The 60,383-nt window shown below is 39.0% G+C and overlaps 1 protein-coding gene across 1 annotated transcript; it reads left to right on the plus strand.

Annotated features, from left to right (window-relative positions):
* Positions 1-8,381: 8,381 nt before the first annotated feature.
* On the plus strand, positions 8,382-55,214 carry VMP1 (vacuole membrane protein 1). Its single transcript, XM_009702961.1, has 9 exons — positions 8,382-8,482; positions 10,881-11,016; positions 13,393-13,483; positions 15,700-15,810; positions 28,815-28,982; positions 33,736-33,867; positions 48,686-48,766; positions 52,592-52,708; positions 55,149-55,214. Exons 1-9 carry the CDS (start codon positions 8,407-8,409, stop codon positions 55,212-55,214), a joined length of 978 nt encoding a protein of 325 aa, XP_009701263.1. The 5' UTR covers positions 8,382-8,406.
* Positions 55,215-60,383: the final 5,169 nt, after the last annotated feature.

A 60,383-nucleotide genomic window follows, 5' to 3' on the forward strand; every position in this document is an offset into this window, starting at 1 on the left:
CCCGGCCCGGCCGGGGTTGCTGTCGGGCTGGGGGAGCTGCGTGTGAGGTAACCGGGAGGCGACCGCAGGCTGAACGTTGCAAGGGTGAAGGAGGGCGGGAGGGGCCGGAGCCGTCCCAAGGCGCTGGAAAAGCGGGAGGGGCCGCTCGTTGCCGTCGTTCAGGGCGATAGCTGTGCTGCTGCTAATTCATCCCCCGTCCCACTGGAGACCTGCTCTGCTCAGGAGGCTTCACGTCACGCTGGGCAAACCGCCGGAAACTGTAGGATAGAATCGCCCTGCTTTGGCCCAAGGGACGAGGCCTGATGACACAGTGAGAAATTCATCCTTCTAGCTGTGAAGAGTCAGATGCTGGTGGTCTTTGTCTGCTTCTCCAGTGGAAATGTATTGTGCTTTCCTAGCTGGGTTGCTAACTGCATCCTTTACATCATGCTGACTGTCCTTGTTCCTATAGACCGTGGCTTGTCTTACTGACTTGGGTGGTTAGGCCCAAAGCCATGAAGACTCTTAATACCTCTTTTCTTCTGACTGAAATTAAGCATCTAAATGTGTTTGTCTGGTTTTTAGTTCTCTGGCCGATGTCATCTAATGATTATAGAAGATGATAAAGCAGTAAGATTCCCGTTTTGTGCCAGCTTTGCTTCTGAGATGTTTGGCAAGTCATGTAGGTGACCTGAGGGAAGGGGTAATAAGTTTGTTTGATAGTGGCTGTTTATCTGTAAAGTGCTGTGAATCCAGGTTATCCACTTTGAACTGCACGTAGGACATTTCTTCAGGGTTCTCTCCTGTCCTTGTTTTCTCTGCTATGCACTTACCAACAAGTGGGTATCCTGGTTTAGTTAACGTTAATAATATGGGTTGAGCACTCTGAGGTGGAGAAGGTGTGATATTACTCTTTTATGCCTTGGAACATATGTATTTTGTTTGAACAGTGGCTTTTGGTACTGTGTTACCCTTAGGACTTCTGGTCTTCTAAGGTTGTTTCACCCCAGTTCCCGCTGGATAGGTTGATTGGGGGTTCTCCTGCTTTATACCATCTTACCTTATGATAGCATATATAACCTCTTCTTAATGCATTAATTTGCCTATTGAAATGGGCTTCACTATGTCCGTCTTCTTTCTTTCAATCCATTATTTCTGCAGCATGGGATGGACTTTTCTTTATTCCTTGTTGGTCATAACTGACAGTTGTAATGATGGCTTCATCATATGTTTTCAGATGAGTTTGAAAAGACATGTTTCCAGTTGTGCAATGGAAGGTGATCACTACTTATTAATTTGAGCTAAGCTTCTTGTCCTACTTAACAGCTGAAATCAGTGGTACTTGTAATTTCGGTGGGAAAGGATAGGAGGAAACTTAGGAGCTTTTAAGTGGTTAGTAGCAATGAGGAAGGGGAGTATACTGGAAGCAGGCCTCTTAGCTGGAACATCTGCACTATTTCCACCTTAAAGCTTTTTTTTCCTGTGGTTGTCTTTGAATATCTTTTGAATGTCATAACTATTTCTGACTACATCCTGTGAATACCTCTCCTTAGAATGTTCTGTATAATTTCTGCATATTTTGAGATCTCATCTTATTTCTTAACAAGCTTTCGTTTTAAAACAAAAAACTATTAGTCCTGATGTGTAGTAAGAGTAGGCCGATTTTTCTGGTCTAATGGCAATGGGAAACATACTATTATCTACAGGTTAGAACTTTAACTTCTGTTACTTGAGGAGAAGAGTGAGCTGAACGGACTTTGCTATTCCATGAGAACGAAGGGCATGGCCTTGAAGCTGTTGCAACACTTAATTTTTTTTTTTATTCCTGTAACAGGTTGCAACTATAGTCATGGGGCAGCACCTTGCTGGTTTTGGTGCTGCGCTGACCAGATGGATCTGGAAGACAGTAAGGTGTTATTAATAAGGCAGGCAGTTGTTCAGTGTGTTTTAAACTTGTTAAAAGAATATTATTCTCTCTTACGAGGCTCAGAGTTAACCTCTGTGATTCACCTTGTATGGGCAGCATATTGTCATTGAAAGGCCAAGGCAGCCGTGATGTAACCTGAATTGGTTCCAGTTAGAGACTGTTAACGTCTGTGAAAAGCAGAAGTAGTTGTCTCAGGAGCATGTTTCATCTACTGCTTTCTATGGGGTTTGTTAGCTACTTTTGTTATTTCCCTTTCATCTGTGCTGTACCTCCTCTTACAAAAGCAGCACTCTGGAGGCAATGGCTGAACAAGTTCAAGCATCCTCTTGTGGGGAAGCTGTTTCCCGGCACTTACAAGATGGCATAAAGGCAAAGTTCCTATCAAATCTGCACTCTCCAGCAGCTGCTGGAGGACTCAGGTGGCGATTCTTAAGGCTAGAGTTATACTCTTACATTTCTAACTCTTCGTTCTTTCATAGACAAATTTTAGCAGGCCTTTTTTGTGCAGGATGTGTTATCTTGTGACAATTCCTGTGACCTTCCTTTCCCTTGTGCCTCTTGGTAGCGTAGGGAGGCTGATGTCAGGGAGCTTGACTGCCACCTTCTGAACGCAGAATGCAGTCGGAGGGCTGTGAGACAAACATCCTGGCAGATAGTGTGTGCGTGGATTTCTATATAGCCTTCTGGAACTAAGAAAGTGAAAGATACTGGGTCTGTTTAGTCACCTGAATATTAACTTACGGTCTTTTTTCCAATGCTATGTGGCCCCTCTCTCCAAAGCCTTTCTCTCTGCTCTTATCGGTCTTTCCAAGTCATCGGTTTTGGTGAAAGGACTGCTTGTGCATACGTGACGTGCCCTCCCCAGGAGGTGCGTTATTGTGGCACTGATCAGTGCTGCAGTAGGACTTGTCACTGAATCCCTGTTCGAGAGAGGACGTGAAGTTCGGTGTATTGTAATGCTGTCTCATTCAGAATCTGGATATTGTTGAGCTGGGCGCTTGGGAAACTGAAGTTAGCATAGCAGCACAGCAGTAACACTAAGAAGGTCTCTTGTGATCTCCTCAGGTCACCCTCTCAGCAGCGTATTTCACCCTCCCTGATAACCTTGAAGTGGTTTTCTCAGCAGCTGGTTGAGCACCGTCCCGGTTGGCAGAGGAGCAGTCTCATTCTGTAAGCTGTGATCTGCACCCCAGGCTTGCTGCCTCCTGCCAGCATAAGGAGCGCAGAACGGATCTGTGATCTGCATTGTAGCATGAGATACTGTACTGATAATGTTCATGTTCCCGGTTATTTCCATTTCCTTTCTTTTATTTAAATGTTTTTTTTTTTGAAGTTTCAGCAAGAGATCACTGCAAAGACACGAACAACGTGAATTTTGTCTTTCCTACCATCTTCCATGCCTTTTCATCTATATATTGTGTAATGACTATAGCACCTGATTCTACTGCTGGATCTATGCAGACCATCATCAATATTTCATGTTTCACCTGAGAAAATCCACCAAAGAGAGCAGTTTAATATATGTGGCCTTAACAGCAGGGACAGAAATTTTAGTAACCTCAAAAGAAAATGTGTGGCATCCCTGAAACTTGTGTTACAACAATATTAAATCATTCTTTCCTGAAAGATGTCCCAAAGTCTTTTTGGAAAAATGGAAATTTTAACTGTAAATTGTAAGATGACTTTTTTGAAATGGTATTTGGCTAGGAATTGAAAAATAGGTCTGGTGTACAGAGGCATAACCCACAAAAAGGAAACCTGTGGTCTTTAACTGAATTACTATTCCTTTGAGGGATTAAGCTATTTTAGTTAGAAAAACATTTTTAGTATGGGAATAAATGCACTCATGTTGAAGGAACCCATTATAGCTAAATCTATGGAGATTTTGAACATCTTTCAGATGTGTCCTAATTTATTTTAATTGAATGCTTCCCATGAGTGTTAAAGGACTGGAAAAAATCAAGCAGTTACTTTTTCTATTTTCTATCGTCTTCAGGAAAGTTATTAACCTTCAAGTTAGGGACTCTGTCAGTTTTGTATCACATGATGAACAGTATTATCTTACTCCATAGGGACAAAAGGTTTGGAAGAGCAATCGTTTTGGTCTTGAATGTCTACAGAGCTGAGGACGTAGTTGTCTGTTCCACTGGCTTCAAATACAGAAGAAGCAGTGAAGAGTGACATAGTTGTACGGAGCTGAAAGGGTATGTAATGTTTCACTTCAAGACTGATCTCGTCCTGTACCTAAATGTGTTCGTGTGCCAGGCAGTCTTTGACTTTTGAGGGAAAGTGCTCTCCAAACTGTTACTTTGCCAAGAATCTGTTAACTTGTTCCCTGTGTGAGCTGTTGGCTATGTAGAGCAATTGATGACTGAAACAAAACCTTATTACGGATGTGTAACGCTGTCTATCTAGTTTAGTGCAATTACTTATCCCACTGTAAAAGTCTGGGTTTAGTCTTTTGTTCTCTGTATTGTAATTGAAGAACAGTAATGTAGATAAAGAAGAAAGAATGGTTATGAGAAAAGTTGAGGAGAAAGAAGCAGCAGGATACAGGCAGGACTGGAGCATTTGGTTTAAAACGCAAGAAATGACAAAAGAGTGAAAATGATGTGTTACTAAGGTGACTGGGAGAAAACATCAGCAAAACGGTCTAAGCTATAAATCTGGTTCTAGCAGCTGTGTGACAAATAACTTTGATGGAGATGAGAGTCAGGGTTCCAGGGTCTCTTTAAGTATGAAGTGGTAAGATTGAAACAATGTCTGCGAAAGCAGTGAGATCATTAAAATAGTTTAACAGCTTCCTTGTTGTTCCAGCACATTGGAAAGGAGTCTTCAAAAAATCCTTAGTATAGAACGTGAGTCCACATTCTGCTCCTTGAAGTGAGAGTGCAAGCACCCAACTGCCTTGTCTTAAACTGTTTCCTTTGACATAAGTGGACCCAACACTTGGGTGCTTCAGCAGCCTCCTCAGAGCTTCAGAAAGAGGAGACTTTTGTCCTTTTCTCAGATTACGGAGTGCAGAGATTGCAGTGCCTAATTTTGTTATGTCCTCATGCTCTAATAGTTTGTTTTGCTTTGTCTCACTTATGCAGTGAAGTGCCAGTCACAGTAACCATAAGCCCTTTTTGTTGACCAATTTACATTTTTGACTAGCGATAATTGTCTTTTTATACTTATGGATTGCACTAAAGCTGAATAGGGTATTGTGGGCTATTTGTTCAGCCCTACAAAGAAGTTCTTGTGTGAGCACAGCTCTAACAAATGATCTAAGCGAGCCTGATACAAAATCATTCAAAGTTGTTTTTCTCACTCTTTTAAATCGTTTATGTTTGCTGGTAACTACTCCATGTATTAGGCAAATTTATTTTTTGGATATGGACTCTGTGTCTTTTTCAGCATTCACAAGAAGTGAAGTTCTGTTTAGCAGATGGAATTTTATTTCCTCTGGTGAGCTGTCATGCATTTGGTGTAGACTTGAGAATGTGGACACAGTTAACGAAGGATGACTCCATTTTGGGTCAGACTCCCACTCCAGTTAATCTCTCTGGGGTGACAGTAGTGCAGGACTGGTGGTGATTCTAGTAGGCGTCAAACAGAGCAACAGATCAAGAGAGCTGAGCTTTCTGGATGGACATCCTCCAGTTCCTTATGCTAAGATGCTTTAAGTATAATTAGACTTTGGTAAACAGAGGAGTGTTTTCTGAAACCAGTAAGGGTTTGGTTTCTGAATTGCAGCCCGTTGGGACTTGTCATGTGATAGGTATCAAATCTCCTAGTCAACTGTGTTTTTAAATACAAGTTTTTAGAGCTTTTCTGCAGAATGGTTGAACTTTAAGACTTTCTTAACAAGTATTTACCCTACAGAAGTGTGCAAGGGGGATTATTTATCTGCTTTGCTGTAAACGTTGACTTGTGTACTTGAGGTAGCATTATGCAAAGCTAATCCCAGATTAGTGCCTTTCCAAGCAGGCAGGGTAAAACTGGCTCTGTTAGTTGAGCTTGTGAAAGCTGTAATATGTATGTAGCAACGCACCTGAGATCCCTAGAGACTGATGATTTTTATGTGTCGGTAAGATGTTTAATGGATTGCACTGGAATTCAGTTCATGGAGAGGGAGTGTTGTGCACAGCCTAAATTTTAGCAACAAACATGGAGAGCAGTTTGTATTACAGTAAGTTATCTTTCTTGAAATGTAATTAAGCTGAGAGCAGAGACCAAACCAATTGAGACTTCAATTTTGAAGGCTAGATTTGCACAAGGAAAAAAGATGGATTTCAAAATGAGGAACCTGTGGCTTCCACTGAAGTTGTTGGGTTTTTGAAATGTTTGTTATATTTAAGTCAACAAAAAGTGACTGAAGTTCCCTAAACCAGAACGTTGTTTTTCAGTGTGGCTGTATGCAGAATGACTCTGACGGCTTTTGCTACCTAAGCAGCTTTCTGTGAACAACAGGCTTTCTAACTGTGGATGCCCAATTTAAATATTCCCCTCTGCAATTTGGGCTTTGTGTGTGTAACGTGTGTGTGCGATATACATATGTATGTGTGTATGTAAGCTTATATTGTTTATGTGTATGAATACGTATTTTTATATATAAAAAATAAGCGCATGTAAGTGCAGTCAGTAGAAACAAAACACTCTACCATTTACAGGGACTTACTGTCCTAACGAAATGATGAGATGGCTGAACATCTGATCCTTGTATCGCCGTAGCAGCTGGCCGGTTATCCTCAACTAAGTACTGGTGTAACTCCACTGACTTCCAGAGTGTTGGGCTGCAGGAGAGAAAGAGGTTCACATTTCTCTGGTGTTTGACTAGCAGTTCAGAGCAAGCCTTTGATTGCAAATGACTGCAGAATGATGCTGTAGAGCTCCTACTGCAGCAGGTCAGTCCTCTGTTGTCCTTGACTGACTTCGGAGCTCTTCAGCATTTTTCAGAAGCAACTTTTGCAAGGCTGTTTTATTAATTTTCTTGGTGGTTTGGGTATTCTGGGGCCCAAATTTCAATGAATAAAAATTATAACATGCAAGAGATTAGTTTCTACTAGCTTGTTTAACTAGACAGATTTCTATTTCTGTGCATGTCATTTCAGGAAGGAGGTGTTGGAGGAACGACTCCTTCCCAAGACCTTGGTGCTTTTGACTGTTGGGTTTTAAGTAAAACCTGTTTAAGAATCACATTCTAGCTAGCAATTTTATGTGTATTACAAGTAACGCAGAAGGCTTGTATCTGTTTAGAAGAACATCTGTCTAAAACTGATTTATGAAACCCTGGAAATATTAAATACAGTATCTGAAATCTTTTTAACATTTTATTAAAAAAATTGACAAAATTATTGCAGTCTGAATCAAAGGTGCAATCGCACTCCCATTTACCAAACCAGAGTTGCTGCTTGGCTCTTAAGCCTAACGTAAATCAAAGGGGAAGTATTTTTTTCTGTAGAACTTCAATTTCCTCTAGTAGACAGTTTTATATAACCTGTCATTTTAATATTGCACTACTTTTCTTTCCAACAAAAGCAGCATATCAAAAACTGTAAATCGTGTTTGCTTACAGGGAGAAATGCAATGCAAATAAGATGCTTTAACTTTATGGGATTCTCTTTTCCAAAATAAAATTCCAGAAACTGTTTCAAGATTCAAGAGAGGATTTTTAAAGCAAAGAGTCTGACTGGCTACTTTCCTTGTGTTTGATTGCATAAGAATTGTCAGCTGTGTGTTTTGGTTTTTTTAAAAGAAAAAAAGAAGGTCTTGCAACATTCTGGCTTATGCTTCCAATTATTACACTATGTAGTCTCCTGGATAAGCAAAACCACAGCTGTTCTTTTGGGCTTTTTAAGGCTGATCTCACTAGAGAGAGGCTAAACTATCGGACCGAATGTATGTTTTTCAAAAAAGTTTTCCGTCAGAGAGGTCTTGTCCATTGAAGAGTTTACCTTTTCTGGTTTAGAGATACTAGACTGTGCAAAACACGAGATGCAGTTCTGCATCTTGGTTACCATATTGAGGGCTAATTTTTTTAGACTGTTAGGTTTTTGAGGTCTACTTGCATACTAACTACCTGGAAGCTTAGTGCCAGAACAGATGCTTTCTAATATGAGAATCAAATCTTAAGTGCCTCTCCCTCAGGAATGAACTGAGGTTTGTATGAAGCTCTGCTGCTTCTGGAGCCCAAACAGTGGGCTGATTAGTAGAAGGGATTGTTTAACAAGCTTTTGTTCGGTTGTTGGAAGTGAGAGAGTTTTGTCATTTAAGTGAAAAAGTTGAATTTATGTAGGTGGAAACGTTTAAATCTTTGTCCTTGTGGAATTTGAATCACTTTCTCCTTTTTAATGGTGTAATGCAGGGTAACTGAGATTTGGATTTGGAGAACTGATCGTTGGTTGCCTATATCCTTTGACTATGGAGTCAATGGACTCTTCATAACCAGAAAAGGAGACATTGTGCTTTTTGGTTTTCTTTTGCTGTTAGATCCCCATACGTGACTGATCTATGAAATGGCAGAGAATGGAACAGATTGTGACCAGAGACGCGTAGGAATGATCAAAGAACAGCACAATGGAAACTTTACAGGTAGGTGGAAAATGACTTAATGTTCTCAGCTGGTCAGCTTGGTGTGTAAAATGGCCAGCACCGTACTGAGAAGGCATTCTTCTTGGTGCACTTTATGCCCAGATGATACAAAGGGCCTCAATGCCTGAATCGATCTTGGAAACTTCAGTCATCTCTGAATCTGAAGTCTGGAGGATTTATGTCTTGTAAAGCCACAGAATAGTTTTATGCTATGTATTTCCGTTCAATTTTTTCTTATACTCTTTTCTCCTTCCAAGTTCTTATTCTGTAGTTCATATGCATGTGAGCCCTGTAAAGCTGACTTGGGTGCCAACAGGGGCTGCAACAGGACTGAGCTAAAAAAACTAAACTATGTTGGCAAATATATGGCTGTAGAAGTCAGGCTATACAGCCCCACCCTTTGGCACTGGAAAGTTCGTACTTGGTAATAAAAATCTGGTTTACTCGGGGAGAAATCCAGTTATTAGTCTCCCAATTTCTAGCTTTTCTGTTGACATTTAGCTTCACTATAATTTATCAGTGTCAATGATAAATTACTGACAAAACAGTTAACTACTTCATCTCCTGCCTCACCTCTGTTTTTCCTACTGTTATGTCTGAAGTAGGCTCAGGTTAATGTTTAGGACTCATGAAAAATAACCTGAGAACATTTCACGAAGAGCCTTGTGTCACCAAATTATCTGTGCTGTGTTGTATAGCATAGAAATGATAATCATCTTAGTTTGTTTCCTGTCAGCTTTGAATGTGCCAGATCCATATTTAATTAAGTTTTGTAACCAAGTGATTTCTGAAGTTGTATGCGATCTTACACCATTGTCCTTTATGACTTTTACTAAAAACAAGGTCATAAAAAACAAGGTTGAAGCATTTTTATTAGATACATTAAGTGAAAAAATAGAGAATAGGAATTCATGAAGCAACAAATGTGGCAACATTTTTAAAGAGCAGCTGTACGTGTGTAGGTATGGAACAAATCAAAGCCTTTAAATAAAAGGCTTAAATCATTCTGTAACTCTGAGGGAATGTGGATATTATCCAGTATTTGCCGTTGTAGGATTTCTGTTAGTTCATCTAAAGCAACTGATGGGTACAGCTAAAGAATACAAAATTAAATGGGCTGTGTGACTAACGAGGTATGCAATTTCTATGTAAATATTAGCATCTGATAAGGCAGCATGTTTCAGTTACTGGAGTAAGACTGAAATGACACGTCTTGGGTTACAGTATGCTGGCGATTCAGATTAGATTAATATTTTAAATGCAACAGCTTTTTACAGATTTAAATTTTGTGAATATTATTGCAATGCCTTAAATGTATGCAAAACAGAATACTTATGTTTTGACTTTTGTGTAGTAAGTGATGTTTGAACAAGTTTGGTGTCTGTTTGGATACCAGAGTTATTTTTGTGTATTTTTTCCATTTGTGGTATTATTTTTTTCTCTTATTTCAGAATTCATTTTCTTTAGAAGCTTAAAAATTATTACCCCTCATTAGCATGATGACCTTTGAACGAGCCATTGTCATCCAAAAAATAGCTAGGGTTTTTATTAATCTTGACTGTCTTGTAAGTGCAAAATAACACATTTATTAGAAGAACCTTTCTTCTGTACTTGTATGGTAGTGTACAGTGAGTGGTCTTACAGTGGTGTTGAGCACTGCATTATAACCAAATCACTGCAGTTAAAAGCAACCAAATGTACCGTGTCTGTCCAGCAAAGGACTGCGGTATGAAAGGCAGGTCCTTTTCATGGGAGCACTTCCTGTCTGCTGGCGTCCAGCAAAGGACTGTGGTATGAAAGGCAGGTACTTTTCATGGGAGCACTTCCTGTCTGCTGGGCTCATTTTGGAGAAGCTGAACAGTGTGGCAAGGCTTACCGTAGCCTGGGGATCCTGACTGGGAGGGTAGATGCTATTATCCAGTTACATGGTGGCTGAAGTGTATAAAGAGTGCGTGTAATTCAATCTGGTTCGATTGAAGACGTCTGAGAATAGCTTTGGAAGAGAACCAAATTCAAAAGATCCGAGTGAAATGCGGTCTCTGTAGTGGGCGATAGAGTTGCATTTGACCTAACGTATTGGCTGGTTTGTAACTAGTAGTGCAGTACCTTGCATAAAGGCTGATAGATATGCCAGACTTTTTGCACCCTGGACCGATTAGATTCTTCAGTGGTTGTCAGCTACCTGGAGGAAAAGAGCCACCTTATTTCCTTTGCTGGAGGTCACCCGATTTCTGATACACTTGGAGCAAATGCTTTGTGATGAGTAGAAAAGATGACTGGGAGCTCATATTAACTTCCTACCAAAGCAAAAAAAAAAAAAAAGCAGTATATTTTTGAGTAGGATAGAATCTGAACTGCCAGCCTGTTCTTTTATATTTCTGTTACTTTTCATTTGCAGATTCCTCTTTGTTGAGTGAACGGAAGCGAAGGGACCGAGAAGAGAGATTGAATATTATACTGTGGAGACAACCGCTTGTTACCTTGCAGTATTTTTTCCTGGAAACTCTAATAAACTTGAAGGAATGGACCATAAAGTAAAGATAATTTCTTTAACTTGTACTAAGCGTTCTGGGGAAACCCATGCTGTGATTCAGTAGGTCATTCTGACATCTCGCTTTCCCTGATGACTCTCAACTTTAAAATTCTTCTTTCAGAAAACATACTTGGTTTTGTACCTTAAAGGTGGCTACTGGAATATACCGCACTCCTAACTGTATACTCAGACCTTCTGCATAAATTACATAAATGTAAATACAGTAAGGTGTCAGTGGAAGAAAATTGCAAACTTCCTTTCTGGAGAGTTGAATATTCCAATTTGAAGGAGTGGGACAGTGTCTAGGGATCCGTAAGGCAACAGATACTGTACTTATGACTGCAGTGTTAAGTACTGATCTATTAATGTATATGTTAGTATCGCTGAATGATCTTCAAATAGCTCAGCTAGGCCAAGGTTCAGGATTACATGGAACTTTGCAGTGGTGTTTACGATCCTTCGAGGAGGACTTTGCTTCTAAGCTATGTGGTCCCTTTGACAGCAGGAAACGATTTATTAAAGCGCTTTCCCTAAGTATTTTTTACATACTGGATAAAATGGGCTTTTATTCCAGTTAGAAAATTTGCAAGTAGCAGTCCTAACATCCCCTACTAATGCTGAAATGCATAGCTATTTCTTAATGCACTAGGCTTGAGAGGGTTTAGAGTGTCAAAAGGCAAACATGAGTAAAATTGGCAACTGAAAAAGCCAAGAGTAGCAGCCATCCTAGCACTTGTGTTGGTAACTGGAATCTCTTGTGTTTGGGATTGAGTCTACAATCATTTTCCCAGTCAGAAGATAGGATCTAGTATCTCCTTGGGTGATTCTAGCTGTTGGACTGCTCCTTTGCAGAGGGAGCTGAGATTGGTGATAATGGGCTATGTTCATTGACCCTTCTGGGCTAGGTTTGAGGTGCTGATGCTTAAGATCCACTGAGAGAAAATTCTGTTTTCCATTTTGATCTTCTGAAATTGTTTGTATGAAAAAGACCAGATTTACGTAGTGTAGTCTTAATCCCCTTTTACACCTCCTCACCCCCCCAAAAAAGTCTAAGCCCCAAACCTACTTATTGTTTCTTTGAACTTTTTTATCCGATCTTACATTAGCCATTTTTGACAACCTCCAAGCATTTATTTAAATCCCAGCAGAAATAACATTTGAGGTCTTATTTTAAGCTGAGTATTACCTGGCTTCCTAGACATCAAATTCTGTTACAGGTAGCACTCTCATCTTCTGTTGTGCAGCACATTTATGTTGTCTAGCACTAAGATGACAGTATCTTTACAGAAAATAACATGGACTATTACAAGCTATTAAGTTGAGACCTCAGATTGACTCATAATGATCTCCTGTGTTCCACTTGAGTAAATTGTGATTCAAATGATGACAATCATTTGAAAATCCAATTGTCATACTAAAACAAGCAGAACAAATTATTTTAAAATTGAAGAAAAGTTAGAATTACTTTTTTCAGCTTGCTTAATATGAAACGTTTGTGACTTTTTCTGTATTACATGTCTCATTTCTGTATTTTTTTTTTCTGTCTAAATAGGTAAGTTATGTTCATAGTTTGCTCTTTCATGTCTGAGATTTTTAAGTGATGCTCTCACTTGTTTTTTTTATATTTTTAGGTGACAATATAATAGTGTTTCCCAGAAAATAATAAATGTATTTGCTAATCTACTATATGTGGCCGCACACATCTCAAGCAGAGTGTATGTAAAACTAAACAGGCTCAAAAGTAATTTGGTATCATACTACATAGGAAAACACTGTTCTCCCCTTACTGTGGTAGCTTCCTAATGCTTCATAATTAGCTAAAATGTATTTATTAAACTTTGAGCTGCTGCGAGAGAGATTAATTTCAGTAGATCAGGGGAACAAAAATAGTATAAGGATTTTTTTCCTCTTACTGTCACTGCGGTTCTGCCCACCAGCACACAATTTGAAATTAGCACGTCTGCGTTCCACCCACAGTTTATCCCTTGCCCAGAGCCAGTGCCTGCGTTGCACTTTGCTTAACCATGGATGTTGTTGATGGCTCTGTGTTTCAGACTCTCTTGGCTGCAGAAGCTGAGTATTTCTTTTCAGATTGTGTTTGTTTTCAGACAGTTACTTTGTTTTTCTTTACTTAAAAAGAAACACAAACATGGCTGAACTTTGATCTCACTTGACAGTGAAGCAGAGATTTTTCCATAAAGAATAAAGACTCCCCAGATATTTTCTTGGGAGGTTTATGGTTTTATAATAGCAAACTTTTCAGCTGCCATTGTCCCTGCTGACTACATCCATGCAGACCCAGTCTACAGGGATAAAAAAGTTACTTTGAAATGCATGCTAAATTGTGAAAAACTCTAATTGCCATTTGTCTTTTAAGATTGTGGCATCGGCGAAGTATCTTGGTGTCTTTTTTACTGACGCTTGCAGTGCTTACAGCTACGTATTACATTGAAGGAACACATCAACAGGTAGGAAGGTTTTCGAGTTACTTTCCTTAGTGACCAATACTTCCTGTCCTTGCGCTAAAGTAGATGTACTGGGAATTGGAATGGGGTCTTCATGAAACTGTAATGTATCTTTTGAACTCCTGCTTGCTGAGGATATTTGTTTCTCATGTCATGACTCCTTTCTGTTGCCTGTGGATGAGTTGTGTTTTAGAGATAGGGAATGATCAGCTATATAATTTGATCTATTCTGTTGCATCTGTAGGTGTTCTCCTCTATTCCTGAATAAGCACACCTCCGATGCTGCAGTACTCCTTCACATCTGCTGTTAACAAGCTTTTAATAGTGGTGTGAGCTGTTGAGATACAACGTTAAACTGAGTCATGATAGAACTTCGTGGTTCCCAAAAAATGTTTATTCTGCTTCTATGGAAGTGTCTCCTGACCAGCTAGGATAGATGTATATCTAGACATAAAATGGTTACGTGGTTCAAATCTGTTTTGACGATGCTTCTCATACCCCCATTGTTTTCAAATGGTTGTTTAAAAACTTTTTTTGTTCTTTGATGTACATGAAGACTGATGCTTTTGCATCACTTGAAGTGTAAGCCTATGCTTAAGCATAAGGTGATGGTGTTCTCTACACCTTTCCCCTCCCCATTTCTCTTTGAGTTTCAGATTTTCCCTGAGGGCGGACAGCCCTTTTAAACCCTGCAGAGCATTTCCTTGTGCAACTGAATCATCTTACCGCTCTGACTCTGAAATCAGCAGGTTCCCAGTTTCAGAGAACTTGCTTACATCCATACTGCTATGGTGTGTCACTGGCTGCCTGAGGGACATGCAGGTCTGGAACAGGAGTCCTGGCTTCCCAGAATGGGTCTTGAAATGCAGTGAAATGAGTTGCTTCGGCTCATCGCATTCTTGCTCACTCAATCCCATGCTTGACGCCTGAGCACTTACACGCAGAGCAAGTTGGTAGAATGTAAATCGATGGCCCGTTCCTGATGGACAAATACCTGCTTCATTAAAAACTGGGTCGGTGCCCTTGTCAGCACGAAGTCCAGAGCGTGATGCACTGAACATTTGCCACTAGATGGCCCTTGCAAACTGGCGTTGGGGCACATGGCCCTGGAGCTGGCTGCTGGGCATCCGCTGCGCCAAGGCTTGGCAGAGCCGTGCTGCTCAAGGTTGCCTTGAGCCTGCTGGGAGCAAACCTGTGCCCCTGGGACTGGCGAGGGGAGCGTGACCCTGCAGGGCCCAGCCAGTGCTGGGAGCTCTCTGTTATGGGTGGTCTCAAGTCATGTGTGCCAGCAGGTATCTGTCCATCCCCCTTCCTTCAGAGCTCCTGACCTAAAGTCCATGTCCTGCTGGTGCCTCTGCCTATCTCTGTATACCATATATACTTGAATATGAGCCACTTTCTTCCAAAACTGTCCTCAGAATAGTGAAGTATATTTGTGGTTTTCACTTGGCATTTTCAGGACCTTTTTACACCCTGGCAGATTACCAGTCTTAACCAGGCTTCAGACTTCATCTTGGTGCTGTTGGTCCAAGAATGATATAAAATGGCACCTCTTCCTGGGGCTGTGATGCAGACAAGTTGATGACCTGGCTCATCCTCTTAGTATTGCTCTCATGGCAGTGGGAGGGAGATACTGCCTCCCCTTTCTCCAGTGTACCCAACTGGACTTTTTATGTACAGAATTTGCTGTGACTTTCCCATATTCCCTCATTTATATGTGCAACTCACAACCAACATTTTTGTTGTTTTTGAAAAGTAACAAACCTGGTTACTCACTGGCCCAAGATAAAACATTCAACAGACTAACTGAGAGTGCAGCTAATTCTGTCCTTTATTTAATCTGTTCAGGCAATTCCCTGAGCTGTCTGCTCGCTGCTTGGGCTCCAGTAGACACTGTCTGGGGCTTGCTGCTCACTGCTCACACCTAGTATGCCTGTTCTGGATTTCAATCCCCTACCATTGAACCTGAGTTTTTCATCTATCTCCTTGGAAACTTGCTGATTCTAAGGCACGTGGGCTTTTCTTTTGAAAGTGCGCTGTTTTCTGTACATGTCTGTGCTGTAATTGTAATAAATTGCAAATAGAAGTATCTAGGATTCTATTTCAGTTGTTGTAATCCAGATAACTATCTGCATTAGTTTGTAGCTTTGACTTTCTCCCCTAGGAGATATCACCATTTTTGTTTGTTTGTTTTTTCTCTTTTGTGACTTCTTTTTCAGTATGTGCGGTATATGGAGAAAAAGTTATTCTGGTGTGCCTACTGGGTAGGACTAGGCATTCTGTCCTCTGTTGGACTTGGAACAGGTCTCCACACCTTTCTGCTCTATTTGGTAAGGATATTTCCATACCGCGTTCTTTCTAAATCGAGTATTTTATTTGTTGCCTATTTTTAAATATGTGAATAAAGAATATACCGTAAATCCTAAACGTTAAGTACTTCTGAAGGAAAAGAAATACTTAGTGTAATGCTTCTGGGCTGTAGTGAGTGCTATTCATATTCTATACTGTATAACCTTGTTTTATAGTTTGTATGCTATATGTTTGTTGAACTGTAGATATTGGCCTGCTGTTAATCCTCACTTAGAAACAATGAGGCAAAATCTGCAAGCTCTGCCCTCTAATTTCCTAATGTAAATGAAACATTTTCGAGTGTGTGTGGCTCAAATGTTTCCATTTAAAATTTTTCAGCATATGTTTTTTTTAGTAGCTTAAAATGATCATTTTTCTAGCTGAAACTGCTGAAATAGGCAGCTATTTTAAAGTTCAGTCTTATTAATTTTGCTTTGAAAATAATAGCAAGAAAAATGTTTGTCTACAAAGACGAAATAGTATCTGCTCTGAAAATTTGTATGATGTTGTTTATCTCAACTTAGCTAGGAAAGTTAGAGACATGTTTGGGTGTGTTTTGCTTTTGGCCATTGGATTAGTTCCTTGTTTATGAAACCACTGTCCTGGATTTAAGAGAGGGATTCATGGCCGCAAAATAATTAAAACCAGTTTATGCAACAAATGTCATCTTGTATTTGGAACAATTACAGATGTTTACTTTCAGAACTGCTTTAATCATTAACAATAACACAGAAAACACTACAAGAAACAAGAAACTCGTGCTTTTCCACACAGCAGGGCAATGCCTGTTTGATCGAATGGCATCTGTATGGGCTGCATTTGCAGCTGTCTTAGACTTACTCTTAGTGTCTTAGACTTACTCTTAGTGTCTTAGACTTACTCTTAGTGTCTTAGACTTACTGTTAGCGTAGCTTCTTTCCTAAAGACTGTGGAGGCAGAAAGTACAGGAGAATGGAAACTATTGCTAAACAGAAATCTTCCAGGCAAAAATATTGCTGTCAGTCTAAATGACTGGAAATGGAAATTCGGTAAAGCTGATGAACGCAGTGTCTATTAACATTTTTGTGTAACGCTGGAGAGTGCTTAGACAGCAGCGAATTGACAAGGTACAGATCTTTCTGACTCACAGAGACGATGCTGTTAGTAGCTTAGGGACAGTGAGACACATGGGCAGGACAGAGGGAGAATCAATCAAAATCATCAGTCCTGAAATGAGGTGCTCTGCCTCGCTGGAGAGGCAAATGAGCATCGAGTGATTCATGAGGTAGAGTCAAGCTCACAAATTCAGCTCACTTTGGCTTTTCTGCCAACCTACGGTGCAAGTGAAAATGCAGCAGAATGGGATCACCAGCTATTATCAGCAGGACAGAGAGAGGAAGGGAAAGGAAAGCAGTTCCAGGTTTGCAGAAATCAGTTGGTCGTGATTTAAGTTGGCAAGTAGGAAACAGTTTAAATCATAGATTTTAGTCTTGTTCTGCTTTGTATGTATTTTCTTAGGCTATCAACCAGTGAGAGTCAACGTGAGATTTCCTCTAACCAAAGATTTCACCTATTTAGACATTGTCTTTGAAGCAGTTTGGAGAGCTTATCATACAGTTCCTATTCTTAATTTTTACACGTGTTGTGTCAGAAATCTAGTAAATAAGAAACGTTATACGCCATTTCTAAACTATATTTGAAAGTGGATAGTGTTTCTTGGATGTGCATTGATCTGACACAGGGTAGCAAGAGTGCTGTCTTTTTAATACCCTAGGCCACTCCAAGATGATTTGGTCACATAAAGAAGTCTTCATAAGACAGCACCGCTTTTTTTCTAAAAGAAGGTAGAATGAATTGACCTTTCTTTTACTCTCTATTTAAAAATCCAGATGTTTAAATAGTTCTGAGTTACTTTAATAGAAAACAAATTAAGTTTCATAAGATATCATTTAAGTTTTCCTGTGGGATACATGAACCTAGTGGATATATTTAGGCCATGACCTGAGCTGACATTAAAGTAACGTGTATGCAAAATTCTATTGGCTTATCAGTATAACTTATGGTGGGTGTGTAGGAGGTGAACAGCCTTCCAAAGGTTACAGGGAGGTGTATCACCTAGGAAAAGAAATTTAGTTTAATATTGTTAGAGAAGGTATTTATTTGGAATGTAAGAGGGAAGGTTTCATGTAACTTTGTTAGGAGGGGAAAAATAGACAAAATAGGTTGCACTGGATATTTAGAAGGTCGTTATAGACTAAAATGTATATTAAAACTACCATCGACATCTAATATGTAACACTACAGGAGAAATACTTGTTTGCTTTAAATATGTAAGGCAGACAAGCATGTTTCTATTACACTGAGGGAATTCCGTAAAGGCAGTGAGCATAGGAAGAAAGAGAAGCAAGGATTCTTTTTCCTCTTTTCTCCTTTGCAAGCTTTAGTGATTAGCTTGGACTGTAAATTCAGGTCAGTTAACACTTTGAGCACTGCAGGCTTGTCTGAACACTAAATGATTCCTCAGTTGGTGGGATGTGTGGGCTTTGTAGCCAGTAGATGGCAGTGGGAGTGTAAAAATAGCAGTTTATTGCCCAAACACCGTGTTGCCATTTTAAGTACCTGAACTGTTAATGTTCTTGTCAGTACAGCTGTGTCAGCAATATCTATATGTAATATGCTATCGATGTAGGCATGCACTGCTCAGTATCTCCTCAGTTTGAGCCTACACCTCGTGTGAAAGGGAATGCGGAGTACTGACTTCAGACTGTTGGTGCAACTTTTAGGGGTGAATTATTTCAGAATATTCTTATTAAATCCAGTATTCTGGATTTAACCCATCTGGAAACAATGCAATTAGGAGCTCCAGCTTTCAAAAGGAGGAGTTTTTAACTAATTTGCTTTGAAAGGAGGAGTGTTTAACTAATTTGCTGATAGTTGTGCAGCAGTTGCCTCTGAAAGTAGAAATACGATAGGTTATGCGGGGAACTCAAGATATTAACTTTTACATTACTGTATATCCACTTTTCTTGTTCCATATACTTTAATTACATTTCTTCATTATGATAAAACTTCTTCGTCTATTGATTCAAAGAAATCAAAGGTTACAAACCAGTGAATCTTCTTCTGCTTTAGTGCCTGATTTGCTGGCAACAGAGAATAGACTCAGTAAGTGTTTTAAAATTGCTTATAATTAATTGCTCATTTTAAATCTGTATGTACAGTGAGATTGTTGGGAATGCAATTACATGCTTAGAGAACAATGCTCTTGGGCCCACCCATGTGCTGCTGAGCTCTTGTCGAGGCGTGCAGTATTGTCTCTGCCATTAAGGGTAGGAATTGATGGCATGTAGGCACCTGTTCAGACAGTGCGCCTCAACTTCTTCAGCTGTGACACAGGTGCATCTTTTTTAAATATAGCCCTCCATTTACTGCGTACAACTGATTTCATAGCAAACTGTTCGCAAGCACAGCCTGCTAGCTGGGCAAAGCGCAGAAGTAGTTATGCAATAGATGCAGTATATGAATGACTCTGGATGTTTGCTTTCCCTGGCCTGGTTAGCTGTTTTTCCAGTGTTGAAAACTGTCATTTGTCTGGATTCTTCAGAGCATCTCTCACCAGCTGCTTTTTGGAGCAGCATGAATGCAAGTGCCAGCAGAGATCCTGGGGTTAGCTGAGAAGAGAGTACTTGGAAAGAGTTTGCTTAAAGTAGATTTTACAGTCTAAAGCAGTCTCGGGGAGGGGGGGATGTTACTGCCCCTGGTTAATATCGCTTCACATCTGATTTGGATTTTGTTGGTCACTAGAACATTCTTGCTGCATACATCTAGGTGTAGGAGGGAGAGGTCAATTTTGTTAGTTTGATAATAGGCTTTTTATTGCTATTTCTGCGATTCAGGAACTTTCTATATGTTATGAAGGCTCTGAACACTGTCTGCTGTATTGTTTCCTAGTTTAATGCTGCTTCCTTAGTTGTAGCCAACAGTAAACGTAAAATTTTACATGGCTTTTTGGGAAACAATTCTCGTGCTGCAAATTGGCACTGAGCTAAGGGCTGGCACAGAGCAGATCTTCAATGCAAAAATAGGGAAGCAGGCCACTCTTCCAAGAATCCTCTTTATTCTGACGCTTTCAAAACAAGTCTACTGGCTTATTTTCCCAAAGTCCGTTAAAGGTTTTTCACAATTCTTTAAAAACAACACTTTAAAAATAGTAATCGTGATGTGGTTCTGTAGGAGATAAAACTGTTACGATTAATGACTCTAAATACTGTTTTTAGCAGCATGCTGCTTTTTTTTTTTTCCTTAGTCCTGAGATATTTTCTCTTCTGTTGGTGGTATATTAAAACATAAATGGCCTGAATCACCTAATTGCTAAAAGAAGATGACTGAGGGTAACTTGTCAGGAATTTCTTGCGTTTGTACATCCTGGAGAGGTCTGTTTGCTGCTGCAAAATGCAATGAATGAGGGGCCGGAGCGCCGGTGGACCGCAGGCTCCGGTGGAGCGGGGGACACTAGGTGTGGAGTGCTTGGTTGGGACTGCGCCGCCATTGCCATCGTCACCCAACGCTCTGCCTCGTGATTTGGTTTCAGTTCAGCTCTGGCAAATGAATTGCAAAAGATGCGACCGAGGCAAACAAAATCAGCTTAGAATTAACGCCTATCAAAAAGCCTTGCGCGAGAAGCAGATGATAAATGTCCCTTCTGTGTATGGCCTGTTGTAATCTGTAATGGGGGGGGATGAATGGAAGCGAATTCCTTACAGGTCAAAAGTGTGGAGCGAGCTTTGGCTGTTTGCATTTGTTTGTGTTTTTGTTTCTTAAATATGGATCTCTGCTTGCTTGCTGATAGAGCCAAGTGGAGCAACTGCTGAAAAGGTTTTTTTTGCTGGTGACCGAGCTGTGGACCAGCACAAACAGGAAACCTGAGGTACAATAGGAATGTTTTGTGTGCGGAGGTCACACGAGAGTTCGAATTTTTTCAAAACTGTAGTATGTGGGTTTGTCAATTCTTACTGGGGTGTTCTGTAACAGAGTGGAAGAGAGCACAGCAATAATTTCAGGCCATGAAACAGAACAGAAAACTGCCTTTAAAGAGAAGTGGATTGGAAAGACAGTGTCCTTATTGACGGTGCTGGCTTTAGAGAGCTAGTTCGAGTTTATCTGGGCTGGAGGGTTCAGTGTCTTGCTTTTATTGTGAATTGCTTCCAGGGTTTGGCTTTGGCCAGGGGTCACATTCTGGCGTCCCAAAAATGTGGTAGTTTGCAGCTGAAATGACTCGTGTTTTGGCCCTATCTGAACTGGTTTAGGTTAGAATCTGAAGATTTAAAATCCGGACACCTTATGCAATAATGAGCCCATTAGCTTTAAAAAAAAAAAGGTTGTTGGTGTAAACAATTTAAAACAAAACAAACAAAACAAAAAACCAACCAAACAAAAAACACAACAAAAAAAAACCCAAAAAACAGAAAACCAAACAACTCGCATACAAATAAAAAAGCCTTTTCCTGCCAGGACTACTGAAAACTTTTTAAAATTGAACTTAATTCCGTTTAGTTATCTGGTGCCAGGAGCTGAGCTTATAAGGAGACTCATGATAAAATTACTAAAGTGCTTCTAAAAAGAAAAGCTCACAAAAAGTAGTAGGCAGAATAACTTGGAAATCCACAGAACTTACTTTTTTTTTTTTTCCCCCCCTCCATTTATTTACTTGTGACTTTAATACGGGAGTATTTTCTTAGTGATTGTCAGCTTCAGGAGAAGCTGTTTTTTTTTTTTTCCTCTTCATGTGGATCATTCAAGACTAGTGTGAGTAACCCAGAAAAAGAAAACTATGGGTTCTGTGTGTAAGGGAAAAAGTGAGAAACAAAAGCTGAGCTGCATCAGCCAGGTGGGAGGGTGCAGCAGTGCTCCCCTTCCCAGCGCTGAATTATTTTTGTTAAGTGAGGTGTTCATTTCCAGTCCATACTGTTCTTCAATTCACATGTCAACTTCCAAGCCTAAAACAAATGAAATAAACGTTTCTGTCTAATATCTGTGCTCAGATTACTGCTATTGACTTGTTAAGGCAGTTGAAAGGAAAATACATGGTGGGTGCAGAAGACAAATGAATTCTAAAATAATTTGAAATGGTTCCTGTTTGTGTGAGGGTTGTTTGTGACTCTTACTCTCTCATTTGTTTCCTTCATGCCTTTAAACCTACTTCCTCCAGCTGTCCTAAGCTTGCTACAATGAACTGAAACATCCTGGAATACTTGAATCGACATAGAACTTTAAAAAAAAATAAAATCTCTTTTGCTAATCATCTCTTGATGAGAACTCCTGCTTACAGCTCGCATGGTCTCTGTTCTGCTTGAAACTGCAGCATTAATGCTAATAATGCACTGAAGAACTGGAAGGGTCCAGTGCATTAAACTGGACACTGCCGCCAGACTAGTTGTATAACTTGGGTGTTTCTTAAATCTTCTGGTGACTTGCTTGCATTTAGAAAAAAAGGAGATTGAAAGTGGTATTTTCAAGGAGAAGAACGTTCATTTGGAGTCTTAGTCCCTCTAAGTGCACCCAATAAAACCGGTGCCTCTGGTTTAGATTATGCTGTGGAAGAACAATCCCTTCAACTGCTGCAGCTCAGTCTGGGAGATTGTGAACTGAGCCCAGGGCCCCCCAATCCGCTGCGTTAATGTGAGTTGAAACTGATGGTGGTTTAAGTTCTGCTGGGCACAAGCCTGGCGAGTGCCGAGCAGATGCTGCTGGTCCCGCTGTCCTGCTCCCAGGGTGGTAACCTCTGGCGCAGGGGCTGGTGGAACAGCTGGAAGCAATAACCTCCCGTATTGCCCCACTGTGAATTGCCGGACCTCATGAGTCAGAACCCGAAATGGTGTGACTGTTGAGTTCCATATATGGCTTCCAGCGCTGCTGAAAGTGGCGTACGTCAGAGTCTGGATGGTTTATCTAAAGTTGGAACTGGCAATAAACAGCTAATGTGAAGCACCTCCATCTGTGCGGGATTAGCTACCTTACTTCGACTTTTGAGAAGTCCGCAAAATATTGATGTCATATTAATATTTAAGCTATATTGAGCGTCTTGGCCAACCATAGTGATTTGAACTTGCAGCAAGCTGAGGAGCTAGTAAGGTGATAGGTACACCCTTTTCTTCCTTTTGAAGGTCGATGGACTTTACCTTTTAGATGCTGATGCCTTGTTTTTGTTATCTCCTCTTGACTTCTTCATCACTGGTTCTGTGTCTCATAACTGCTGGGAGGTCACGTTATGCTTTCTCCTCATTTGCTCCCTTGGAGTTCTGCTTTTTTTTTTTTTTTTTTTTTATGCGCAGCCTGAACTTTATACTTTTCATGTCGCTGCTTCCTTGAACAGGCTGGAAATAATGATAACAGTGCCAGATGATCTCTAATGGGAGACATTAAAGCCAATCATCACTACTAGTGTCAATTTGAATAGATGCTGTGATTTATTCTTCAGAAATAATAAGTGGGTGGCTAGGGAAGGGCAAGGGGAGAGCACTGACAGATTATTTTTGTCTTCTGTCAGCACCACAGTATAAACTTGGATTCTTCTGGTTGTGCCTTTCCCTGACATGAGTCTGCTCCTATAGAAAGTGGCATGGGCACAGCCTTACAAAACGTCTGCTTTTCATGTTACTCCTCAAAGTAGCAACGTGGCCCTGTTATGCATGCGGTGATACCATGTGCCTGCTCCCTTGGTGGTTCTTGTTCAGTCATATTCAGAGTTTGTGGCTCATCGTTTGGAATTTCCATCAGCTCTGTGCTGTGGTGCAAGGCTTGACTGAAGTGGGAATAGAAACTTGCTAACAGACACATGATTGTAAAATTAATACATCGCTGAAATGCCGTGACGGTCTGCTAAAACTAGCTCTGACTGCTTGATGGATGTTTGTGTCACTTGCGGATGCTCTAGGTACAGGATCCTCCTTCATTCTGAGCCCCGTTTTACAGCCAGCACTGCATACCAGACATTATATAAAATCACGAGACCTTTTAATCTTGTAACACAGACAGACAGACTAGAGTGACATATTTACTAGCCACCTCCAGATCAAGCTTTTCCCTCTTAATGACAGAGCAGTTTTCTTTGTGGGTTGTTGTCCACTGCTCTTGAAGATAAAAAAGGTGCTGTAACGTGGTGTTACTTTCTTGAAAGGTGTAATGACTTCATAGATAAGTATGAGATGAGTCGCAGCCTGGGGCAACGCTTGCAGGATGTTTCCCGTGAGAAGCAAGCTTTTGTTTTTCCAATTTATCTTAATCAAATATAGCATGACATGTTTCTCCCCTGTGGAAGGGCTAAGTCTTGAACCCAGTATGAAAAGCAGTGTATCCATGGAAGAAAACAGATTTTTAGTACATTAAGTTCAGCAATGAGTTCAGTGTAATATTTTTCTTGCTGGCAGACGTATCACTTTTCTTTGTGAAATGTTTCTAAATTAGAGCCAGTCTAAAAGTATATCTTCCCCTAAAATAAAAGGTTAAAATTAGATGTAGTTGTTCTTGTGCTCATATGGCTGTTCTGTGAAGGGGCATATGAGAAACCAACACTTGATATGGAGTTTGTTTATAGCTTCAATTGTCTTCACAGTCTGGGTGCAGAGAATAATTAATAATGTGAAAATATGATTAATTTTTAATTGGATATTCAGTCATTTTTCCTTATGGTAAAGACTTTTCTGTTGTAAGAATTATACATACCAGAATGTTTTTAAGGACTTCTTGATTTATTTTTTTTTAATATATCTGCTGTCTCTTTCTACTGGCACTGATTAATTTCCAACCACAATTTATAGACAAAAAGATTATACTTTCTAGAAATTTCATAATACAGCATTTAAAGTAACTTATTTCTAAGGATTAGCAGTGTCTTTTCTAACTTAGGTGCTTTCAATCACTGAACTAAAACTTGTCTGAAGGCCTGTGAGTTCAAGAGTTTGAGGTTACCTTCGATGAGACATTAGAGTTGTGTAGATAGGGGTTTCCAAACTCCCCTAAATTACTATTGCTAAAAAAGTAGATTTATGTTGAGTTGATCTTGATGACGAGATCTTGTCTTGTTTGATTTCTAAATTGTACAGATACTTCTAACAAATCGCATTCCAGCCTAACCACAGGCTCCTTCTGGTCATCAGTAGTGGCAAGCAAATGTTTCTCACCCGAGTCAGCAGGATGTTTCTCAATTTCTTCTCTGTTAGCCCTTGTTAGTGCCTCCTGCAATTTAAAAGAAAAAAAAAAAATCATTGGAAGAGGGTGAGGGAAAGACAGTTGGTGTTCAGGATCTTACATGCCTTGAATTTCAGTGACTCTTCCTGGTTTGGCAAGCAGCATGTCTACTAAATTGCCTGGGTTTAATGTTTGTTGTCTGGAATGACAGGGTTTGAAGTCGTTTTGCAAATGCCCTTTTGAAAGGTAGAGCTGCAGTTAGAGTCACAGAGGGGATATCTTAGAGGGTTTCCTAAAGTGTTGAAATCAGCTGAGCTATTGCAGAGAGGCAACACACTCTGAGTATTTAATGTGGCTCCACGCAAAGAAGGAGGAGGTATTATTTGTGAAGAGGATTGAAAAACTGTATGAGAATTCTGGCATGGGGAGGAGAAAACATCTGAGTGTGTATCGACTGGGATCTTCCAAAGGTGTCACCTAAAGCCCATTTGAAGTTGGTTTCCTGTTTCATTCGGAATTAAACCATCACTGTTGCTAAATATAAAGCAAAATGGCACATCTCTTATGAAACATCCAGTGATGCTCCCACTCTTCCTCCCTCCCACCCCCATTGCAACCATGGTCCTGTTTAGCCAGCCATTGTTTTGAGGTGCTTGGTAACCACAACTTTGTGAAAGTATAACACTCTATGTAAGCTTTCAGAGCTGGGCTAGAACAAAAGCAGATGTCGGAGATGTTGCATGCAGCCTGCTGAGCTGTGAGACGTTGTCCATTTGACTAGCAGGACAACTGGGCTCCGCTGCCAGAGGAGGACACACAGGATTGTTCTGCTTTCCTTTGGCTTGCTCTGAGTTCCAGTACTCCACACTTCATCGCTCTAAATGAACCATTTATGCTTTATTTCTTATTCCAGTTAAAAAGTGGCTTCTGTGGGTTCCGTAACTCCAACTTTTTTCCATTATAGAATTGTTTACATTGCAGTGGAAGAATTATGTTCAATTGGCGTAGTCTTCAGGTGGTTCCTTGGGTGTTTACAGCTGCTTTGTGAAATGCCTTTTTTTCCATTGGCTACTTCTTGTAGAATTTTTCCTTTTGCAGACATTTGTTGAGACTGGGAGAGCTCTCTTAACAAGAGGCAATGTTTGGAGACCATTAAGCCATTTCAAGGATGGCAACTCTGTTGAGAGAAGCTGCTCAGGGCAAAAAGCTCATGCAGCAGTCTCCAGTTCGGCATTTTGTCATTGCTTACTCTCCTGAGATTGCACGGTCTTCCTTATACACCCTGTGTGCAGTTTGAGAAGGAATGCTGGTAATGCCATCACTGAAACCTTGCAAGGAGGTGGGGGCCTCACTATAGTAGTGACTAAATTTGTCTCTTACTATTATAAGACTGAAACTAACAGTCTCCCATCGCAGCTGGCTGTAGTTATACTGTAGTGTGGTATGTCTTCCAAATTTTGTGGAACTGAAAACCATACTTCTTGATTCACACACCGTATCTCACTGCCTTGGCAACGACCTTACCCTTACTCTAAAGGGAACATAGGAAATGGTCATTTACAACTCAAGTACGGGGGGATTTCCTCCATGCAAATTTGCTGTTCAAGAGAATTTTATTGCAAATATCTACAGTTGAAAACCATTAATCTAAGGAAGATGGGTTGTGCCCTTTTTTATCCCAAGGTAGCTGTCAGACTGGGGAGGGGCAAGGAGGGGAATGGATTCAATTCGCTAAATGTCAGAGTACAGTGGAGAAAGAGGTTCCCAGGTTTACCATAAATGTAGTTTACAGTTTTAGGGAAGCATCAACTATCTCATAGCATCTGTCCTCAGTGAGTAAAATAGAGATATGTTATTTGATTAGATATGAAGCTTCTGGGGATGGAGATGATCTTGCTACAAGTACCAAAAAGGAGTTCATTGCCATTGAGGCTTATAGAAATGTCAGTAGTATACATTATTAGTCATTGGTTCATTCATCCATTCTTTGTTCTCCCTTCCATATCAAAATCATTCTTGTGTATCAATTTCTGGATCCCCTCTTTTTCAGTTTTACTTCGGTGAAACTTCCCCCCCTCAAGAGAGACTCTGCCTCATTTATTATCTCAGCAGGCTGCATCTGTGCATTCATGTAACCCAAAGTATGCCAAAGCACTTTGAGTTAGTCTCCTGTAAAGTAACAAGGAATAAATAAAAGAATTTACTTGGTATCAGAGCAGCTTGTCTTTTACCAATTGCATTCCAGAAGAATGGTTTTATTTTGAATTATTTATGTATGACAATGGTAATTGCAGCTGTTGTACAGAAAAATATAACTTCTTTTTTTTCAACGTTCTTATTTCACTGCCACTAAAAACTTACAGTATCAATGTAATTGCATAAATCCAGTGCTCTGGTCTCTTCAGTGGGACCTGAAATGTTGACGTGAGTGAACCCAACTGAAATCATCTTCCCAGAAAGTCTAGAAAAAGCAAAGGAGCTTCACCTTTTGTGTGAGACCTGCTGTGGAATTTTATCCTTTAAAGTGCAAATGGAGCCTGCAGGGTCCTCTGAATGTACCTCTGGCTCCTGCATTTCAAAGTGAGCTTTGGAAGCCTTGTGCAGGTGAATGGCAGTGCTGGGCTCTATCACACTTTCCCCTCATTATTCTGTAATAAATTCAGCTTTGATTTGGGTGAGGGGTATCAGGCTCCCTTACTGGTCTAATAAAACGTGATTCATTTAAAGGAAAAAACATCGAAGAAACTTGTTGACAATATGTTTCCCAACATGACGTCAAAACCCATCAAATAATTAATAGCAGAAGTTAAGGTTTGTGTAATTTGTTCTGCACATAAAGAAAACTTTGAAATTTATTCAAATCTGTGACTTTATGAAAAGACCTTAGTTTTACTCAGTACTTCCCCCCCACCTTCTTCCCCAGACAATGTTTCCCTGACCTTCTGCTAAGTGATTTTGCTTTTAGCTACAACATCTAGTGTTCAGGCCATAGACGATTTGAATTGCTTCTCACTTCTTTTGTATTAAAATGGTGGCAATTCTTTCAGTTTTTTAAAGTACGTAGCAGTTTAATTCTTGAATAGATTTTTATGCTAGTTTTATTTGGAGGTCTGTCCAAAACAAATCTTTTAATGTAAGATGGAGACTAGAAGTAATTTAATTACGTGGCATTTAAATAACTTTTAAGTTTTGAATTGTATTTCAAACCATTTTGAGCAAACAGCAGTAAGGTCACTTTCTTGTATACACAAAAAAACTAACAGAAATTAAGTAACTGGTTTTTGGAGAAAGATCCAAAAGTTAAGAAGGTCCTGTGTAAGATGTCACCGAGTCCCAGTCATTTAAAAAAAAAATAAAAAATAAAAAATTGAACATAGAATTTAAATACTACCATCCTCTAAAAGCAGTAGTAGGGAAAACACCAGCTCTAATAAAGCTGTAGGCCATAAATACCTTAAGGAGAACATTTTAAAGTTTTGAAAATTTTCCTGTTTTTTAAGCAGTAAGAATTCTTCTTTGGCAAACTCATACTACTGTACAATGGCATGGCAAAAGCTGAAAGGCTCTTGAACATTTTTAGTGGACCACAAGAAGGATTTTCTTTTTTATTTGAAAGAGCATTAATAGCTCAATGTTGCTATGCTAAGCTCAACTTCAGATGGTAAAAAACAAAACACAACATTTTACATATGTAACGTTTCATAATGGCCAAAGTGAGAAACACTAAGTTTTAGCCTAGGCTCCTTGCATCAAGGACAAATGTGGGGTTTAATTTTAACTTTTATTATAACTAACATAAAATTACTTGTGTTTTTTTCAGGGTCCACACATAGCATCAGTTACTCTTGCTGCATATGAATGTAACTCGGTTAATTTTCCTGAGCCTCCTTACCCGGATCAAATTATCTGCCCTGATGAGGAGGTGACTGAAGGATCCATCTCTTTATGGGCTATCATCTCAAAAGTCAGGCTGGAGGCCTGCATGTGGGTAAGGTTTGGTTTATAAAACTTTAACAATTTTAATTTATGCACTTATCTTCTATGTCCAGCAATACACAAAAATTCCTGAATTAGCAAAATAATGATGGCTTACACTGCAAACAGTAATGTGTATATTTGCAGTATGAATAGATGCCTTCCTGATCAACCTTGTAGCCCTGGATGATTTTAATGTCCTTTAAAGAGATGTAATAGGATATTACTGGGCTATCTTTTATCAACTGCAGTGTTGACTACTTTTCTAAATGCTAGCAGAAAACACTCATGTACTTCAAAGCTGTTGATGTAAAAGGTAAGTTTCAGAAAGGGTGTTTGCATCCCAAATGATCTTGCAGCTGTCAGGTCTTACACTGCATGCAGTTAAGCAATAAATAATTTCAAAAATTTCGAGGTTGTAACTTGAGCGAAATTGCCGTTACTTACATGAAGGACTCGGGCCCTAATGTTATAGCTGAAATATTTTTCTGGCTAGCATCAATAGATTGGATTAAATAAGAAAGTGTTATGTTGCACATTTTTATGGATTTGATTTGTGTTTCTCTACCTGTTTCCATCATGGCAAACTTTTGACTTAAAACAGGAAAAGCAGTTTAGCTTTTAAGTGAATGAGGGTCTTGGGAAACGCTGTCATTGGAACTTCCTTTCCATTTCCCTTCCCCTCCTGTCGTCCCCCCTCCCCTGCAGCTTTTTATAGAAGTTTGATTTTTTGGAGGATTTTGGTCAGCTAAGATGTTTTTTTCATTACGTGTAGATTATTTTGAATTACAGTTTACACAGATGCATCTGCTGTGAACTGCATGCCAAATTAACTTTATTTTACTACTGACTTCCTGTTCTAGCCGATGATTTAATTATTAAATTCTTGGTTGTCCAATTCAAATGTAGAGAGAAGAAATTCTGAAAATGCATGGCATCTGAGGTTTGCCCTTGTATTCCTTTTAATGATATGAAAAGATATATTAAGGCAACTTTGGTCACTACACCTTTTAAAATGATCAGCAGCTGTATTACTTAGAAAAATTCCAGTTAGGTTGTATGCGTTACAGACTAAAGTAATGTGTAGCAGTACCAAAGTCAAAATAGTAACAGAGAAAGTGGACTTACAGCCCTCTCGAGAAGCAAAGCATATCTTAAATTTCACTCTTTCTAATGAAAGGACGGAATTGCCTGAATGCTTAGTAAGTAGCTAAACATACAAGTACTTACAAGACCATAAATACAAGATTTCTTTTTATTTTCTTCCTCGTCCCTCTCTGCTTAAGTTTGTTTAATGGAGACTAGAGTAATAAAAATGGCATTTACAATTACGTTTCTAGGGTTGCAAAATAAAAATGTAGCTCAGGGTAAACATCCATTGCTTAATCCTCAGCATGTAAAATAACTGAACTATGATGAGAGTTAAGTAGTTTAGAAATGAGTTAATAGAATTGCAAGCACTGAAAGCTTGTATCCTTCTGAGCAGCAATGAGGGAGAACAAACAGTACCTTCAGTCTCTCATTGGAGCTGCGTTTCTGGGTTCAGCCTAGGGGAAAGACTAGGGAATAAATAGGCTGAGCCGGAACGTTTGTATCCCTAGTCTTTTCCCCCCCTTTCTTTCTTCTCGCCTTCAAATTCCCTGTCAGCTACCTTTTCACTGAACTCTGTCTCCACTGGATTTTCCCTTGGGAGCATCCTCTGTCTACCAGTGGTGTCTAGTGTAATGTTATGCTTTCTTGGAATGTTTCATGAGTACATAAACATTGCTTGCTAATTTCCTGTAAGCCAAATCAAGTTGGCAATTGCTGCTGCTTCTTCCAGTATGTTTCTTTTGTCCTAATTCCAGTTCACTTTTTATGGAAGCTGTTGAAGAAACTAATTTTTGATTCTGTCACTCTTAAACCAATTGTCCGCTTAACAGGAAAGTAATGGTGACTTCCAGAAAGTGAAAAGGCTGATTTTTGCATATCAAAACCTTAGTGGGGAAAAAAAAAAAAAATTATTTAATTTTCTGCTTTTAAACTGAAATCGGGAATATTAAGTTTAATTCCTAGCCTGGGTATGATTGAATGAGCTCACAAAATCTTTTTTTCTAATGGAACCAGCAACTTCTAATTAGATCTAAAATCTGAAGTTATGATAAATACTGGATAAATGCAAAAGAAAAGGAATTATTGGATGTATACAGATGTGCTCCTAATGCAGCACATGGAGCCCTGTGAGGAATAGGTATAACACCACCAACAGCCTGTTTCCTTTAGACTTGTAAAGCGAAATTATGTTGAAAGGCTCCAAAGTGAAATCTGGCCGATCTCCTTGACTATTTGGAGGGAGACAGGAGGGTGGTGGCAATATAGGTTTTCATGTGAAATGTTGAAAGCAGGCCGGTCCCAGTGGGGGCTTTGCAGACCTCTGACTATAAAGCTGCCCAGACTAAGTATCCTGCAAGGTTTGAATGCAGGGATTTATCTGCACAAGGGATTTGACTCAGATCACAAAAACATCAGCGGCTGTTTCAGCCAACTTAAACCAGGTACAGTGTTTTCCAGAGATTAAAATCATTACTAGTTCCCTGCATGTCAGTGATAGCCGTTTTTGCTGATAATGAGTGTTACGAGGATTAAGTATCATTGTATCTAAGGAATTAGGTGAAACGAACATGATGCTTTTTTTCAATCACTGTTAAAGTTGGCTCCACCAGTCCTGGCCTGCAGAAGGACTCAAAAACAATCTGCTACGTGTATGCCAGTTTTCACAGCCTTCCATCCCACAGGGACAAGGAATTCAATAGTGCCCTACATTTTTAATGTGTTGCAGCTTTTTTTGTTTTTTTTTACAAGAAATAAGGGGAAAGAATAAAAATGTTTAATTGCTCAGGATTAGCAGAACAGGCGGCCTGTGTCCTGACCAGGATAAAATCTGTTTAAAAGACTCTTTCTAGTGGAGTAATCTCCCAGTTTCCTTTTCTGAGTGTATTTGTGTGAAAGAATTTTGATTAGCATTTGCCTTTCCAATTTGTTGTTAGTCCAAGGAATTTCCATGTAAAACTGGCATTCAAAGTTAAATGGTGAAAATAGACAGCTAGTGTTACAAAAAGCAGTTAAATAGTTACTGCTTTGGATCCCTTAATTGCTGTGCTTTTTTTTTACACACTTAAGGAACCTATCTCCAGCAGACATGAAATCATATGATTTTTGTTGCACTTCTGAAATGTTTTGTAATAATGAGCATGTGACTTACCCAATTTAAAGAAAGTTCATGTCCAGTACACGCATGCAAACCTCTTCCTCAGTTAACAAAATGAAGCCAAAGCAAATTGGCAGAGCCTGGAGAAGCAATGTGACTTTTGTTCTTGCATCACCCTGAGAACATAACCTCAAGTTAATTTTTCTGAAACGTTATTGCTACTGTTTTCAGGCTTATCTTCCCTTGTGCCAGAAATAGGCAGATTAATGAAGTTCAGCTTGTTGCGCTGGTTTAAATTTTTCTTCTGTGGAAAACAAGGGCATAAACATATGAGGCTGTCCACTTTATATGCTTAAACTGAGAATTTAACAGTATGGGTAGCTGCGGAGAGTGGTGGTATTTAAAACCACAACCTATTGATTTGGAATATCCACAGCAGCTGGAATTCTCCCTTGCTTGCAGCTGCATATAGAGCAGGAACAAAGGAAATTGAAAAGCTTTCACATTGCTTCAAAGGAATAGAAAAGCATTCGTTCCTCACTGCTGACCCTAAGAGAGAAAAGCCATCTGCATGTAGCTAAGTTTTAGCACTTTTCCAGTGTGGTGCCGAACTATTGTGCTATTACCTGTCCTGTGTTTAAACCATTGAGAGTTTAGTCCAAGTTCCTCTTTCATTAGCCATATGATCAATCTTAGCTGTGTCTTTTTTTTTTTTTTTTTCCCCTTGGTTAAGCTAAAGTTGCATTTACCCACAAGATTGAAATGAGTCATTTGATGTCCTGAGAAAACAAATATAATTTTCCTGTGGTGAGAAAGCAACCATGCTTTCATCTCGGATTCTCTTGGCTTTCTCTATTCCATCTAGAGGAGAGAGAAAACTCGAGATCAAGCTTTGCTTAACCTTATTTTTCCTTGCTCATAGCTGTAGTCAATCTCGAGCCTGTTTTCTAATAAACACTTGCACAAAGTCTCATGACTGAACAAACAAACTACGTGACGGCACTGGGGAGGAGTTCCCAGATTATTTCGAAGACTGCTCAGGAGCACGGGCTGTCACATGCTGACAAATGTGTCTGGCATCATGCGGTGGGGTGAGATGGCAGCGCTGTGCTGAGTCAGGGATCGTGTCGGATAGCAGGGCCCCCGCTCTGGCCGGCATTCCAGCTGCAGCGCGGTGACAAGCTAAAGCCTCCCCACCACACCAGGCTCAGCTGGCCACCAGCTGCGGAGCTTTGCCGGAGCTGGGCCACGAGCCACACTGCAGGGCCCCAGAGATGTACAGATCATGTCGTTTTGACCTTGCAGACCACAACTTGAGAGCCACTGACTTGCAGCATGTTAGTCTGCGCTGAGAGAAGCTGAATTTTGCTAAACAAGGAAAGGGGGGAAAGTGAGGTTTCAAAGGAACAGCATTATGTTTGAAATCATGAGAAATTTGACCTGGTGGGTAGAAGCAAACTTGTCAAAGCAGCTGGTCTCATCAGTTCTAATAATTTGAAATGTCCACGGGGCTGTGCATATCACATGTTTCCTATTTAAGAATAAACACGAAAATAAATCAGAATTATTCTTTTCCCAGGGTGCTGGCACAGCCATTGGAGAGCTGCCTCCATATTTTATGGCGAGGGCGGCCCGACTCTCTGGTGCTGAACCTGATGATGAAGAGTACCAGGAATTTGAGGAGATGCTGGAACATGCAGAGACTGCACAAGTAAGAACAGTGCAAAACAACAGAATTAATAAAACACAGAACAACTGGATGGAGTAAATAAGCATTCCAGTGAAATGGGAATGGGCCAAAAATCAGTTGGTGTGAGTTCACAAGGGACTTCCCAGGGATGGAAAAAGATCCTCCACCGGGTAGAGATACCTCTGGTGATGGGAGGACAAGAATGCAGCTTGTTGAAGCATATAAAATAGTGCAGCCAAAGTATTTGCTACAAATACTGCATTAATTTAGACTTCCAAGAACAGCACAATAAAGGTAGGGAGAAAGTGGGCTAACAAACCAGTGGTGGAGGAGGTGCTATTCCATAATTGTGATTGTTATAGCTGCATTTAAAGCCTCCCTGGGCAAGGAGATGACTTTCAGTCAGCTCACCCCCTTCAGATGACATTTGCCTGCCTTGCCACTAACACCCTTGAGGGCCAGTGCATGACCCATTCATCAGCCTGAGGAAACATATTTTTCCTGATGTGAAAATGCAACCAAACTGCTCTAAGTCCCTTTTTGTTGCTCTTGTAATTTATTTTCTTGATGGATTAAATGCTGCTTGTGTTACAGCATAGTTTGCAACTGATGCTGTACATCAATCAGATATTATTGTTGAAAATTTTCATTCAGGTCAGGAGTTTGCCTCCTGTTCACAAGTTATTGATAGTGTTTTAGAAGAAATTAAACATTTTTTCCTCAAACTGCTTACCCCACTGGATTTATCTTCTGTATTTTTCCTTCTTACCCTGTTTTGTCTGCCACTAAGTTGAAATGGGTCATATGAGACTGCTATTAAAAAACCAGCAGATGCTATTTGCCATGCACTGCTGTCTTTAAACTGTTCTGCCAGGGTATTTTCTTGATATAAATATATACTTTTACTTTTTTTTCTCCTTCTCTTCAAAAAATGGGTGAAGCTTTTCCGTGAAAGAAGGTGGTTTGTCTGGAAATACTGAGTGCAATCTAGTAATTCTAACAGTAAACCCTGTGTTTCCTGAGAGCCTTCTCCTACTAGAAAGTTCCAAAGGGTTTTTCTGCTATTGTAAATAGTAAATCCTTCTATTTCTTTAAAGATGCAGTGTGTCTGTGGAAATCTGCTTTGTTCTTTACTCCATCAGTCTTTGCTTTGCAAGGTAATCCCTAACTGTATAAAAATCAAGTCATGGTAAAAAAAAGAAAAAAAAGAAAAAAAAAAAAACACACACACAAAAACCAAACCAAAAAAACCCAAAAAGCAAACCCCGAAACCAGTTGAATACATGACTGGAGAGCTGAAATGCTATCTGTGTTTACTGAAACTCTCCCAGCAAATTATATGTGTGTACAGTTGTGGGAGCAGCCGGAGTTGGTTTCCAGAATGCGCAGTAAGATTCTTGGGAAGAAAATTTTTGCTAGAGAGCATTTTGTCAGGACAGGCCAAAATATAGCTAGCTGTATTGACTGTCCTTAGTAAACTAATGGTGTTGTGTAATTAAGAAAAATGATGGTGTTATTTACCAAGACTTTTGATTTTATTTTCTTGGCAATCGAGTTTGGATTGAAGCATGTTGTTTTGTGGATGGATGGCGAGGAAAAAAAAAATCTTTTTAAACTCCACTTGTGGTTTGGTTTCTGTAAAACCCTTTTAGCATGAAGCTTTGACAATCCGATTAAATTGTATTGCACTCATAAAACTGACAGTTCAGTTTTTTCCATTTGCTAATATGACTTCCTTTTTGCTTTTGGCTCCAATCATGTTTTCGCTCGATGTCTGTGAGAGACAGGCCTGCCTTTTCCTATGACCTTTAGTGAATCCCAATCTTCAGCATAGCTTATCACTATTTGTTCTGTAGTTGCTATTCATGAGCAGTTAACGATGTCTATTTTTAAATTGCTCAATAACAGTTTTTATTACCTACATCAGCTTCTCCCACTCTCCCAAGTTGAAGCCTTATGCTTAAGAAAACACAGGGGATGTGACAAGTGTCTTATGCCATGGAGACTACTACAAATGTTTGACGTCAAATGACACGGCCTTCTTTCAGTATAAAGGTCTAGCTTCATCCTGCCTTTTTGAAAGGCATGAAAATGGGTGTGTTAGGTTTTTGAAGAATAGCTTCTCCCTCTACTTCTGCTGAGCTGCTCTGTGCCTACAAGGCAGAGCCGAATGGCGTGACATTTTTGCCTGCGTGTGTTTTGTTTAGAAAGCTTGTTGCTGCTATTTCTCAAAAACAATGGTAATTTTGAGAAACAGATGAGGATCTTCTATGGTGAGAATAGACCATGAACATCCAGCCTCAAGGATCTGTGAGGGGGAATGTACTTGCTGGCTTGGCACTTGAAAAAGCAACCAAAAAAAGGAACCTAAAAGGATTAAATAGCTTAAAGGTTTAGTGCCCGTCCAAAGTTACACAGAGTAAAATACTATTTACTTTAAAGAGTCTGTTGATGGATTTTCTATCATAAATCTCAGATCTAAGTGACTTGTCTCCTTGAGCTAGGGTTTGAGAAAACTCATTAGCCTGCAGACAGTGTGTACGCCTGCCTTGTACTTCCCATTAGCATACTTCAGAAAAAGCCCCTCATTTTAAAGGAACACTCACTTCTCCTTTCTGTGTGTCCCTGTGTGCGCACGCCAGTGAGTTCATCCCAGTTACATAAAGGGAGCGTCAGAGCTTCTCTTGCCTCCTGGCTGCTCTTGTTAAAACCGAGCGACTTTGCCCCGGAGAAGGAGCGGGGTTTACAAGCAGGGCTCTTTCCTTCTCAGAGCTCCACACAAGGCAGAGCCCAGCGTGCTATAGGAACAGAGCAACTCGGTCTGATTTGTTAATATTTAAGGCAGTATTGAAAAATCATGAATGTTTGAAACGGTATCTCAGTTGCTGTTAACTCTCTTCCAGACTAATTCCAGAGCAAAGGAGTTTTTTTTTTTATCGGAGCTCCCCTTTAGCCACAGGGAGGGAGTATCTCCAGCACAGCCGTTCAAACCAACCTCTCAATTAGGGGAAGTGAATCTACTACTTAGTGCTGGGGCAGCACATTGGTAATAATACGGTGCAAGCATACTTTTGTATGGTTTCACATCTACACACACATGTGCAGGGACTCTCTTTTGCCAGTTTAATAGTTGCTGATTGTTAAGTATTCTCATCTTTTCTCTGTCATGCTGAAACACTTAAAGCTGATGGAGGTTTCGGGTGAAAATGAAGCTTTTAATGCCAGCTTCCCTCAAGGTACTTAGTGATAATGTGTAATGCGTGGGCTCTTGCTCTATCGTGGTACTCCTTGCTAAGAGGAGAAAGTACTAATATCTTTGCTGTATATCTAATCCTTAATGACTGTAAGTGTTTGGATTCATTAAGTGGCATATTTTTAAGAACTAATGATTTACGCATCAGGCTTTGCTTCTGTGTGGTGTTGCTGCAGCCAAATTTCGATGTAAAAATATTTTCTAGTTGCCTATGTTACTATCAGCCACTGCTGTTTGTTTACTTTCCAAACTGTGTCCTGCCTCTGAAAGAATACAAACTTGAAAAAGGGTTAAATCCATAGAAATGCTGAGATGCAGCAGGACTTTTGTAAATGACTGACTGCACACTGAATGTCAGTTGTTGCTGGGACCTGTTTTTGACTCCACTGAACCTTTACTGGTTGTGGTTTGTCTGGCCATCACATGACTTCTCTGAAAATTCCCCCTCCCCTCCATTTCCAGTAAACTGTTTGAACAGGAGTGACTCAGACTGAAACCAGCTTCCCTGTAACCACAGGGCTTGTTAAAGAATTTGTCAACGTGGACTCAAGAGGGTTTGTATTAAACTAAGCTGCAACTGCTTCGGTTTGCATTGCGTCAGGAGTTCCATCAAACAACTTCCTGCTCGGAGAGTCGGCTTCTTGTCTGCAAGGAGTTAAACTGATGAACTTTTGCGATAGTGACAGTTACAACACATGTTAAACCCATCTTTCCAGCATTTCTGAAAGGTCTGGTGCCTTGAGCTGGATTGCTTTTCCACATCTTCATGTGGGGCTTCTCTTTGCAGAAGCAGAACAAAGTACGCTACCACACCCAGCCATGGTTACTTGGAGAACCCAGCACTGTGTTCTGACACGACACTGTGACTTAATTCAAATGGAATGATTAGGTTCAACTAATAAGCAAAATGTTACTTAATTAGCAGCGTAAAATAAGATGGCCAAATTAAAAATGGATCTCTCCCATGATTAAGCTAACAACTAGTATCTGATAAGTTCTTACTTGAAAAGGATTTGCTGGCTGCTGGCGTGTTTAATCAAAAGGTTTTAAGGGTATTTGGTAAAAAAAAAAAAGGTTAAAGCAGACCACAAGCAGGTTTTTGTAAAGCAGTTATCATAAAAATGGAAGTGGTAGAGTCACATACAATAACTGGAAAACCTTGACTTTTTTTTTTTTGCTTTCCCAGAAATAACTCATTTAAACATAACGTCAAATTCCGTTCCTAATGTCTCTTGCTCAGTCTTCCAGTCACCCCTTTTCCTCATCAGCTTCCTCTCTTTATTAATTGTGCTGTACAAGAAAGAGATGGCTAGTGTCTGGTCTAGGCTGCCTGATGGGTGGCCACCAGGAGACTTGTCTTCACACCCTGCTTTTGTCTTCACACACTGCTTTCCTGAAGTTTGATTGCTGCATTTGTTAGTATGTGTAGGGGAGGTATCTTACCTCTTTTATCTTGGCCCATAATTAAATGGAAATTCAAAACTAAACAAACCTTGAAGCTTCGCTTTAGAAACTTCCTATGAATGCTTGAGAGTGAGATGGCAAACTGAGAGTGAAGTAATAGTAAAGTGTGGTGGTGGGTTTTTTTCACAGACAACATAATAAACAGTGAGTGTACTAAGTAACAGCTTAGTTTTAAATTGTTCTCCAAAATTACTGAGTTGAAATAAGCTTTGGAATGAGTCAACGAAAGCTTTAAATAAGGGAACTTGTTGTAGAGGACTTCCTGAGAAAAGAGGTAGCAAAGAGTTAATACAGGCAGAGGGTAGACAATAGGAGCTATGAGTAACAAATGTGTAAGCCACCTCCTTGCTGGATTTCTTTGGACACTGCAAGTGAATAGGGCAGTCTTGTGTCTGCATTGTTCTATTCATTTGCACACCTGCTTACAGATAAGGAAAAAACAGCAATGAGCATTGCATTACGTTTGCTAATGGTAGTCTAGAGATGACTTTTTCACGTTCTTCTTTGAACGACTCTTGGTGATAACGTCTGTTCCCTAAAACTCATTTACAGGGCCCTCTGTCGTTTTGATGTTTAGTATATAATGTAAGTACATAGATCAGAAATTTTCGAACCACTGAAGAAATCTAGATTACTTTGCAATATTTTCACTCAATATTAGGATATTGGCTCAGAGGAATTTTTTCACTAACAAATCTCTCACTTTACAACAGAAATGAACCTTTTCAGAAGGAATGTTACCAAGTTTGCTGGAAATCTTGCAGGCTGCATTTGCACTGTAGTTGTGGAGAAGCAGTTGGTTGAACTCTGCCATTGGATTTGCATGCCCTGTTCTATGTGTGTCAGGAATGCTCAACCCAAGTTTCTAAGGGAAGATTTTGTCCTAAATACTTAAATATTTCACTTTCCAGTTTTCTGAGAAAGGCCAATAAATGATCAAAAGTTTGGGTCAGATAAGCTACTTCAAAAATATTTTTTCAGGGAGAACCTTCAATAACTGGTAGAAATTAATTACAGTATCATGATCAAGAAAATGGCTACTTTCCCCCCCCCACCCCCACTGCTCCAGACACTGTTTAAATATCTGTGTTGTACAAGAGTCTGGTATGCAGACCACTTCTCTAAGCTGTCTGGGAACCCCTGCTACTTCCGAGGGAGAACAAGCGAGAGGTATGCTCAGCATTGCACATCTGCTGGCTAGGCTGAGTAGGAAGACTTGTGTGTGCAAACGGATTTGTCAGCTGTGTAAGAAGTTGCTCACTTTTATTCTGCAAGTGATTTTTCTGGGCGTGGGTTTTCTTCCTTAACTTATTTCCCAGTTCTTTGTGGAGGAACAGTGTATTTTTTTCAGTGCTGGTGACTTTGGCTCTGATTTGTCAGAGATTGAAAAGGTCAATCTATTTGTCTATTTGTTACCCAAAATTGCTTCCTTTCTTGATGATGGTGGCTAAAACAAAGCAATAACTCGCTTCATTCCAGCAGTCGTGAGCCGTTCCTTACAACATCTGGATCTTAAAGTGCCCAAAAATAGGACTTGATAATTTGTAATGGATTAAAAAAAAATTGACGATATGCTGGAGTTACTTGTCATGCCACTATAACTAGATCAGCAGACCAGTGACCGCAATAACTAATTGCAATTGTAGCTTTGAGATAAATGAGCACTCGCTGTGCAGCTGCAATGGTATTTTAGGCAGCCGGCACGTTGGTGGAGGCAATGCCAGCATATGCTTTCAACTGTAGAAGCAAAGGCTGCAGGGGTCAGTGACTGATGTGTGGGAACCAGAGTGATAGGATGGTCTTTTACTTCATTCTTCTCTCTGTAGGTGGCTGCTAGTATCTCATTATGGAATCACAGAAAAGTTCATCTTGAAAGGGACCTGAAGCAGTTTCTAGTCCCAACTTTTTGCTCAGGGCAGTGTCATCTATGAGATCAGCTCAGGTTCCACAGGGCGTTGTCAAGTCTGGCCTTCAAGCCCTCCAGGACTAGAGACTGCACAAGCTCTCTGGGTTATCTCTTCCAACGCTGGACTGTCCTCACGGCCTTGCTGCCTCCCTGACATGCCAAACTGACAACTCTCTTGCATGAAATAGATTGCAGGATCTGCTCGCTGCCAGGTCTCCTACAAGGTGTGAAGAGAAAGTCATCCTTTAGCAAGCAAAGAAATAATAAATTGTATTTCATGCTTTCATGCACCACTGTAAAATTGCAAAGCCTCAAAGGGCACATGTTGCTTCATGCTACTGCACAGACCTGAATTGAGGAGTAGAGGTGGCAGGAGATGTGGTTAAAAGGGCTACTGCTGTATAGGACAGATCTGATAAGACTGAGAGAACATGCTCTTTCCTCTTCCTTCAGACTGTTTCCTTTAATTGTGTCCTATTCTTCACAAAATTTCTTTATTCTTACAGCGTGAAGCAAAAGGACTTTTATGGAGAAGTCTGAGAGCTTCAGTTCTAGTGGAAAATGCTGACCTTAAGTTTGAGAGTGCCTACTAACTTGTTGAGCTCTATAATATGTGTTCATTTTGGTATATCATTTTCAAACTTGAGCATGGCATTGGATTGTAACAGTCTAAAATCTTGAAACTGAAGCTCCTGAAGTGGAGAAGAAGCATTTGCTGGTTCTTCCCCCAAGGTCTAGGGGAGAGGGAGAAGTGAGGGAAATAAAACGTTCTTACCGTGGTACAGTTGGTTGATTAACGAAATGAAGAAAATACATAGAAGTTCCTAATGCCAGTAGTCAGTTTGATCCAGAGCTGGTTGCCTGCCTTCCTGCTTGTGTTACTGAGAGGTCTGAGTTACCATATAATGGATCTGTTACTTGGAAGTTTCACACTTTTACTCCAAGATAGGTTAAAATTAAATGACCAGGGAAAGCAAAGCTTGCTGTTGGACTGAACTCTGTAACACTCTGCTCCCATACAGCTTGCAAAGGATTCCACTCTGCACAGAGCTCTGTCTCTGGCTTCTTACAGCTTTCTTTTCTAACTGCAGTTTTAAAATCTGATTATGAGGAAAACAGGTTTAACTGTATTTTCTATGCAAAAAGGTCAATTTTTCTGGCAGAAGTAATTGTAGTTACTCATATGTCTGAGTTTACAAAGTCCTAAAGATGAGCATCTTTCTGATTATCTTTGTGGGTTGCAGGATCACGCCTTATCATGCAACCAGGCTCAAGAATTTGAACACAAACAGATGTGGAAATAAATCTGTGCATTTCCCTCAACAATTTGTATTCAGTATTCTTGTCCTAGGAAAGGCTAGTAGAAGAATTGACCTGTATATTTGATTTGTTGTTGACTTGGGATTTGTATGTAGTACCTACTGTGTGTTCATCCTTGCCTACAATTATTCTGAATGATGGTTTAAAATCTTACTAGCTCGAAGTCCTCAGATCTCTGACATAGTCTATTTAAGGAGGGTTTGTAGGTACTGCTCCCTTGTCTTTCCACAATTCTCTGGTAAAGCCTGTGAGGTCAAGGGCCCTGTTTCATTGCTGTTCAGTCTTCTTCATGTTACACTTTCTAAAACTGTGTTTTCATTTTCAACAGGGATGTATTTTTCTCTTGTAACTGTCCCATATGATTACCCTATTCCTTTTCCAAATTTAATGTCTCAGAAAACTCAGACTTCTTGTGAAGTGAAATTTATTTCCTTCCCAAACTTAGAATTTTAGCCAGTCCTCTTAATCTGAAATGTCTGTCCTATGCCTGTCGTACGTAAATACCTTTCTTTTATCAAACTTCAGTGCTTGCTTAGATCTGCCACCTTCCCTTAGCGGCTTTCAACAATCCTTGAAAACCTTTTTTAACTTTGTCTTTAACAGCCCAGTTTCCAAGACATGGCCTTTCTTTCCCAGAGTTTCAAGTGATAAGTAAGCATAAACCTTACCTGTCCCACCCACTTCTCTCCAGGCATCAAGATGGAAATACCCCCTTTTAGTTTGCCCCTGATTTGGCTTATGCTGGAAGTATTTTTGAGAAAGCTCGAACAGAGACCCAGGGCCATAGCCCTTTCCATACGCGTTTAGATGTTGAGAGTCATTGCAGCTGACAGAGCAGGAGATCAGTACTGCCGTGAACCACTATCAAAATATTCCTGCTTGCAACTTACTGGAACCTTACTCATGAGATCTGTTACCTTTGATGTCTTGCAGGAGAGGTATGAAATGGTTTCTTTGGTCACTGAGTAATGAACTATTTGCAGTGATAGGCAATGACTATCAACTGCATCTTGATCTCTGTTCTCCTCATCTTAACTCCAGGTTACTCTGTTGATCATTAAATGTCATTGCTAATCTCCCCCTTTCTTAGTGTGGATGGATGTTGTAACCTCTCAGCCTGTAGGTAGCTCTCTGGCTTCTTTAAAACTGCTCTTCTGCAGTTAAAACATTATTTCCATGAGTTAATAATTCTTCCCAGTCCTCTGAAATTCTAGAATTCATTGCCTAACCACAAATGGTCATTCTCCCATAAGTTGTGTTTGATTCCATTGTGTTGTAATAGAAAGCCAGAAGAAACAAAATACTGTGCAGCTCATTTTTAACATAATTCAGATTTTTACATAACAAGGAGCACTGTCTTTGTAGGCAGCTTTTTAAATGTTGAGGAATTTATAATTTTAATTATCTGAGACGGTAGCTTCGTACATTGTCTTCAATCTTTAGAAAAAAAAATGTTCTCTTTAGATTATTATTTAGATAAATAAACTTTGTTTCTGGTAAGAAAATATTGTAACAGTAATGTAAATTATCCTCAAATCTTGAAGGATTGTCCACTTCTTCCTCACATGCAAGTTACCCAGTGGCATCAAGGAAGTCTGCTGGCACTAGGATGAATACCTGTCTCTACAGCAACTTTAGTATCCCCCGTGTTTGTAGAGGACCATCAAGGTGCAACACAGTCACTTGAGATCTCTGTTTGTGTCTTTGTATTTTTTTTAATTTTCATTTGTGATCCTGTTTTTTATTAAAGTAACAAATCCTGCATAACCCCTCCCAAGCCTTCCAGAAGTTTATTTTGAACTTCTTAAGGCTACCATCTGCTCGGTAATTACTGTCCTGGTTGAGCAGTTGTGTTAATGCTTGCATCACTGACTTCCCCCTGATCCTACGTTAAGGCACTGTCTGCTCTTACTAGTAGAGAATTCATATGCTATGAATTTAGGATTGGATTTCATCTCATATATTCCTTCCCTTCTTTACTGGCCTTCCTCTTTGTGCTATAGTCACCAATATACCAATATATTTGTAAAGTGCTTGATGTATTTACGACAGAAAAAAATTGTGACAGAAGAAAAATTTTTTCTGGGCCTCAAATCATTGGAAGTCTGGATCACATCTTTCAGAGCCCGACAGCTATCATCACTGCTGCATGCAAGGAAGAGTTGGTTTGTGATAGGGAGTCAGAGCTTTCTTGATGCTCCTAAAAACTGATTGCAACTTTGTTAGAAAATAAACGGTTACATTGCATAATTGTTATAGGCCCATCTATGCAGTCTTTCAAGAAAATATCTTCTGTCGAGGTCTGACGGGTTGTTTCTGTGAGGATGGTGGGATTCAATCCAGTGCTGATTATTCAGAGCTCCTTGGTAACCATCAACTAGTTACTTGCTATGGTTTTATCAACAATCTCTGTTCTTAGAGATTAAGAAAAAAGAGGCTTTACAATTTCAATGTGAACAATGAATTGTGACCATTCTGTTTTCTGATAATAAATCGGTGTTACAGAATTTACATTTTTTTTTTTTTTTTTTTTTTTTTCTCGAGCTTGTCAACCAAGTCTGGTGAGATGCTCTTCACTCAAATACAGAAAAGCTTGTGCAACTTACTTTACAGTGAAGAGAGAAAGAAGAGATAGAGATTAAATTATAAATGGAAACAAAACAGAGGGATGGGACGAAGCCCTGTAGTTAAGACAAGATTGTCCATTCACTCTTTCAACAAGAAGGGTTTATTTTTTTTTTATAGGGATGAATGCTCCATGTTAAGTTATACTCAAAGCTGTACCGTAATGCATACTTAGAGGAGGAACATTGTGGTAAATCTTACTTAGCAGCAAAACATGTAATTTCTCTTTACTGTCCCTTTAGGTTTGGAGATTTGGGAGAGTTTTTTGCTTTTGCAACATGTAGTAATGAAATGCTGGTATCAATAAAATGTGCCATTTTACTGAAGGCAGATATGAAGCAAACTTCCTCAAGCCGCCAGCTGAGACTTGTGAATCAGTATTTCAGCACTGACCTTTTTATGCCTCTTATTTCCATTCCAGTTTTTGAGATCTGATGATTAACCCAATGAAGTAATGTTTAATCATTTAACCTTCCTTTGCCTGTATTGTAGCAGTCACAGGAAATCTATTTCCAAACCAAAAAGACAAATCATCTTTGAAAGGGACATAGTGAGCTAAAGTATCCTGAAATGTTATAGGGAATGAATCATATTAGCTGAGACGCGAGTCCAGTCTAGATACTTTAATTTTGGGGGAAAATGTTTTGCCTGTAAGTAGCTAAACTTTTATGTCTTTTTTAATTTATTTTTTTTTTTAAAGCAGTAAGTTGTGAAAGTTGTTTTGCTCTTATTTCAAATGCTTAAAAACGTAGAGAAAAGATTGTTCCCTGCGCAGGCTTTATACCAGAAAAATTATATTGTGAAATAGGTAAAAGTTGTGAAACTGATGATTGTATTCTCTGAGAAATGAAACTTTTAAGGTTTTTTTTTTATTATTGCAGATGTCGCAAAGATTTGACAAACGAAATTTTTAAGGAAGCAACCAAACAGAAGTATTTCTGAACTTGTTTGCATGAAAGTAAATGTTGAGACTGCAAATGCATAGTTTTGTTGCAACCCTGATGAGTATATTACCATGCAAATTATTTGTAGCTACGTTTCCATTAGATCATAGAAAACAGGTGGAAAAATCCTTAATTTATCTGTTTTGGCTTATTTAGAAAGTTTGAAAAAGGAAGACAAGTTAGAAGTTCTTGACTGAAATTTTTAGAACTATAGCTGTGCTTTCCATGGAGTCCTTTGTAATAGACAATGAATGTAAAAAAAACTTTAAGAAGAAACAATGTGAGTAATAACTGTAAAAAAAGAATGTTATTAATTCATAAGGTGAGAAAAATTGCCCCAATGTTGGTTTGGGTTTTTTGGGGTTTTTGTTTTTTTGAGAGAGACAGACAAACTTATTACACCTTTTTCAACATTTTTATCATTGCTTTTATTAAATTTGTATGTTTTTAGCTGGAGGGAAAAAATTAGTTTTAAGACAGCCTTGAATTTTTGCAGCAGCCTAGAAATGTGGATGAGGAAAACTGTTTATTTTTAAGAAATTTGATGAAAAATGGTGCCCTGTGCTTACACTAAGTTAATACAGTCAATCTATGTATAATTATATCTTATTAAACCAGCTGTGCTGCAGGCACGAGTTTATAAGTTACTTGCTTGAGAGTTTGGTTCCAATTCCAGCTTATGAAAATTAATACAACAGTATTAGCAATGCAGTCAAAGATAATGGGTAAATATGTTAAAATTAGAATAGAAATAACTTCCACTGAAATAAATCATGGACCTATTTGAACAATTGGATTGTAGTGTTTTATTTTAAAGATACTTTACAATGAGATTTATGGAGCTGTGAAAAAAAATCTTTATTGGCTTATAAAAGTGAAAATATTGTTCTAACCCCATGAGCATTGTGAAATGGTGAACAAAATAGGAACTGAAAATATCATGGTCACATTCAGCTTTGTAGAGTACAGAGGGAGATATCTTATGAAATTCCTACCTAAGGCACTACTTTTTCAGTTCACCTTTTCAAAGAACAAAGTCTGTTGTTGAAAGGACAGTGTTGCTGTTACGCTTTAGCATACTTTTTCATTTTAAATTAATTTCTAGAGACATTCTGAAGACATATTTCTACTTTTGTATTTGGTTAAGGAATTAGAATACCTGTTGTCTCCTTAGGGTGCTGCATTTTACATCCTTTGTCGATAGCTGTGTGCTCACACTCCGCAGAAGAGACTTGCACCCTTTTCAGTTCATGTCCTAAACCCTCAGTGGGACTGAATGTGTATAGTAGGGCTGACCCCTATTAGTGACCAAGTATTATATTTTGTTTTGGTTTTGTTACTAACTTGGAAATAATGATGAGGGAATTCTAGTTGGAGAAGGAACTGCCCTTGAATGTTGCAAGATTTTTGGACTTGGTTCACTGGTAAATTATCGTGTTTTATTATTTAGAACAATTTGTGTCAAAATGCCTTCTTTTAATGGAAAAACATGACAAACTTTACTTTACTTGTCACGTAGGCATGTTCTAGACCTGTTTCTTCTAACATAAGTTCAAGTGTTTGGTATCAGCCTTACTGGGAGTGGGTTTTAATCACTCATGCGTACTGTATGTATGCTAGAAGTTAAATAGGAAAATATCGGGAACAAGTTTTCAACAAAGAGTGGATATTTCATCTATTCCTTTTGCAATAAGGCATTCACAGCCCCAAGGTGTTACTCCTGGTGAAAGTTAGCAAATTCACCCCTTACAGAATATTCTATAAGAGTTTTTATATTCTCCTGTGGTTAAGTGTCCCACTGTAAGATGTAGGAAATCTCATTTATTTGCATTTTTTCTTTAAGTGGAAGTATTTGTTTTAATTTGGGTTATTTTTTTCAAACATCATGTATAAGAAGTAGAATTATTCTTATTTCATTAAGAATTGTTATTTTTTTTTATTTGAGAATGTAACTATTTTTAAAGCACTGTAATGGAGAAAAGTTACTACTTGAAAAAGGAGTGTAAAAAGATAGCAAATAGGCTTATCACAGTTTTTTTTATTTTTTTTTTGATCTGGCATAGAAAGTTATGTTGGTTCTATTAATTCAAAATTTAAATAATATGCAAGAACATTGTCAAGTAATTGTATTTACTTGCATTGGTGACTAGTATTAAAGCTTTCAACAGAATTGTAACAAAGTTAAAAATACATAAATTTAATTTTTCTGGATTATCTTATAATTGCTTTAATCAATAATTAATGATATTCTAAATTCTACACTTCAATAGTGAGTTGTGAAATTTAGAATATCATTAATTATTGATTAAAGCCATTTCCTTCTGAAATTTATCTGATAGTTTTCTACAAAATGTAAATCTGTGAATATTGCATTGCTACTGGAAAATCACCTCTTTATTGCTTATTTGTAGGTTTTCAAAAAAGAATTAATAATTACTTCTTAAAGTTTGCTATTACCAAAGATACTCAGCTTTCTATAACTGCTGGGTGCCAGACCTGAATAGATAATACTGACACTGGTTTTAGCTTCTTGGTCAGTTTTGCTTCAAAAGACTTTTATTCTCATGTAAATTCACTTTTCGCATTCACAAAAACTGCTTGCGAGAATCTTTATTTTTGCTTTTTAAAATGTTTACTGTGTATTTGGTAAACTTTGAGACTCATGAGTTTGTCATGAGTATGTTTGAAAGTTATGATCACAAAATAAAAGTAGGCAGCGTGTTCTTAGCATGGCTTTGTAAAGAATAGCTTGAAAGTTATATGGTCTAACACCTTTGTTGCTTTTAAGGTATTTTAGATTCAACTCCATGAATTTAAAGAACTTTACAGTCTGTTGTAGAGAGTACCTGGAATTGGCTGTTTTGATTAAGATCCTGGGTTGGAGAGAAAAGCTCTAAGGGTATAATGGGATTATTATATTCTGTCTCTGTGTTTTTAAGAAAGTACCTTTTTAACATTGTAAATGGTATTGAAAGGATTAATTCCCTTTGCTTGTTTAAGGAATAAGGTATAAGCAGCACATTCAAAGATATGGGGAAATAAATACTAGAAAACCTGTTTCCATAGAAGTGTGAACTTAGTGCCACTTGCAGAGTTTTGAAAACCAAAACTCAATGCATGCGGGTGGTCAGATTTTCACACTGAGCACTGTGAATTTCTTTCCCTTCCCTCTAAGCCCAGAGTTTCAAACTGGCCTTTTTGTTTTAAAAATTCTCCCAATTGCTGGTTAGGAAATCCCAAAGCATGGAGGATATTGACTTCACATACATCTTGAGATATGTTCGTTTTGAGTTTTGCCTCACTAATACTTCGTTTTCTTGTTTGCAGGATTTTGCTTCCCGGGCTAAACTGGCTGTCCAGAACCTGGTGCAGAAGGTTGGGTTCTTTGGCATTTTGGCCTGCGCTTCAGTAAGTTCATTTCAGTAACAGAGGGCTTTGTAATCACACATTGCAGATTGAATGTATTGCGATGAAATCAATGCTGTAAACTGGGACTTGGTTTTATTTGAGTCCATATGGCTCCTCGTGCCGCCTTTGCTATTTCTCTGTTCTCTGTGGTGTGTAGAGAAATGGGATGGTTGTGGTACTGGCAAGTACAATAGCATGGAGAAACTCCAGTCCTAGATTAGTACCAAACTATGCAGTGAATTCTGCATAAAAGCACAGCTAACAGTTGTTATCCCATCCTTCAACTTCACCGTTGGGCTTCTTGACAGTAGTTCTGCTTGGAAGACAATGAGTTTGGAATAGTTCTTTTTCCTTTTTAATCCATCAGGAAAGAATGGTGCAGCAAGGGATCCCTTTTTTTCAAAAGATAAAGCAATTCCTTCTATAGTTCAGCATGGTGTGGTGAAACCTAATTAAAACCAGGTCGCTTCACTGAAGATGCAAAAGGCTTGTCACAGTAAGGAAGACTTTCAGGAGACTGAACTAAGACATTCTTAAAATTCAGGAAGTTTCTCTGTTTGTTTCAGACGAGGGATGCTCCCTGCATTTGACGTTGAGGCCATGTCTTCTCTAACAGAGGCATACGCACGCTCCTGCTCACTGCTCAGATATTTGGCAGATGAGATCATATGCCCACTGACAGTTATCCTCTTGGGACTTTCCTAGCCCGGATTATTAGCTGGCAAGATACAGCAAGAGCTGTATGACTACCTATAGATTCTGCTGGAACCATATTATAATTTCTTTAGGTGTTTATATACTATAGCTCACAGTGCTTGACATCTTCAAATCCAAAGATATACACAGATTGAAGAGTGGAAAACTACCTGTATAAATCCTGAATAGGATATCCATCTGTAGTAATTCTAAGTCTGCTCAGGAGATATCTTTGGGTCATCAGGAACCAGAGAGAGCAGAAAGAGGAAGTAAGTTTCAGAGTCATGGCTATATGAACTACAAACTACTTGTAGCTTTTTTTTTTCTCTGAGCAAGAGGTGATATGAGCACCTCCACTGATGCTATTTTAGTGTTTTAAGTAGGATAATACTACTCTCTTGGAGTAGAAAAATATTAAACTATTTGAAGTTTAAATTTCTCCCTGGAAGCTTCATGAAAACTGATAGGAATGGTGTGCCTTATTCTTCCATCTCACACAGAAAATGTGGGAAGTGGTGCACAGAAATGTGATTACAGGGAAGGGGGGAAGTGTAGGTCCCCTATGATCCCATTCTTCTGGAATAACCATGGCCATTAGCCAGCTGCTCAGCTGACAAAGTATTAATTCCTCACTTCTCTGGCATCTCTCTTAGTTTCTTAAATTGTAGACATGACAATACTAACTATTTGCTCTAATGTAAGTAACCTCTGTTGGCTGGAAGGAATTAATCTGATTATAGTTGCTACCATACAACTTCTCTCTACTAATCTTTTGAACCATCTTAATGTTTAGAGTGGACGGAGGTTACAAGCTGTTCTTTAAATCTTTCCATCCAGTAAGCTCTTAGACTGCTCCATCACTGCCTCTGACTCATTACTCTCTAGTCACCATCTTGTGAGACAGCACTGCATGGGCTATTCCGTCTGTCTTGTGTCATCAGAACAACAGCTTGTAAATGGCAGGGATGAGTTACTGGAGTGGCTGGACAAGGTGAAGTGTGGATAAATGGGGAACATGAAGAAGGAGTTGGTAAACATGAGAGGTGATATGTAAACTCTTCATAGTTCCTGCTTAGTAATCCTTAAACATTTGCTTAACTTCTTACCTATTTGCTGCACTGCTCTTCAAGGCACTCGGAGCTCCAGCTTCCTTTTGCTTATATAGGCTGCTCTGGGTTGGGGAGGGATGAGGAGTCATGAATCCACCACAGTACACTTGAGGATTTGTAAATGTGTTTACAGAATAACTGCAGAGTAGCAGTAAAAAGGGGGAGGTTAAACCTGGCAGAGGCATTGAAAAAGCATGGGGATTCAAGGCTATACATTTTTGTTGCAGCTGCAGGTGAGGAAGGCAGCCCCCCGTGTGTGCTCCTTGCATTTGTGCGTTCCCCCACAAGCTTCAGGGCTTTGTTTCAGAGCTTCTCTTGCTTCTCTGGCTGCTAGGTGTCTCCTTTACTTGCCCCCCTTATAATTGTGATTTTACTTTTGGATTTTAAGCAGTATTTTAGTTGGGTGTATTTTTTGTAGTTAGAGAACTTGCTTGTAAAGTGGTAATGACTGTCCTAGCTGCAGGTTGTTGTCTGTCAAGCGGTGGCTTCTAAATGCTACATAAAACCACAATCAAACTGAATTTAAAATTTTGCAAGTTTTCCTAGTGAAGTCAACTGAATGTAATGTTGTTTAGTGGTGATAAGAAAGCCATATTATTGTCTGGAGCTTATTTCCTATGTAAAGGCAGGTCTGGGGAAGGAACAAAGCAAGAATTAGCCCTGGAAGATCCTTGCTGTGACTTGTGAGAATTTACCCCCTCCCTTTGTGGGCTTTTTTGGCAGCTCTCAGTACTCAGTGTGTGTGGTTTTTCGAAAACAAAGAGAAAACTTTGCTGGCCTGTTAATACACCTTAATGGGGACTTGTTGAGTAACTTTTTACTGTGATACATCTCATGTATTGATGATATCCACAGTTACCCCTACCAAAAGCATGTTGCTCTCTCTATGGTGATAGTAATTCAGTAATTAAAATGTACTGTGAACTTACCAAAAAAAAAAATAATCAAACCAACCAACCAAGAACATACTGGAGACCTAGAACAGACTTGGGTCAGAAGGGCAAAATTATCTGACTGTGGTGTAAGTAAATAATTTACTAGCCTCCTATGCCTAAGACAGCTGTCACAGGTAAAGAATCATTTTAGTTGAAGTGGAGCATGTTTAGAGACCGTTTCGGAGCATGATTAGAGACCGTTTCAGATTTCTTCCTATGCAGGTGGTGGTGTGTGGGTGCTCATAAATTTGAATTGCTGGTCTATAACAGTTAAGTATAACCCTCATAAGCTTTCTCACACATTTCAGATTTCTGTTCAGTCAGTTGCAAAGTTACTGTCTTTTATAGTCTTTAACAATCTACGCTATCTGTTTGTGTAACAAAACAACACAAACACTGCAGGATATTAGCCCAGTAATACACTGCTACTGCGAATTCCACATACCCCGTGTGTTTACTCAGACAGTCTGCCCTTGTACTGCATGCTAAGTGTGAAAGGTTGGAATTTGGATACTTTCTTGGTTTAATTTCAAAAATATTTTACAGATAATATCACATTACCAAATATCAAGCCAACAGTTTAACAATAAAAAAACTTTTAATTTTAAATGAAATGCGTATGCTTAGTAAAATCTAATCAGTGCTTTTAAACTGGATACATATGACTGTAAATGCCAGTTTTTAATGTACTTTCTCAGATGGAAATCACTGGGGATCATTTTGAAAACTAGCTTCCAAGAGTGATGTGCTTGTCAGTGAGAAAACTTGATAAATCACTCAAAATGGCTTTACTGTGGTTTCTGTGCATTTCACATGGAAAACTTTTTGTTAGCTTTTTTAAAATCCAGGGGTAAGGAAGGGACCACGAGAATGGAATTGTCTGGGACATTGTCTAGCTGAATCCCAGAGACTTAAGTTATGTGGTGCAATATTAACATTTTTCTAAGTATTAAGACACAGGAGTTTTGGATCAAGTTGAATAAGGGAAAAAATGTTCATTTTTCAAAGTTTCAAAGTCTGCAATGTTCCTGTTCATCTTAAGCGCATGCTGCAATTCATGAACTTCTTTCCCTTGCACTTCATAGATTCCAAACCCTCTGTTTGACCTGGCCGGCATAACATGTGGACACTTTCTGGTTCCCTTCTGGACCTTCTTTGGTGCAACCTTGATTGGGAAAGCAGTAATTAAAATGCACATCCAGGCAAGTACTACACCTCCCTTAGGGCTGTGGGGTGAAGACTTTTGTTATCTATTTTGACTGTTACGCTGTTTTACTTCGTAATGAATTCTGGAGTCTCCCTTCCTGACCTGAAGTAATGGAAATTAATTTGGTGCAAAGGATTTACAATAAAGGATCTGCTAGGCTGCTTATGCTCAAAACTTTGCAACTGAATAATTTATAGCTACAAACTAATGAGCTCGCTGCCTACACCACTCAGGAAATTGGTGGTTAGCCAAGTTATTTACCTACGGTTTTTACCAGACTGAAAGGACTTCGTACTCATAATGAACTTGCCTTTTTGGTAACAAATACTCATTTCAAAGAGCACTGCAACTAGCCTTTACCAGTTAAGCGGCACTTTTAAATGCTCCCTTTTATCTCAGTTGAGCTTGTAGAGAAAGCCCCACTTCTTTCAGGCTCTGGAGAAAGCAGTCTGAGGGAATGTCTCTGGGCATGTTGTCCATAGCTTTCAAGCACGGTTAGCAATTTTTGGTGTCCTCGGTCTCTATTATTTTGAAAGGGCCTCATTTCAGAGTGTGTCCAGTTTTTCTTGCTACCTCAGAGCCTTACTGGATGTTCTGAATTTGGCAATCAGACTCTCCAGTTGCTTTCAGAAACGTTTAGTCTTGCTTTTAAAATGCATCACCCTTTTGTCCAATGAAAGGTGAAGCGTTGATTCCCTGGTGATTCTTTACTGGTGGCGGTGTGGTTAGTGCTATATCATGAACTACATTGCTGTGTTTGTAATGATTAGAACCAATGTTTTCAGCTGGGGCTTGGTTTTTTTTAAGCATCTCCATAGGACTGGTGCAGTGCCTGTAGCTGTGTTGCTTGGAAATCTTTGCTGTCACTGCATTAAAATAGCAGAAGCTATTAGTAGTATAAAATTACTCATCTAGTATCCTCATCAAGCTGCTTAAAAATCTTTCTTTTGCCCTGAACTGAAGAGTTCAATCCTCAACACTTTTTTTCTTCCCATCTTTTGGTAAATGGTTATTTTACTTTGCCCAGTCCTTAAACAGAAAATAATAAATAGATCTGAAAATTCTTTCATTTACTGTGATGGAACAACTTTTTCTCCACACTTATTTTTGTGTTATCTGAATTCTTCTGCTTTTAAATCTGTGTACTGTTAGAATTTGTCCTGGCAACATAGAAAAGTGAAATAGTATTTGTGTAATATTCCTTTTATTATTTTATTTGTCTTGTTTAGCTAGCAGAATGTTTGCTGTGTAATTTATAGTGCTCCACAATCAGATCAAATGTAAGTGGAAAAAATATTTCCCAGTGTCTTGTACAGTTGGTAAATCATCTTATTTTGTAATACGTTTAGCTATTAGAATTCTCTTTTCTGCAATGCCTGATTTCAAGCATCTTGTGCAATAGCCTTGATTTTTGTAGTGATCTTGCTGCAATTTGGAATTTAGGAAACGTAAGTGTCGTGGAAAGGCTTTTAATGAAATCCTTCTCTAGACAGGAAGCCAGTGACTCTGGTGCAGTGGCCATCCTGGAGCTGCTTTTAACTGGCCTCTTCCCCCAGACCACAAAATCGTTTTGTGTAGTTCTAGTCATATCCCTTATTTCCAGACTAGTGAATGCAGTTCTCGTTAGATCGTGTTTAAATTGATTTAAGGGGGCTGTGGGAACTGTGTGTGTGTCTATACGCATCTACACACAGTCTTGCTCACTCTTTGCTTACAAATAAGCTGTCAAATGTGACAAAAATGGAATTAGCAAAGGCTATATTAACAAAATTTTAACTTGTGTTAGAAGAGAAGGGAGTGGTAAAATTATGGACATTTGGATTTTCTGCAAAATAAGCTATATGTTAGAGAAGTTTATTTCATTGAAGTTACTCTCTTCCAAATAGTCTATTGCATTAGACAGTGACAATCTTAAGTTGTTTTGAACAGACAGGTACCCAATGGCTCTTGCTTTGTTCTTCACTAAGTATTTTTTGTTATGTTTCTGTCTGAAGCACATGAACTAGGGGACTAAAAGATACATTCTTTTCACTTCTGTGGTCTTTAAGTACATGTGTTTGTGTAAGGGGATGTGAATTTTTCTGCGTGGTGATGACTCTTTTTCCATTAAAACATTGTTGAGGGAGTGAAGCGACCTTGAGCTTCTGGGAATTTAAGTTTGGGGAGGATGCAAATGGTTAGTAACACAGGCTACAAAAACATTGCAAGAAATGAAATCTATGAAGAAATAGAATAATAAAGTAAACAGCTTTTCTCTCTCCTGCCTCTTTTTGAAGAGTACTGAAAAATAAAGATCTTGAGAGAAAAGAGAAGGGAAAACTGTGTGAGTGCTGGGGAAGCTCTCTGGTTGGAAAGGAACATAAATTGTCCTACCCCATTGTCTCTGCTTCCCTTTTGATCAAATGTTTCTCTAACTGATGTTTTCCTTCCTACAGAAACTTTTCGTTATTATAACATTCAGCAAACATATAGTGGAGCAGATGGTGTCCCTAATCGGGTGAGTAATTCTTTAACACAGTAATATCTTCACTCATTACGTGGAAAAATACTGGAGGAGTCAAATCAGATGTGCTGAAAATTGTGCTTTGCTTCAAAGTGCAAGCTTTGGCCAACACATAATTTAGGTCTTCTTTGCAACTTCATTCCTCACCTCAAAGGCTTGAAGTACTTCAAGAAACATAATAGCACTGAAGGTCAGATGGCCTGAGTATATAGTACCAACACTTAACTTTCACCCAGAAATATGATACACCTCTTCCAATTATAGATTGCTACACTTTTAGCTCCAAATAGACCATTTCCTTATGGATTTTCTTCAATGTTGTAGTGTGATCCCATGACAGAAAATGAAAGAACTGGTATGATTTATGCAGTGTCCCAAGATGACAATAAGTGTCTTCCATAATTTGAACTGCCTTATACATTTAAAATATTAGATCTCTCTTAAAATGTCAGAATTAGAAATTTGCTATGTAGAGTTTTATCTCCATTCTATTAAACTTGGCTTTTCGTAGGAGAAAGGACAGTTTTCATGGATAAACTGTTCTGATTTTTGAGAAAGTTTGTTTTGTGGGGTTTTGGGGGTTTTTTTTGGACTGAGTTCTTCAGTAATTGATTTCTATTTTATTTTTTTAAGTTAAAATCTCACAAGATAACTAGGCAAAAACCCAGCTACCGGGGGGGGGGGGGGGGGAAAAAAGGAAATTAAAACAACATACTTACATGCTGCCTCAGTGGGTTTGAATGAAGATTGGACACTGACGATGAAGTGTGAGATTTTTTGCTTCATATCTACCTGTTCAGTCATGAAATTCTGTGTAATTATAAAATCCTTTGTTAATGTTAACATTTCCGGCCTGGTAATCCATCACAACAGTTAACCATGAAGAAGTTTCATAAACTGCTCGAATGCAAACACAGTAGGCAACTTAATTTAAATGTAGGCAACTAGATCAAATCATGTGGATTTCATAAAAAATTCGTGCTTAATTGTTCAAAGGAACAACTGTGTTCTTGGAGGGGAAAGCTACTGCCTGTTTTTAGTACACTGATCAGATTAATGTCAGGGATGCAGGTTTAACATTTCAAATGTGAGTCTCTAACATTTAAATAGAAAGCCTTATTGTTGTGGATTTTGTTTTGGTTTGTGTGTTTGTTTTTCTTTTTTAAACTAGATACCTAATATGGATCCATAAAATAAATTCTAAGGTGTTTCTACTTTTCCAAAGTCTTTCACTTGTTAGAGGGGGCAAACTGATTGACACTTTGCTATCCAAACTGTAATAACTATTTTCACGTAAACTCCAAAAAGCCACACTGTTCAAGAACAGTTTCAGGGGAAGAATGTCTGCGAATAATTCCTTTTAAAATGTGTAAACTTGAAGTAGTAATGCTATACAAAGAAAAAGGAGTGTCAGAAGAAACATTCTAGGGCATTTCACTAATGAAACAATTCCTGACTGTATTACTTCCTGATCTTCTGATTGGGTGTCTGGTTTGTAACAAACTTCAAAAATTAGTTTGGTGCTTTGAATATTATTTTAAAAAAAAAAAAAGAGAGAGAGAAATGTGGCTACTTTTAACCATCGTTACTTAGCTTTTCCTAGTATCAATCACACTAGGCACTTTACTACTAACTTTTGATCTGCACTGCTACTAGGTCAGGTATATTTCCAAAGATTTACTCTTCTGCAAATCTTTGAGCCAAAACTAGTAGTTTTTTCCTACTTCATCTGTCTTGGAGATAATTTTGCATCGAATTACTTTGAATGCATTCACAAGACCTCTGCTGGATTCAGATTTTATTAGATGGCTGATGTCAGAGTTAAAAAATGTTCTCGGGAGACAGTAAGATTTTTGGAATGTCCCGGTATCCTTGACTTTTCTCAAGCTGTCTGCTAGCATTACCTCATCAATTTCTTTTAGAGTGGAGTATAAAACATGTTAAACAATAGCTTGCATTAAATCTCTTATTATTAAATTAAAATATAGTTCTATTTAATGGTTGGTAACTTCATTTTAATCAAATTCTTTCCAACACAATGACTTAAGACTTTTTTTTTTTGTCTGGGATATTGCTCTTACACAATAGGAAATGCCTAAGCACAATACTTTAAAATAATGAACATATTAATATACAGGATAGCTAAAATCTAGACAGAAGATTAAGTTATGAGATAAAGTCTGAGAATGTTTGATTTTATAAGCCAGAGAGAATTTCTCGATAACTACATGAGTCTTGGTCAGAAAGCAAAAATGATTCACCTGCAGACCTTGCCCATAGCTCAATAGTTGTTTACTTCTGTTACTGGATGCTGCTGGCGTTGCACACTAAGCCTGCCATAACCAGGCTTTTTTTAATGTAATTTAAGGTAATCTGATTTTACAATTTTGTCTAGGTCTCCATTAGAAAATGATCGTAAAATACTCCTTATATTAATTAAATTAAGAAGGAAAAGGAAAAGAAAATGTGGCAGGAAATTAAGAAGTGGTTTACAAAAAATTTTTGAAAACACTGGTGGTAGCTAGTGTACAAAAAAATAAAGCTAAGAAGGATGGGTGGTGGCGGCAGCAAGGCAAATGGCAGCTGTGCTGCAGCAAGCCTGCTTAGAAGGAACAGGAGACATGGACGGATTTAAGAAACTGAAGGTAGCATGAGTCTTGAAATCAAAACTGAAGAGGATTACAAAGATACCGGTAACTCACGTGGGGCTGGTAATTATCAACCTGTTCTGCCAGTGAATAGTTTAAAGTTGTATTGTTGCTGCCTAAAATGCTAGAAGAGGATAATGTTTTCTCTCAGGTTGTATTACGTTCATAAGCTTTTGTGAGGGAAGAGGGTGTGCAAGAGTTTTGTATTTGGTCACTTAAAGAAGAGTTTAGCTTACTGATCGTCCCTGTATAATACTTTGATGCTGGTTTTAAGCCAAACCTAGCCCATTTAAAATGTTTAATTATCATGTGTATTGTGGGTTTTATTTTGGCTCTTAAATCTTCCATTTAATTTTTTTTTTACCTGCAGCTGCAGGATTGTTTATGAAGTTACACTGAGCATATTGCTTTTAAGCATGATCATGTTTTCTTGGAAGTGGCAGTTTCAAATGTGGATTAAGAATTCCCAGAAAACTACTAAAGTAATTCTCAAAGCGCACACCATCCACAAAACTGTCTGCCATCAATTCTGCTTAAACGCTCAGAAAGAAAAAAATCTAAATTGTTTTTTAGTCCAGCATGCTCTGTTCGTATTTTGTGAAAATGAGCTAATAACTTCAGAACTTCAATAGACACCTAAAAGAATTCATAAGCATGATTTATATAGCATTAGACAACAAGTGGCCTTCACCTCAGAAGCATCTGAACTTCCATGGCAAGTGGTATGGCTGCATCCCTTTTGGACAAATCCCACCCTTCGGGCAGAGAGATTCCCTCTGATATCGTTAAGTCAATGATCAACTCGTGTAGGCTGCAGGATGTCTTAATTACAGAGGCTGTGATAGTTACTCAAAGGGGAGGCGAGAACACTGAGCAGTGCTCGTGCGATACACCAGGTATGCTGTCGTCGGAGCAAGACGAGTGAGCTACTGCCTGTAGCAAAAGATGCCTTGCTAATTTTCAGAGAAGTAAAAACTAATCTATTCAGTTAATTAACTGAGTCAATGAAGTAATTTGAAGTCTAAATAGAAGCCAGTGAAATGCATGTAAAAAACCTGCATACTTCCACAGATTTTTAAAAGTTAGTTAGTGCCATGTTCCGTGGGTGAGACGTGTTAACGCTGTGAAGTGCAATTCAACAAACTCTGAAAATATGCCCCAAAATATCAGTGCTTCTGAAGGGTTTCTTAACCTCGTGGTTTTTTGTGGAACAAATTTTCATGCTTACCAGCCACGCAGGCCAGTTTGAATGATTGCACATCTTAAAGGAAAGAAAAACAGGTTTTTGGTAACAAGTACTTGAACCATTGCCTTGACAAACTAGTTTGCTGCTGTTTATTGTGCCATAGTTCTCTGCCTCACAGCTTAATCTCAGTTGATTCTTACAAGGAGCGTGATGTTCCTTTCATGAAAAAAGTACAAATGAAATCATGGTGACTGATGGAACTAGAAAGTTTGCTTAAAGAGTATATTTTTTTTTTCAAAAATGGTTTACGATATAGGTTTAGGTTATTTCTTTAGAATATAAGTCAAGAAGCTACGGTGATAGAAAGGGCTGCACCAGAAATCAGTTGTCCTGGGGTGGGAAGAGCCCTTTTTTTGATTCACATTGTGCCATGTGATTGCCTGGCTTTTTTTGGGGGTCTTCAACAGGGTATGACCGCAGAGCATGGCCCCTGCCAGCTCATCTCCGCTGCTGCGTCTCGCTCTGCTCTGGGCCAGGCCCCATCTGCCAACCACCCCTTCTGACTTGGTGGACCTTTGTTTTGCATGTGTGCCAGAAAGTCCGTTTCCTAGAGTCTTCATTAAAGGATATTTTGACAAATAGGTTCCAATCAATATTTAAAATGAAACCTGTGTAGTAGAATGCAACCAAAAATAAGCTGAAGTGGCTGAGAACGTGGGTGAGTGAGCAGTGACTTCAGAATCTCCTGAGAGAAATGCTTCTGGAAGGTTATACCAATACCCCTGACATTTCTTGGTACGATAAATCAATGTCTCTCCTCCCACAAGTGTATCAGAAACCTGTGGGACTGTGCCCTCCTAGCACACCCTGTACACAACAGATCCGCTCTGCACAAAAAAGGCTTCAGTGTCTTGAAAGGGACACAGCCGTGGATGAAATTTGAGTAGCTTTGGTGTTGAAAACCTTCCAGTGGATCACACACAATTATAAAAGTTTGATTACAAAAGGCTTGTTAGGATTTAACCCTGAACAAGCAAGCTTTTTTTTTTTTTTCCCCCTAAATTGTGTACAAAAATATATCTTTAAAATACAGAGTTTCCTTACAAAGAGCAATATTGAGCAGAGTTAAGAACCAGCAGTTCGGAGATGTTGCAATGCCTACTTTTGAAAGCATTGATTTTAACGTAACAGAACGTCCTAAGAAAATTAAGTTTTGCAGGCAGCTTGGTTAATGTGGGTATTGGAGCGTAGCGCCAGGTATAAATGACGTCAAATGTGTAACAATTTTAGCTTAGTAATCATGAAGTGTGATATTTTTTTTTTTTAATTATTA

The sequence above is a fragment of the Cariama cristata genome, unplaced genomic scaffold (genome assembly GCF_000690535.1).
Source record: "Cariama cristata isolate BGI_N322 unplaced genomic scaffold, ASM69053v1 scaffold14376, whole genome shotgun sequence".
Classification (NCBI taxonomy): domain Eukaryota; kingdom Metazoa; phylum Chordata; class Aves; order Cariamiformes; family Cariamidae; genus Cariama; species Cariama cristata.

What these genes read in the sequence shown, in the direction of transcription:
- VMP1 (XM_009702961.1), top strand. Translation starts at nt 8,407, where the DNA reads ATGGCAGAGAATGGAACAGATTGTGACCAGAGACGCGTAGGAATGATC. An exon ending in ACACCTTTCTGCTCTATTTG is followed by an intron (nt 15,811 to 28,814) that starts GTAAGGATATTT and finishes TGTTTTTTTCAG; the next exon opens with GGTCCACACATAGCATCAGT. An exon ending in GCATTTTGGCCTGCGCTTCA is followed by an intron (nt 48,767 to 52,591) that starts GTAAGTTCATTT and finishes TGCACTTCATAG; the next exon opens with ATTCCAAACCCTCTGTTTGA.